The sequence below is a fragment of the Oxyura jamaicensis genome, chromosome 27 (assembly GCF_011077185.1).
Source record: "Oxyura jamaicensis isolate SHBP4307 breed ruddy duck chromosome 27, BPBGC_Ojam_1.0, whole genome shotgun sequence".
In the NCBI taxonomy this organism is placed as follows: Eukaryota; Metazoa; Chordata; class Aves; order Anseriformes; family Anatidae; genus Oxyura; species Oxyura jamaicensis.
In genome coordinates, this window is record NC_048919.1 from 2,146,738 (window position 1) to 2,216,500 (window position 69,763).

Sequence of the window (69,763 nt, forward strand, 5' to 3'; positions counted from 1 at the left end):
ATTCTATTCTATTCTATTCTATTCTATTCTATTCTATTCTATTCTATTCTATTCTTCATTTTTTTCTTCTTCAACTAGGAAATGGCAGTGCACTTCTCCAAAGGCAGCTCTGCCCTGTTACTAACTCTGCAGTTAATACAGTTTCTACAGCGATGCTTCATGTGCATGGAGGAAGGAGTGGGCTGCCACGCATGGCTTTTCCATTCACACACAATGTCCACCACATTCAAAAGCATGTCGAAGAGGGAAACACACCCCCCACCCAAACTGGATTCCTCTCTACAGACCAGCTTTGTGATTTCCTTCTTCTTTATTAAACTTCAGTTGACCCTCCCTCAGCAGTTACTTTTACTTAATGAAGGCAAATTCCTGCTTGAACAACGATGGAGTAAAACATTCACGAGGAACACAGTTAACAACCTGCCAAGTTCTTAAACTCTATGGAATTGAGTATTAGCCCTATCTATGACCCTGATGGTCTTCATAAAGCAGGAGAGCAGACCAAAAGAAACACCCATGACTAGTCTTTCTTATATTTTCCCAGCTGAAGCAGCAAGAATCTACAGGATCACACTTATCATGTTCCTGGAGGAAAACATTTGATAGAAACAGGATTTTTACCTACGTGGCCAAAACATTTTATCACAACTAGTAGGCAAGATAGCTATCTCATCACTTCTCAGATCATCCACCTCATTCATATGCAAGCCATGGCTGGAGAACCAGAGGATGTGGAAACCCAGGGTTCGTCAAGTATCAGGAGATTGCCTCTGACATTATTGTAAGGAAAAAATGTGCCAACATTCCCAAAGACACACACAATAAAAATAAAATAAAGGCAGAGAGGATACAGAACTGCTCAACACTTTGTCAGACTTCTTTTGTGGCTGCCCTGGCGAACTGTTTTGTACCAGCATCAACCACATTAACCATGAATATTTTCTGAAGCCACAGTCTTGGGCTCAGAGGGATGGAAGAGAATGGCTTTGGAGGATGTAGCCTTGCAGAACTCCTCAGAACATCAGCTGAGTTCAGTTTGGGGTTGCAATACCCTAAAAACAGATGGAGATGGGGCCTCATACTGGCCTTGGGTGTTGAAAAGAGACCTCTCATTAAGGAATCATCCACCCTCTCATTAAGGTATAAGAGAAGGAAGAGGAAACCTTCATCGAAATCCCAGCAAGAGCATAAGATCTGCCCGAGCAATTGCCTGATCTAGGTCCCCCTGTCCTCCCATACCATTCCTGGCAGGCTCTTGCTCAGCCTCCCAAGCCCATCGACCCCAAGGGCACTGGGCCATCTGGTCTCTGCTCTTCATGCTACCATAACGATGTTTTTTATAGAATTTTCCATTATGTTTGTGTTTTTACTTTATTTTTATTTTGCTGTTTTTTGCTCTCTGCATAGAGGCCCTGTGCGTCATTCCTTCTGGGTTTTATTTGATTGCCTTTTGGAGATGAGAAGATTAATATTTCATCAAATGCACGGGGAATAAATAACCAGATCTGAAAGACATCCAGAGTCTCTCCTGCCTTGACTGGCATTTACGGGGCTGAAGAAGGGGGAGGTATATTTACAATGAGACATTTCTGAGGAAGCCACAACCCTTGCTGTGATCTCTGCAGGACATTTCCATTGCTTGTGGCACATCCATACCCCCGATGGTATGCCCAAAGTGTGCGTTAGCTGTAACAGGCAGCACACTGTGGAAGTGGCTTTTCACCCCACCTTGCCACGGCAGGTCCCCTGGGGGCATAGGTATGTCCCCTTGTCAGCAGAGCTGCTCTGGCTACTGTCCATGCAATGGCATCATGTACACCTATGCAACACTGCCATGTACATCAATGCAACAAAACTTTCCTAAGAGAGATGCAGCCACAAGCAGGCTGGCCAGATGCGGGCAGGTTCATGTATCTCTGCCACACAGCTCATGAAAGCAGAGCACTTTGGGCTGCTGGCTCATTGGGATGAGTCTCCGGCATAAATCTGGGGAGTTTTTCCCAATCACAAACTGTGGCATTTTGTCTGATAGGGAACACGAACATGGCAATTGGCAAATTTGGGTTGACTTAGCTAAAAGCTTTTTGATTGAGGAAAATAATAATTATGACTATTATTGTGATTAGTTTAACATCCTGCCTTGAGGTTTAATTAGCTGTAAAACAAAAGCTTTTCTCTTCCCGTTCTATTCAAAACTGACACTTCCCTCCAACAGAAATCTGAAAAATATGACAAGCTATTTTAAGAAACTCAGAAATCAAATAAGATGTTCAGTGAGATTCCAGATCTTTGTGGGTTTCCCAGCTTCCTTGAGTTTGCTCGCTTTTATTTGCAGATGCTGTCTCAGCGTTTTTGTTGACGTGATGTACTGATGCACACAATCTGGGAGAAGGAAAAGAAAGCATGGGAGTGAATTATCCTTGCACTGAAGGAATCGGGCGTTTGCTGCATGGAGCAGTGAGTCAGAGCAAGATTCAGCGCAAAGTGTGTCCTGGCTGGCTTTTCATTCTCCTGGGAGTACGCTGGTTTCTCTCCCTGCATGACTGCGTCAACAACTCCAGCCTCTCTGGTAGAGTTTGATGGGATAAGCAGGGGCCTGGAGTGTTTGGAGGCCACCCAAGCCTTTCTCAGGGTCTGCAAGACCAACAAACCTTTCTGCCAGCACAGCTCTAAGGCATTAACCATTACAAGTGGTTGTGGGTTGAGCAAGGAGCCTTCAGCCTCCCTCCCCACAATGTATTCAGCAGGTCTTTGGATTAAGTTTTGCCCTGTAAGGCTTGCAGGGACAAAGCAGGTTATATGGAACAGTTAAATACAACAAGACTGCCCAAAATTTCGAGCATAGTTGTACAGTGTCTTGTTATGTGGAACACCTGGGCCCAGCAACCACTTTTTTTTTGCAGATAGAATTAGAGAACATCTTCTTGCCTTCACTGCAGGTCCAGAAGGAGGAAAAATGGTTAAAGCTTGGAGAAAGAGCCTGAAAATTGATTTTAAAGCAGCTCCAGACAGTGACAGCACTTCCTACCCCGAACACCACACTAAAACCCACCCTCTGCTTTCCTCGTTGTCACAGGAAAGAAACAGCCCCAACCAACCAGAAGGGAAACTGAGGCCCGTTGCCAATCTTGGCTGTGTTTTCAGATGAAAAGCCAAATTCCACTCTTCTACCAGCTTGACCTCTATGTCCATCACTCCAAGGATTGCTTTTTGCCTGCAGACATCCCAGTTGGAAGTATCAAGTACCCGTGGCCATCACTGCTACTGGTGCCCCAAGGGGGAAGTGGGGACATGTGTGCCAGGTTCCCCAAGGGCAGGGACCAGCCGTGGTCTTGTTCCTGTTGGGCATGGCATGCTGGATGGGTGCACAGAGCAGTCCCAAGGGGTGTGAGAGGATGGCTGCAGGGTGACAGGAGACAACAGAGGAATGCTGAGGTGGCGTAACTCACACAAACAGCTCCAAAAAACAGCCATCCTGGAGCTGCTTGGAAACAAAAACCTCAAACCAGTGCAGTTACATAAAATAATAATATATCAAAGGCAGATAGAGTCGGGCTAAATCACTCCTCTCCCTCCTTCCTGGAGATCCAATATTTCTCTTCATTTTCCCCATCCCTAATACCCATCTCCTACGTTTGTCTCTGCGCCGCACCAAGGAGTTTGAGATTAACCATGACGAATGGACTGATTTCCTTGTCTCAGGGACTGTTTTATTTTTCCTTTGCCACGTCTGACAAGTTGCATTTTGCTATAAATCCCCTCAATTAGGCCTTTAAAACAGCACTGCAGTCATTTCCCTGATATATGGGGAAGGAATTATCTTCACGTCCCTGGCAACCAATTCCTTAACTAAAAATAGTTGGTGCTCACTTTGGCTTCCACCCCACACTCCAGGCACCTGAGATGACAGTGGCTATTATTGCATGTGTCCTGGCCTGGACGTGCTGGGATGGCTAAGGACTAGCCCCAGGAGGGTGAAAATGGTGTTTTCTCTTGGCATTTCTGACCAACACACACCACAAAGCCTTGCTCATGGCGTGGGAGTGAGGTGGGACTCGGCACTGCTGGGGACCAGGTCAGACCTGTGGCTATTTGCAGAGGGGTGAATGCTCACCCAAGCCTGATCCTGCAAGGATGTGGGAGCAACACCCTCTTAGGCAGTGTCAATCCTACAGCTAATTAAATTCAATACCAAAAAAAAAAAAAAATAGCCATTACCAGAGAGCTGAGCTGAATTTAGGGCACAGTGTGGAAACAGGGCCCCCAGTGCTCCTGGCTGCAAGGTGCCTTCTGTGCCTCATAGACATCCCCAAAACCAGAGCATGGAGCTATGCCCCAGCCCCATGACACTCTTGGGGAAGGGGCTGAATTTTCCTGCCCATGGGGAAACGCCAGCAAAAATTCTGCCTTGCCACAGCAGACGCAAGCCCTGCCTCCTCACCACCAGAGAGGGATTTTTCCCTTAGAAAGTTTTGAAGTGAAAGGCAATGCAGAGGTAGCTCTGGAGCTTGTCTTGTCCTGTCACTTCTGGGGGGTAGGGATGTTAGGAGACTTACGAAACAAAGAGTTTCCTCAATTTATCAGAGCTTTACATATTTTCAAACTTATTTTCCAAAGCAGTGACATAGTTGGTTAAATCCAGCTAATACCATAAGATTTAGGTCTGGGTTGTTTATTCCCTTTAATGACTGGGCTGGGAGCTTTTACCCTTTGGGGTCTGGAGTGGGCCATTGGTTGCAGCCCTGGCCAGCCACTCACACCTTGGTCCAGCAGATGCAGGAAGGACCTCATTCACCTTGTTCACGCTTTCTCCTGTGCTTCAGAGGCAGAAAGTGGCTCAGCGAAGATGGATGGAGGCTTCATCTGGAAATCCACCAAAGCACTCTGCCCTCTTATTGATCTGTCTGCCATGTGCTGTGGTCAGAGGCTGTGACTGGGACAAAGAGGGGTGCATAGTGCTACATCAAGAATCAGGAAGAAGAAATGTCTTTTGTACCCCCAGAATGGTGATCCCAAAGGTGATGTCTCCCATTGTCTCCTTCCCAGCAGCACATCTCCATTCTCCTTATTTTCCCAAGGAAAATGGAACCATAACTTGCTGCCTGGCTTTCTGCTGCCAGGTCATTGAGCCAGGCTCCGGGGTCATTGATGCAGGTGCATCAGCCATGGCTGGAATGAACACTGCAAGCCCCAGGTGGGTGCAGAAGGGCTGCCCAGAAACTGCCCAAGCTTCACCCAGAGATTCAACCAGCTCAGAGGTGGCCCCAAGCTTGGCCATAATGCCCCCAAGAGATGTGGGACACCACCCCAGAAGCTCAAGCTGGAGGCTTCCATGGGATGGCATGGAACAGAGACCCCTTAACATCCAAATTTTAGGCTGGAGGGCATTTGTTAGCCCCAGTAGCACAGTCCATGCCCCCACTGCTCTCCCCCTCCCCAGGACACGTGTGCCCAAGACCAGTGCCCCCCACTGTCAGTTCAAGCCCCACTGCTCCCGCCCCATTGCTTCTGCCCCTTCTGCCACCCGTCCTATGTGAAAACAGCCCTCAAGCAGCACCCCCCTCCATGACTCAGTTTGCCCTGGTATGACCATAGGTCCTTCCATGCAGCAGGGATACGCTGGGGACATTTGGTCAAACCAAATGGGCCCTCCTTGTCCCTACAGCATCTCCATCACGAGGGGCTGAAGTCCATTCTCTCCCATCCCTTTGGGAAGTGGAAAGGGGCTCCCACCTCCCTCTGATTCACCAGCCGGTTTGCAAGGCGCTGCCAACTGCAGCAGGGACGGGAGGGGAAGCTTCCCGTTCCCCTGACCCTGTGCCAGAACAAAATCTGTGAATGCACCAACCCCCCCCTGCAAACTGCAGCCCAAATCCCGCTGCATGCAGGCACAGGTGCCCGCAGCCTCCGCATGAGAGCCCGCAGCGCCAGCAGCAAAATGCCGGCTTTTGCGGGCAGAGAGAGGAGAGGTCCGGGTCCTGGGGGGGAAGGGGGGGGGGGGGGAGTGTGGGACCTTCCCGCTGCCGAAGATGCTGAGGGAGAGGAGAAAGGGGGGGAAAAAAAATAGTTGGAAGGCACCAGGGAGGTGGAGGAAGGAAAAGGGGAGGAGGAAGAGGAGGAGGTGGGAAGGGGGGAGTGGGAGGCTGATGGGGAGGGATGTAGCCCATCGGCAGGCGAGCTGCAGGGTGGGCAGCCGGAGGGGCGGCTTCCAGGAAGGTTATAAAGGCAGGAGAGGGTCTCTGAGCGAAGCGGGGGGGTGAAGGCACCTACCCACCTCCGTGCAGCCCCGGCGCGAAGCCCCGAGGATTTTGCAGCCCCGACGGCAGAAGGAGCCCAGCAGAAGCGGGGAGCGCTGCCGGCCATGCCCAGGGGAGCTGGGCACAGAGGGAGTTAAGGATGGTGCCCAGCCCGCGTTCTGCCCTCCTCCTCCTCTTCCTCCTGCAGGTAAGGTGCTCGCCAGCCCTCTGCTCCCACGGGGACCCTCCTGCCTCCCTCCCCCTCGGCACCCTGCTCCTCTCCGTGTCTCCGCAATGACTTTTCCCTTTCTTTCCAGGAAGGGAAAAGTCAAAGGAGACACAAAGGCCCCCCGGCAGGCTCCTCCACCTGAGCGTGGGGTCTTGGCAAGACCTCACAGCGCCCAAAAACTAGCGGGGAGGGGGCTGGAGCCAGGGACTCACCATCAGGTCCCCCCGAGAACAGCCCGGCTCTCCCAGCAGCTCCCCACCTCACACCTCCCAGTGAAACCAGCTGCCACCAGTAGCCCTTAGCCACCCCCTCCCAGCAGCCTACTCTGGGGGTGTGATGGATGGGGACAGCACAAATGCAAAGCTGAATTCTTCCCCCTGCCTTTGACTGATTTCCTAAGGAAACCTCTCCTTTTTTTTCCCCCACACGCAAAGCTCAAGACTTTCCTCTCTAAATTGCTCACAGTGGAACTGGAGCCACTGTTAATTTTGCAGCTCTACACAAAATGCAAATGCTTTGTCAGAAGCAATATTTTTCCTCCCTGAGGGCTCATCAAGAAAGCAAATGCTCCCAGCCCAAAGCATGTTCAGATCCCAGACCCTAGGGAATGAGGCGAGGGAAATGTTTCCAGTGAAATCCTGAGCATTATTTTAACAGACCTAGGTGGGCAGTTAAACAAAATGACCAAGCTTTTGATTAAATCTCTGTGTTGAGAGTGTTAAAAAATAAATAAATTTGCCTGGCTCTCTGCAAAATGCTGTCTCAGTGGCCCAGTTGTGACTGCAGAGTTAAAAGGATGGAAAACACGGAGGGTCAGCCCTCACCGTTAGCACCTTTGTGGTTCGTACCTGCAGGCTGGTTTCTTATCACCCAAATCTAGCTGCGCCTTTGGATAAAAAGTTCTTACCTGGGTGAGAAGAGCTGATGTGCACCCAGTGACTGCCCTGCCAAGTTGGTGCTGCTTTTTAAAGCTTCTTTTGCTTTTAACTGCACAGCCCCATCCTGTTTTATAAGAGCTTTTTTTTTTTTTTTTTTTTTTGTGGGGGGGGGGGGTGTATTCCATGTCTCAGGTTTTGCTTGGCCCCAGTGTAAGCAATGAAGGTGAGATAGAGCAGGAGCTCTTTCCCCCACCCAGGTGCCCCTTGGCTGGTACATGGGGACACCGTGGGCAAAGCCACCACCCTGCTGCAATAGGGGCAGGATCTGGGATAGGGACAGCCAAGCAAGCATGACATGTCCCTGTAGCTACTGTGGGAGCAAAAAGTGGTCAGAAAAAAACAGTGCAAAGGTACTGAGACACAGCTCCCATGCTCTGCTAGACTGTGCCAGGTTTGGGGGCTTCCTTAGCTGCTCCCACATGTTCCCCAAGGGTGGTCTTCCTGTTAGGATGGGGGCTGAGTCCTCAAAACCCTTCCAGAATTTGAGATAGAAACCACCCAGCACTGGTGCTGGGGCCAGGAAGAATGTCACAAAAAGCAGCCCAATCAAAGAGAATTTTCCCCCAGCCAGCCCTGAGCAGGGCACCCAAGCTGCAAAACAGTCCTTCACAACCCATCCATCTATTTGTCTTAAAAATAGATGTAGTGAATATTTAGATCCTTTTCTAGCATGATCCTACACTCTCAAAGAACACAATGCCCTGGCTCCATGATTTTCCTGGTGGTGTGGGGACTGTCCCCAGGGTCTGGCAGTGCAGCCCAAGCTGTGGGCAAGGCCCTCTGGGGACAGTGTTAACTAAAAGAAACAGAAAAACTCCAGCCTCAGGCAAGCCCATCCCTGCAGCCTGCAAGCATAGAGACCTGCAGCAGCTTGGCTCTGACAGAGCCAAGGGGCAAGTCCCTCCTGCTTGGGCATCCTGCAGATCCCTGGCCTGGCACAGCTAAGGTGTTCCCTGTGCATCAGCTCTAGTTTAGCATTGGTTTGTCCACCTTGCCGTGCAGAGCAGACATCCCTTGAGAGGGTTGGACAGACAAGGAGGCAGGCAGCTAGCTTTGGGATCTTGCTCTCTGGTATCCTGCACATCATTTAATCAAACTAAACACATGGTTGAAAAGAATAAGTTCACGTGCAGTCATGTGGGGAACTGATGACATTTTGGGGGCTGATAATACTGTAGGAATGTCTTACAGAGAGCCAAGGTCTGATGGTGGGGGGTGGTTTCCCCTCTCCCTTGATCCACTCCAGCAGCAATAAGCCCCAAAACCAGCTCCCCACGCCTTTGCTGCCGTGTAGGACACAGAGACACAGACACTGGGGATCTCCTCCAGTCCTTGCATTCCTTAAAAGCTGGAGTAGATGCAGTGTGTATGAGCTCACCCCCGTGGTTTCACATTTTCAATGAAGAAGTGAATGGAAATGGCACAGCTTGTTCCTGGAATAGCTGCTCTCGCCATAGGATGAATATATAGAAATGCAGTGAGAATAGCCTGCACAGAAGGCTCGATCCTGCCCTGAAGTACAGCCCTGCTCTCCAGAAATCCCACACAGGGCTGGCTCGGAAGTTAGTTGGGAGCAACCACCTCGAGCTGAGGTCTGAGGCTGCAGCATTTGGAGAGGTTACCTCCACGTTTTTAACAGTTGGAGTTGGAGAAGGGTATCCAGACCCAAGCCAAGCACAAATCTTTAGTCCCTGAGCAAACAGCCCAAAGAGCCTTTCTCCAGTGCTTGAGAGCTGTTGCTCAGGAGCGGGTGGCTCTTTCTGAAGATGGGAGAACATGCCCAGAGGCCCATCTGTTATATTTTTCTTTTTTCCCCAACTGTATTTTTCTTAGCAATGCCCTGGTTTGTTAGTGAGTCACCCACTGAGAAGCAATTGCCTCCATTCAGACAGCAGTGGGCAAAGGGTGCTGGCCTTTTGCAGACAATAGCCCCTGTTCCATCTTGCATGGCTCAGCCTGAAAATGCAATGGCAAATGCAGCTGATGCTTTGCTGTGGTCAGGGTTTCCGCAGACATGAACACAGATAAACTGGAGGAAAATTATAGGTGAATTGAATGGCAGATGCTCAGCCCAGAGCATGACCCTCAAAAGATGATGGGTGAGGGAGAGTCATGGGGCAAGTGAGATCTGGGTCGTGGGAGGCAGCTGGGGACAACAAATCTCCAATCCCCAAAGTGAAAATATCTGAATGCACAAAGGTCCCATAATTAAAGTCTGCAGAGGTCCCATAACTAAAATCTGCAGGAGAGTTTAATACAAATGCCTCAGAAAAGCAGTCCTGTGGATGTGCCCATCACTCCACGTCTTCTCTAGCAGCCGTTGCTCTGGCCAGCTCAGATGCCATAGGAGCTGCTTTGATTTATGGCATCACCTTCCCCAACTTGCTTGTGTCTTTAGCTTCCAGCACCCGAATGACATTATTCTTTTTCTACCTGCCCCCAAAAATCCATGTCCCTTTTGATAGATAAATGAAGTCAGAATTATTTATGTGCAGAGGGGGACTGGAGTGTAATCCAGGAAAACCTTTAATTGCCCATAAATCAGGTTTTACAGGCACTCATTTAGCCCTGATTGATATTCTTTTGTTAGGTTCCGCATCCAGCATGCTAAGAGAGAGACTCCAAACAGAATAAATGTTCACGCCAAAGCCTCCGTCACAGGCTGGCCCTCTAACATGGCTAAATTCATATGTTCCCAGATTTTAATGCCAGATGGAAGCATTATCGCAGTCTGCTCCCTGTCTCCCTCCCCGCTCCCCCCGGGTAACATTAGCTATAGTAAATCCCCCCCTGGTTCTTGCTTTGAGCCTTGATCTGCTGCTTTGCCTCGATGCTTGCAGGGCTCTTGATGTGGCTTTGCACAAAAGCAAGTGAAGGAACAACAGTTCAAAAAGCGGGGGCTCAAAGAAGCCTTAGCTTGGGGCATGGCGAAGGAGGTGACTGTCAAGGCATGAGGTTGTACAGGGGGTTTTCATGGGCTGGGAGCTCCCCGGGGTTGTCATTTGTGGCTTAGGACTTTTCCAAGGGATGAAAGCCCTCAAGGTGAGGTGGTAAGAAGCTGAGCAGCTGCAGAGGCTGGAAGTCAAGGAGCTGAGGACAAAGGGGTGAAAGCAGGGGACAGGGTGGGCTGGAGGCACCGTGCCCACCTCCACATGCAGCTGAAGGGGAGCTCTTTGGGTGAAGCTTTGCAAAGGCCGCCTCCAGCCTGCAGCTGTGGTGTCGGTGAGTTGTGCTGCCCTGTGCCCTCCCTGCCCACCTGCTCTGCTGTCCGAGCTTGGCATCCAGCTCCTGCCATGCTCGCTGCATTCAGCACCCTGGGTCTGGTGCCTTTTTCTGCAAGCTCATGGCCAAGAGCAGGATCAGTCCTCAAGGCAGCCCCAGGACAGAGACTGCTCAGCCCTTCCCCAGCCTGTATGTCCTGACTGTCCCAGGAGGGACTTTTTTCTTCCATGCTTACTTTTGAGCAATTGAGGAATGATGTTACAGGGTGGCAGCAAGCCCAGCTGGGCCGGAGGGATGGACCAAGGGGTGTGAAAGATCCCTACGGCAAGGACACAGCAGGGTGGCTGGTGCTGCACCCATGTTGTGGTGAGCGACCACGGGCATGTGCCCTTGGATGAAGGAGCCAGCAGGGCAGAGCTGCTGAAAACCAGGTTTTAAGTGCATCTGGCCAGGAGCAGAGGCCATAAAAGGTGTCTCCAAAGACGACTCCTTCTAGCCCAGGTCCTGTTCCCAAGTGGTACACACAGGACATGACACCCCCTTCCAGATGCCTTCATCGTGAGGGACTTCCTGCAGTGGCTGAGCCACTGGGGCTGCTTTGTTCTGCTCACAAAAGACCTCCCTAACCCACCTTGGGGGGGGTCTCAGATGCTGTCACCATCCAACAGTCCCACTGACCTCCCCAACTCTGTGCAAAGCCACTTGCTCGCATCTTGCTAATCACTGCTCTCCAATTACAGCCCTGTTGGCCACGGAAAACCCAAGCCCCATCTTAGTTTGCTAATTAGGCCACGAGCCATCTATCTCGCTGCTTGGAGCTGTCAGCCCTTCCTGCCATGCAGATCCAATCTTGTCTGAGGCAATGAGATCTCAAGGGGGGGGACAAGCCTGTCTCTGGGTAATATGGGATGGGGGGTGATGTTTGACTCAGATGTTAATTCATTAATTAATATCTGTGGATTGCTTTGGAGAGAGAAAGCACTGCAGGGGAACATTAATTCCTAATTGTTGTTAATTGAATTTTGCTGCTAGGTCAGTGGCAGGTCAGAGAGACGGATGCTTCGTGCACACACATGTGCGTGTGTGTGCGTGAGAGTTTGCTGCTCACATCCAGATCAGCAGCGAGATCCTGAGCATCCTCGTGCTGATGAGCTGGAACAGCTTCAAAAAAAAAAAAAAATCAAGCAGCTCAGGGCATGGCCGGTGGGATGGGATGGGAACATCCCACCCTATGTGGTGCAGCAAAGTCTGAGCAAGATGCCCTGCGTGCCTCTGTTTCCCTTCTGACCCAAACTTGGCGTGCTGGGGGTGGGACACTGACCACAGCCGGTGCTTGCTGTGCACGGGATACAGCAAATGCTGGAGCAGCAGCATGTTGCGGTGTCCCAGTTGTGCTCTGCAAGGTCCAGGCTTAATCAAGCGTCTTCAGCATCTTCCAGGATGCCTCCACATGTGAAATGGAGACCTTAGCAGAGCCTGGGAGGGAGCTGGGTGGCTGCTGAGACAACAGCGGTGGAGCCATGGGTGGCTCCAGATGGAAGAGAAGCTGCTGCCAGCATGGGGCCATGCAGCTCCTGGCAGAGCACCATCCTCGTGGGAGAATGCCCTGGCAGAGCAGGACCTCTGTGCAAAGTGGTTGCTTCTGCAAAAGCAGATTGCTTGTTTTAGCCTGCACAGCTGAACGCTCGGCTGAAGCTCTCTGGGATTTTGGCAGCCTGGGAGAGGTCGTAGAGGTTTTCTTCGCTGTAGCACATGGTTTTCTGCAGCCTGTGTCAAAACAGGACCGGGAGTGCAGAGGGAAAGAGACACTGGGGCATGCATGTCTCCAGCTCAGCCAGGCTGGGACCTGCTGGGTGCCATGTGGCAGCTTACGGCAGGGATGCTTTGGCAGGAAGAGCAGTGCAAGGACAGAGCTTTGACCTATTCCTTCTGCAAAGCCTGCGGAGGGGTTAAAGTAACCTGCAGGGGACAAAACGCGCAAGAGAGCCTGGCCATCAGGGTAAGGGGCAGAATGCTTTTGGTTCATGCAAATCCACCTGGAGTCACCATATCCCCTCCAGCTGCACAGCTGACGGGAGCAGGTAAAAAGGCTCTGGTGTGAGCTTTGGCCACATTGCAGTGAGACAAAATTCAGAGTTTGGTTTAAAAGCAAACAAAAGCTGATTGTTTTGTTCTATTTTGGGGATTTTTTATTTTCTTTTTTGCAGTTTTAGCTCACTTACAGAGCCTGCACTCCTTCTCTCCATCCTCACCCCTTCCACCAGTAGCTCGGTCCATGTTGCAGCCCAGTGCCAAGACCTCTCCCTGTGTCTGGAAGGAGAACGGGCACTGCCAGGCTGGAGCAGGCTGTGATTAGCACAAAAACATCCAATTAACACTTGCAGGCCTGTTCAGGTAGGCAAACCATCCCAGGCCCTTTGGGGAAGAAACCTTTTACCCCAGCTGCCTGTGCAAAGAGCCACCGGATCCAGCAGGCACCGAGCAGAGGGGATCCAGCCCCACTGCACCCCCATTTTGGTATCTCTGGAGTTCAGACACTCTCATCTCAGGGCTCTTCTTCATCCCCACAATTCCAGGGCATCACTGAATATGCCCAGATCCTGCAGGACCGGTGCAGTGGGAGCCCTTACAGAGCTTGGGGCAGGGATCTGCTGCCGGATCCCCGGTGCCATCTGGAGCAGTCATAACAAGAAAGCTATTCTCAGCTCCGCTTGTATGTCTGCCTGACATCTCTCTTGCTGTCAAAACCAGCTTCCTAAGGCAGTAAATAGTTGTTTGGAAAAGAGCAAGTGGGTGCTGAGCTTGTCTCCCCGTCTGAATAAATTCTGCTAATGCTTTGGTAGGGTGCAGGGGATCTCTGGGTGTGCCAGCAAGAGGAGCCAGTGTATGGGGAGGACACAGTCCTCCCTACGCAGGGTGGTTTTTAAGGTAAATGGCACTCAGGAAGGGAGATTAGGCATGGAGGAAGAAGGCTCTGGGTTCAGCATCGTCCACTGTTGGTTTCCATCCCCTGAGCAGAGGAATCAGCCCGGGTCACCCCTCTCAGCTGCAGGAGGAAGCAGGCAGCTGTACCTTGCCCTTGCAATCCCGTTCCTCTACTTCAGTTTCCCCAAAATCCTGCAAAGGCCAAGGAGCAGCCACCTGCAGCCCACGTGGCCTTCTCCAGGTCATCCACCGTGCCTGCCACCGCATCCAGCCACCGCTGGCAGTCCCTAGGTTGTTCCTGCCGCACGGGACCAAAGGGCTCATTGCAGTCACTGCTGGAAACCATCATTCAGGAGCAGCTTTTTCAGAACAGCTCCCCAGGCAGATGGAGTAAATGGTTTTCCTTCCAGAGGAGCTGCAGAGCTTTTTGGGAGCTGTTTTGGAGAAACTCTTGCTGATGGGATAGTTTCTGGTCAATGCCTGCCAATACAACAGGAATGGCAGTGCTTGTAGACAAACCTTTTTTTTTTTTCTAAAAGAAAGCTTCATCCAGACCTGATTGACTGGATCAGGTCTCCTTAAGGATGCATATTAACATCTTCCCACTGACAGCTTACAAGGCTGTGATTTTAATAAGGTATTGCAAATCTGAGCGCAGTGTCAGGCTCATCATGTTTCCCCTGCCTGCTCTCAGGATGCAAAGATGCAAAAACTAAAAATGTTGGTTAAAATGCTAAATAGCAGAAGCTCTGAGGCCTGGCGGGGGCTGTGCAGGGCTGCAGCAAGCGTCGCTGGGGAGGATGTTTGGGGCAGAAGATGAATAATGGGTGGGAAACAGAGCAGAGAATATCAGCCCCCCAGCCCCAGGCTGGGAAACCAGTCCCACAAATGGGTTCCTGTCCACCGTGCAGATTTGAGGACAACATCCATCACGACATGGACAAGCTCAGATCTGACCAACTTGCTGCCACATCCAAGAAGGCACAGGGGAGCCATATATCATGTGTATAACCCTGCTACCATCTGATTTCTCCCCACGCAGGTGTTTCTCCTCTGGGATAGCCCAGTGGCAGCCTCCATCCAAGAGCAGTACTGCGAGAGCCTGCCGCCCGCCACCAACCACACAGGTGAGTGTCCTGTGTCCCAGCCTGCCCTTGGCTTGCTCAGAGCACCTGGGGCAGAGGTAGTCGGAGGTGGGGGTGAGGGGGGGTCTCTGGGCTGATCTGGCTCCTTTTCAGGGGGTGGGGATGTGCTGAGGCTGCATTGCAGCCCCGTAGTGAGTGCTGCATCAGCACCTTTGCAGGGTGTCAGTTGAGGCAGGTGGAAGATGCAGAGCTCAGGAGAGCTAAAAATAGAGAAAATAAATGTACGTTGGGCAGGGCTGGGGGGGGGAGGTGGGCAAAGAGACACCTGCCCTGTGCCTGTTTCCATGCTACCCCTTCTCTGCCATGCCCAAGGACACCAGGAGCCGAAGTGGTCCTTGGTACCAACTGGGGACCTTTGCCCCCTACGTCCACACCCCAGTGGGTTACTGACAGATTTAGGGAGAGGAACAGTGGCTGAAGGAGAGGAGGGGAGCTCCCAGGGACCAGAAGAAAAGCTCTCCCTGGCTCAGGGTTGCTACAGAGTTCGTTTTCCCACAGCTGAAAGAAGACAAAGTGATTGCCCTGCTTGCCCCAGTCCCTGCTCAGCAGAACATCCCTTGCTGTCAGGGTGACAAAAGGCTGACGGGTGGCTCTCTGCCACACCACTCCCATTAGCAGCAGATTAAAATGTTCTTTTTAAACAATTCCTGCTTAACATCAGCTGATTCAGTGCCTGGCCCATTGGCAGAGCCCAAGGCATGGCACTGAGGAGCATCCCCAGCCTGAGACACAGAGGTGGAAAGCTGAGGGTAAAGCAAGGCTGGAGGTGGAAATGGAAATGCCTGCGTGTCTCTGTCCTGGGTGCTGTGCAGGTGGGAAGCCCGGTCATAACTCAGGGGCTTTGCTCCCTGAGGGTTTCATTACTCTGCTCAGCAAGGAGTGTGTCCTTGGTCATATTAAGCTGTGATAAATTTTGCATTTGTTGTCTTCTTTACTCTCCCCCAGTGAAACCTGTATCTGACAGCATTGTGGGGTGAACCAGCCAAGCACCTCCAAACCTTCCCATGATGCAGGATCTGGCCCATGGCACAAGCCAGGGTGGCAGCACCCCCCAGAGCCTCCTCGTGCCCAACTCATGGCCCTCGTCACCTGCTGGTGTCACCTCCTGAGCCTGGGGCAGAGAGCAGGGAGTGGGGAGCATTTTCAAGCAGTGTGTGCTGCTTTTTGCAAACACTGGGCTGAATTCATTCAGTTGGGATTTGCCAGGGCAAAACCATGCAGGAGTGAGTGCACCTCAGCCCCCGTCACTCTGGGATGGAGAACACAACATGCCAGGCTGCAGATTTGCAAAATCTCCACTGTCTGACCTGTCATGCCTGGGTAACTCGATCGATTTGGGATGAGGATGGTGCACGCAAGAGTTGCTCCCAGCTCGGGGAGGGGGCTTTGAGCAAGAGCTGAAACTAATTGGCTTACTTGTGTTGCTTGGTAAGCGGAGCTCAGCGTCAGCCCTCATCCTTGGGGCCTGTTTAAGCCCTGCCTGATTTAGGCAGCAATTCTGAGGGGGAGATATTTACAAAACTGGCAACTTTGTTTCGAGGCTATTTAACGTGGAGACTTGTTAGGATGATGCTAATGAGAATTGCAGCAAGGCCATGAGACTTAATTTGTTAATGTCTGCATAACCCTTGGGAAAAGGCACGTGCTAAAAACACGAGCCCACGGATCCTCAGGCACGTGGAGCAGCGGGGCATCAGCTGGATGCAGAGAGGGGCCATGCCACAGCATTGCTCCTCCAAAAAAAACATAGCCCAGCCTGGGCTCTCCCCCCTTCTCACATTGCCAGTCCCTTCATTACTTAATTTCACACTTTTTAATTAGGATGCACAGCTGTGCAGCACTATGGCTGAGCACTGGCACTCTCCAAAGCACGTGCACTGAGCTGAAAAGGTCTCTGCTCCTAGCGGTGAGGTGCAGAGAGGTCTGGGTGATGCTCACCAGGTTCTCATCCATCATCCTCTAAGCACCCGGTCCCCAGCACAGGGTGGTGTCCCTTGGCATTCAGCCTCATCCAGACCCCTGCACTGATGTGGTGGCTCAACCTGACTGAAAATACCTCTTGGTGGGCCTGAATCTGGCTGGTTGGCATCCGTGCATGTAGGTTAGCTGTTGCGTCGCTGAGGCTGCTTTTCTCTTTACTCCTCCAGGCAGAAATTATATCAGGCTGGACCTGAGATCAACAAGGTGTATTAGAAAAATCAGGTCAGCTCTCACCTCCAAATGTCTGGAAGCCAAAAAATTCCCAGGTTAGGCTTAATTAACCAAAAGAAATAATGAGGATCAACATATCTTGTCCAGGGTGGAAAGGTGCTGATCCCAAGGGCTCCCTGCCTCCAGATTGCTGCAAACAGCAAACTGTCTTCCTGAAGATTTTGGCTCCCCAGGGCCTGTGCACAGCTGCTTCTCCCTTTGCCCTGCCACAAAATGGCTTGCAGAGGGACGAGGTCGTTTCACCCCTGGGGATGAAGCATCCCACTGTGGCCTCAGGACAGTTTCCCACCATGGTCTTTTCCGGGGAAAGGAATTAAGAATCCAAGCAGACGGAAAAGCCTCCTCCTAATTAATAGATAAGGCTTTTCCAAAGCAGCCCAGCAGAAAGCACTTGAGCAGAGCGGGTGTTCCCGGGGTTATCTTGCTTTTCATTACATTCAAGCTTGGATCAGCCCAAGGAGCTGGCACCCAATTGCTAATAGCCCTGGCTGCTCCGGGCTGCACAATTCACCACTTTAAGCCGTTAAATTGTTATCACCATAAATTGTTATCCTCAATCTCATGTGTGTGCCCAGGAGTGAGCATGGAGCACAGCTGATTTCTTCCCAGGAAAGAAGTGCTTTGGGCCACTGCATGTTCAACTAAAGCAAAGGAAACACCAAAGCTAGGCAGAAATTAATAAAAATGTTTGTTTTTTAAAAATGAGCTTTTTTTAAGGGCAGAAGGAAGCATTTAAATAAAGCAAATTGAGCTGGTCCAGATGCAGCAAAAACTGGTGGCTGAGAGGCACAGGAGAGCAGCAAGCAACGTGAGCATTTCCTTCGCGTGTGCTTTGCTGGACAGGTCTGAAGACACGTTTTGCAGCAGGTGACATTTTGACCAGGAGCCTTCCCACCCGCTCCAGCCCCACACCACTGACACCACGACAGCCGTCCCTGCCCGAGCCGCAGCTCTTTCATTCAGTCTCTGATTCCTCCAGGGAAGAGACTGGAATTTAAATTCATAAAGGTCAAATTAACAACATCAGTGCCTCTCATCCCTTCAGCCTCGTTGGCATCTCTCCCACTGATGCAGAAATACTAATAAAAGGGCTAAAGAGGCAGCAGGGAGTCCTGGCAGGGACTTAGCACCAAGGGATTGCAGTGATAGGCTCGGGAGCTAAAAATTTTTAACTCACCTATCTGAAAAAAATCAGGGTGTTTAAAGTGTATGCTGGTATTGATAAAGCCATTCTGCTCCATCATCTGGGAAACAGGGATGTCAATAGAAACTTGCTTTTATTCATAGGTTTTGTTGTAGTGGAAGAGGGAAGATAGTGATGATTTGAGGTTTTCTGGTAGGAAGCGGCATGCTGGCACATCTCAGTGGCAGCTACACCTGTTAAATGCACTTTGGACTGAATGCAGTAAAATCCTTGCCAGCTGCTCCAATCCGTTTTAGCAAAATCAGAGAGGAAACCTCTGTCAGCAAGGGACTGTGATTCCTTGCTCACCCACCAGTAAGGTCCAGGTGAGACAAGGGAATAAACCACTGGCTGGTGCCCTTGGCAATGACACAACCCCAATCACACCATGGGTTGGATCAAAACGAGATCTGCCCCCAAACCAGCCCACTACATTACATATTCTGTACAAATATACAATCCCAAAACACCACATTATATACTCGATACATATATATGATTCGCATAAGCTTGACGTGGATCAGTCTCAGGTGACAGCATCACACAGATGCAACCCATCGATGGCAGAAGCTAGGCTTGGTGCCTCCTGTTTATCCTCCAGAACAGCAGCAAAGACCTCAGGGGACAGCCAACAATGGTGAATAGCAACAAGCTGAAAATTCATTACAAAGACACTTTGCTATCATAACGCTTAATTAGCCTGTGTAATTATTTTTCTTTGAGGATCATGAAACTTGAATGCTTGGGAAGATTGCTGGAGATTTTTCTAAGGTCTGGACTCTTACAGAAATAAATAGAAACATCCAACACCGACCAAAGCAGCAACAATTGGGGTATTTTGAGGCAACTACAGTGCTCCCAGACAGGCTGGGTATCCATCCTCAACTCAGAGGGAAAGCAAATACCTCCAGAACCCCAATTTCAGCCCCATATTAATGTAAATTGCCTCTCAGTGCTGTTTCCCTTGGTGCCTCCAGGTGTTTGTTCCTCATAAACATTCAGCATCTACCCCTCCTGAGCACATCAGAGGCTTTAAATACCCCACCAAAGCCTTTATGTAGGGGTAATCAGATATGGAGTGGCTCCTGTTCTACCAGCATGGTAGAGCTGTCTGGGGGCAGACAACTTTTCACAGTGTGGGTCTGCCCTCCAGGTGCTGCCTGCAGTGAGTATATTTTGGTTAGACATGGAGGTGAAGCCCTGATTATTAAATACAGGCCCTCAGAAGAGATGGCCGAAGCAGGGGATGTCAGCCTGCTTGAGAAGCAGTCACTGAGGCCGTCGGGGCGGATGGAAATGATTGTGGTTTAGTAAGATCTCCAGACGGGTAGAGATATGAGCTAACGCATCTCAGCTCTTACTCAGCCTCCTGGGACACCTGAGATAAATAACTGTATCACTCTCAGCATGGAGAGAGCCTATGATTCAGTTTTCTGTTGTGTCTCCTTGCCCCTTTTGCGTTGTGCGGAGGGACAGAGGCTTGCCTTCAAGCAGCTGTAACTTGCTGGGAATGCAGCAACAAGCTGCGATGCTGCATGGCTGCAAAGCTTTGCTGGGGTGTGAGCTGGGGCTGTGTTTATTGACACTGCTGTATCAGCACAACTTTTGCTTTAGCCCTCTTCATGCCATTCCAGTAATGGTTTGATGGTGCAATCGTGTTCCAGGCCTCCTGGCACCAGCTTGAGGGCACTGCAGCCACGCGTCTGGTGGTGCTGGCACAGGACAGGCTTGCTTTGTCCTCTTTAATTTTGTTCCAAATCTTCTGGTGGATAAGCTGGGACCAGGCCACTTTGCCCTGCTAGGCTTCGTACGTCTGCATGGCTTTAGCCTGGAGCCATCTCAGGGGTTTCTGAGTTGAGGAGGCTGGCTGGGGAAGGCTCTTTTATAGAAACAGAAGGGAATCTGCTGTAGTTATCCTGATGCAGTTATGTTACAGCTGTCTCAGGGTAAGTCCCTGGACAGGCATTTTTCTTTTCAGGAGAAAGGAAATGCTTTGCTTTGTTTCAAAGCTGCAAAAGCCTGAGGGAAATAGGGTGAGAAGGGACTTGAATGACTTCCCCTGTGCCACGTTCCCTGTCTCAAAGTGGGACCTGATACAGACGTTGTGTTTCTGTGTAGGAGGGAGCGAAGTCTGGGGGATTTGTGTGCACGTAGGAAAGTTCCTGACCTTTCCTGCTGCAAAGACCAAAACTGTGGCTGCACTGCCAACAATGCTGAGAAAGCTGGAGCAGGTGTCTGCAGAACCTGGGAGAATAATCCCTCTGCAAATAGGATGGGCCACGAAGCAGATCTGAATGCATTTAGCACTGATACATATCATTTCCATGCTAAACAGAGCTCTAAATGCTGGGAGCTGCATGCCTCTGGGGAGCAGCTGGAGCAGACGGTCGTGATGGGCAAAGGGGACATCACAGCCCTCCCGGCACTCTTCTCTTTCACTGGTTTACTTTAACCCTTCCCCAACAAGAGACTTTCCTCCCTATATGCTGGACAGGACAGCATTTCTATGATTCAGAAAGTGGGGGAAATATAGCTATATTATATATATATTATAAATAATTATATACATAATATAATCTAGATTCAAAACTGTCTGGATGGACCTCCAAATGCCATTTCCAGCAGCACTGGGGCAAAGCCTGCTATGCATCCGGTGCAGTTCCAGGAGCTTTCTGCAGCCTCACACCACTGCAGCCCCCGTAACCTTGATCTGTGGGACACGGAGGGGCTGAGGTCCTGGTGATGCTACTCCACCTTCTGCTGGCTCTGTCCACCCTGTACCCCCACCATGGTGGGATGTGAGACCCATCTGCTGTCTTTGTCACCTGGCAGGTGGTTGCAGTGCTCTAATGGGAGTGCCAAGCAGTATTAAATCAAGTGCTTTGGAGAAATACAGAGGTATTATACCCAGTCTTGAGCAGAACTATAACAGCACAATGCCGTTTTTGCCTGGTCACATCACTTCCATGAACTTATGGTTTTGGTTGTTAATGGTATTGCAGTGGTTTTGCTTTACTAATTGGAACAGTGCTGCTGCCAGCCTTTGGCTCTGCTGACTTATAATTGCTCTGTCTTGATGCTTGTCCCCTGTGAGCAGCCTGCATTTGTGCCCCAGCCCAACCTCTGGGACGCAAGAAGGGAAACTGAGGCACGGGAGACTGGAATAAAATGGAGGTTGGGCTCAACCCCACTGGTCACAGGGAGACTTTTTGCCATTAGCATTGTGTAAGCCCCGTTTTCCATGCTGGGTTACCCCAAATGAGCATTTCCTACTGCAGGTATACATGTGGCTTCTCACCAGGGTGGATTCCCAAGTGGCTAAAGGGGGGAGGGGGGGGCACACTCACACTTTAACTTTGTCTGTAGTAGAAGCAATCACCAGTTCTTTATCTGGATGAGTATTATAAATTTTTAAACAGGGACTTCATTTCTTATGACCAGCTATTTCTCTGTCAAGTTTGGGTCAAAACACCTAAAGAGCTCAACAGTTGCTAACAGATGCAGATGAGCACAGACACGCACCCTACATGCGTGATTAAATGCACCTTTTTTTTCCTAAGAAATACTGGCTTAGAACAGTTAACTTAAAGGTTGCTACAGCAACCATACACATTAGGAAAGCTAAAAGCAAAGGTCACTGTTAAAATTAATTTCCCCCTACAAGCTATGGAAGGCAGAAGATAGTGTTCTGCACACTTGGATGTTTCCCCAGCTCACACACTTGGAAGTTGCTTTCCCTTGCAAAGAGGTTTGAACCAAACCTTCCTCTTCTTCACACCGAGAATTTGCTCTAAGGGCATCCCAAGAAGCAATAGTATCAAGTTTTCAGATAAGCAATGAAAAAAATACTACACTTCCCCACCCCAAGAACCTTCATCATACTAATAAAGCAACACTTTGGTTTTGTGTTCTGCTGTTTTTTTAGCCAGCTCTATCCATAGGATGTCTCGGGAAAGGCTTCCAGATAGCGACCTGCTCTGTGTCGAGTCCTGGTGGAGAGGAAACGCTTTGTTCTCACACCCGAAGAGCTGCAAATTGGGGGGAGTTTGCCTTTGGAAATGGCAATGTCTGGCAGAGCTGGCAGCACAAACATCTCCGTTACCCAGGAGCGGTTTGCACTGAACTCTGCCCCTTCCTGGGTCTGCTGCCTATCATCCATCTGCTGCCTGCTAGGGATCGCATTGTATTGATATCACAGCCGTTGTGCCTCCTACCTCACTTTGAGATGTAGCTAGGACATATTTAGCTACAGTACATGTTGTTCTAAATATACACAAATTATACATAAAAAAGCCTGCAATCTGGCCTACCTAATGTCTACATTAACACACTTGTGTAGCTGGGAAAAGCACACAAGTCCTGATTGAAATCTGAAATAGCAACGGCAGACTTGGAGCTTTCTTCTTGGGAAAGGCTGGAATAGACCAACAGGGATGGCCGGGAAGGAGATGTTGGAGCCAGGAGGTGTGAGAGGCTTGGAGGAGCTCTGAGGAGTGTCCCACCAGCACCAGGACAGAGTTACCACTGGGACAGGAAAAATATGGTTGTAGCAGGGCCAGATGACAAAGTCATGGCTGAAGAAAGGAGCAGGGCTGGAGGACCAGAGCAGGGGACCTCAGATGGAAAGCTGGGTCAGAAAAGAAGCCTTGTACAGAACTGGGCTTAACTTGGCTGCTCAGACAGAACCCGGGACATAGATATGGAAAGGATGGATCAGTCAGCCCTTGGGGAGCCTCAGCACAGACAGCATTTGGTGTCTGCCTTGAAGCTTCCCTCAGAGCTAAGCTTACAGCAACCCATCAGCTCATCTGGGACCACAGCCCCAGCTCCCTGGGCAAACCCTGAACCTTTAATGGCCTGGAGATGGCCCGCGGTGGCCTGGAGACCTTCACTAACCTGCAACCCTTTTCCCCACCAGGGCCCCAGTGCAACGCCTCTGTAGACCTGATCGGTACGTGCTGGCCCCGGAGTGCGGTGGGACAGCTGGTGGCTCGTCCTTGCCCTGAATATTTCTACGGTGTGCGGTACAACACCACAAGTAAGCTGGGCAGCACTGGTGCGGACAGGATGGATACGGGATGGGGGAGCAGAGACACGGGGACACAAGTGACAAAATGTCCCTGGGTGCAGAGCTTGTTGAGGTGTTCTGTGGTATGTGTCAACCAAAAAGGGAATAATCCTTCATCCCAAATTTTGGAGAGAGTGGCTGTATAAGGAGATGCTCCTGGGCATGCGCTTGTGAAGGGAAAGAGGACAGACGTCCCTGTCTTGGGGACAGGGAGTGAAGAGTGCCCTGCTGTTGGAGGTGCAACACAGGTCTACAGCCCCCAGGTGAGCAAGGACACGGGGACCTTGCAACTCATCTCCCAGCACGGGTGACTGAGCTGTCACTGCCAACGATGTGCTGGGAACAGGAGATGAAGTGAAGGCACTTGGAAAGCCCCCAGAGCCATTCCTAGCACACAGATGAGTTTCTGTCCACCCAAACACTACTTCTGATGAAAGAAACATCTTGCTTCATGCAGAAAACATCACATTTTCTGTCCCACACCCTTTCACCACTGCGGAAGATCACACGCATACGGCTCCTGCTTGGCAGTGCCGTTCATGCAGCTGCAGGAGTCTCCTTGCATTAATCTGCACTTATGCCTGCCTAAGAGTCATCCCCATCCCTGTCCCATCATATCGCCCTGATGAGGCTCATGGTCTCTCCTTTTAATAGCAGAAGCCCAACATCACCCTGGTGCTGATGTTAATCGGAGGCTGCTCTGGGGCTGTCAGAGCCTGCCTTCCTAATTAGCCTTGCCTCCTCTTGCCATCCTTGCTGGGATGGGAAGAAAGCTCCTAACACGTGGAGAGGAGAGCAAACTTCATGCTGCCTCTGCAGCGGCACTCGCTGGATTGTTGGTGATTGCTGGAACAAATGGAGGAGTTGGTTTTGTACTGCTCCTGCTGCATCTCCGTGGTGGGAGGCATTGGGGTATCCCAGCACTATGGGACAGTGCTGGTGCAAACCCAAAGCCCTTGAGTGGGACAAAAATGTTCCCATTAAGAGATAAGCTGTAACTGCCTCTGATTTCCTGGTTGCGTAGGGAGCAGAAAGAGGCTCTTCCAAAAGCAATTCTATCCAGGTCTGGAAATACCAGGATGGGCTCTCAAACCTTCCCACACCACATTTTCAGACCATGAGTGCTTTGGAAGGCTTGGAGAATCATCCCAAGGGACAGATCTTCTTGAAAGCACTTCCCCAGGCCTTGCTGCTTTCTGGGAAAAAAGCAAAAGGCCTCCTTGCTTTCCTCTCTGTAAAGCTTTATAGAACAGTGGTTACACCTGGGGAGTTTCATCCTGTGGTCTCATCTGAGGCAGCATCTGAGCTGGCTTCAAAGGAAAAGACACCACAGGCTTGATATCAGAGACCCCACATCAGTGATGACAATCAGGTCACATCTGTCATGTTTTGGGGTTTGTGCCCATCTCCAGGTGCTGTTATGCCCTCTGTGCACCCTCTCTTTCAGACAATGGCTACAGGGAGTGCCTCGCTAACGGGAGCTGGGCCGCACGGGTTAACTACTCCCAGTGTCAGGAGATCCTCAGTGAGGAGGTAGGAGCTTGGTGGTCCCTTATACTCTGGACAGGAGGGTGAGGGATGGATGATGCAGTATTGGAGGGTGCCAGCACCCAGGTCAGGAATGGCCCAAGGGATTTGTGGGGCTGGGTGCACACCAGCAGCCAAGCATACAAGTTTGCATGCAGCATATATGCCCCTGTCCTTGGTGCACATTTTCATTCCTTAGCAAAAATATAACCATTCCTGGTTCCTGTCATGTTAAAAAGCCAAGAGGATTTGCAGTGTGGCGCATCCTGGGCTGCTCGGTGCAGATTGGCATATCCTCCAGCCCCATTACCCTCCTCTGCTTCTCCAGCTCCTTCCCATTATGAGAACACAGTGCAAACCTCATCCCTCCCTGCTGGCAATGTAAAAAGGAAGATATTTAGGAAGCTGAGAGGGATGAAAAATGGGTACCATGAATTACAAGCCCCAGAGTAGGTCAAGGCACCCCTCAGAGCAGAGGAGAAGAGATACAGGCTGTTCATTTGCAGTTGATAAGCACCTCTGGTATTTGGGATGCTGATATGTCTTGCCAGGAATGGTTTTCTCACTCAGTTAATTGCTAATTCACAGGTTGGATGAGTGCCTAACAGCAGGAGCAATCAATTAATTTAATTATCACTCATGCCTTCCTGTGATCCCTTGCTCCCTTTGCCCACATTCAGCCCAGCCTCTCAGCTGCCCCTAGGGCTAAGAGGAATGAACTGAGACATCAGATGTCATGTTGCCGGCAAGCTCAGATGAATTACAGCAGGATTTCCCCAGATGATGGCTCAGGGATGCCCCAGTGCTGAGCAGGGCTGATATAGGAGCAACAATCCTGAGCTGCCCCAGTGTAGGTAGGATGTGAAATGCCTGAGCCCATTGCGTGGCCAGGTTTGTGCATTTCTGGTCTAAATTGGCCCCATCTGACCAACCCTGGTGCCTTCCAGCCTCTTCTCCATCCTACACCAGGTGGGCTCCAGTGGGTTTCTGAAGGGGGTCCCCAAGTCTGCAGAGCAGCTCTGGGAGGTGACGTGATGGAGGAAATGGGATTGTGGTGTGCTGGCTGCTGATCCCTTCTCTGTCTCCTTTCCCCACCCCAGAAGAAGAGCAAGCTGCACTACCACATCGCCGTCATCATCAACTACCTGGGGCACTGCGTCTCCCTTGGGGCCCTCCTCGTGGCCTTCGTCCTCTTCATGCGCTTGCGGTGAGAGACCTGACCTGCTGCCCTGCTCCTGGCAGGGGCAAGAGCCAAGAGGTCACCCCACGGCCCTCAGGCTGGGGATGGACCTGGAGCCCCTTTGTTTTGCTATGCCCTCCCCATGGCCATTGCTCTCTCCTCTGGAGAGATCATGGCTATCTTCAGCGCCACATATGGCCCTGTTCTCCCCTGCAGCCCATGGGTGGTCAGTCCCCAGACCCCCACCATGCTCTGATGGTGCCTTCTTCCCCTGTCTGCAGGAGCATTCGGTGCCTGAGGAACATCATCCACTGGAACCTGATCACAGCCTTCATCCTACGCAACGCCACGTGGTTCGTGGTGCAGTTCACGATGAACCCAGAGGTGCACGAGAGCAATGTGGTAGGTGCAGCCCAGCCCTGGGATATGTGGGGAGCTCAAGGATCCCAGAGACAAGGCCAAAAAAGCAGCTTGAGAGGTCAGATAGGGCTGCTTGGTGGCTGGAGGACAATGAAAGTCTACGGGAAACCCAGGTTCAATTGCTGTGCACCTCAGTTTCCCCACTGTAACACATCTTGCCTTTTACTGTGGCAGCATGGAAGAAATAGTCATGGTCTGTTTTGGGCATGGCCCAGGTGGGAGCAACAATGCTCCAAGGAGGGTGACTGTTTTTTTGTCTCTGAAGTAGCTCTGCTCTTCACCCTGTATCACCTCTGAACCCCCTTGGCAGGTCTGGTGCCGCCTGGTCACTGCCGCCTACAATTACTTCCACGTTACCAACTTCTTCTGGATGTTTGGCGAGGGCTGCTACCTGCACACTGCTATTGTGCTCACCTACTCCACCGACAAGCTCCGCAAGTGGATGTTCATCTGCATCGGCTGGTGTAAGTACCAGTGCTTCCCCTTCGCCCAGCAGGCGGTGCCCACCCCCATCCTCTGCTCCTGCTCTTCTTCCACCTAATTAGCTGCAAAAAGGCTTCCAGGAGCAGAAGGATGGGAGTTGTGTGCCCGAATCAGCTCACCCTCTGCAAGAAAATCACCCTTATAGCATAGCCTGGTTGTGATATCGCACCCCTGAGGCCCATCTGTGTGTTCATCCGCAGGTATTCCTTTTCCCATCATCGTCGCCTGGGCCATCGGGAAGCTGTACTACGACAACGAGAAGTGAGCATCACTGCTCCCTGCCTGCCCTCTACCCCAATTTCCTGCATGACGGTCATGCCAGGAGCTGTGCACAGATCCCGCCTGCAGGGGGTCATAGGAGGCAGGGTACATGGAAAGGGTGGGAGGAAAAATGATATTCTTCCATTCTTTCTTTATCCCACCTCTAGGCTCTCTGTGACACGAGCCCTGCCTGCTGCTGCGTTTTTCCCTTCAAACTGCAAATGAGATTTTTAAGGGGGCAAAAGGCTAGATTAAGACAGAGCTCCTACAAAGTGTTTGCTAAATGGAGCTGGGATTTAATCTACCAGTAGAGACATAAACTACCACCACCTGAGCCATTTTCACAGAGACTTGTTAATGGAGGACTTAACAGGAACCTGATGAGTTCATCAGGGGGATGGTGGAGCTGAAAGGAGCCTGCTCAGATGAGTGGCAGCTCGCCTTGTTTTGCAGTGCTGGTTTTGCCCCCTGGCTTCAGCAGCCCTGTTACACATAGGAAAAGCACCAATTTAAAAGAACCCAACTCTCAGGACACTGATACCTGCACGAGCTCCTGCGGGGTCTGCTGGGGACAGAGCCACCCTAGTCCTGTTGTTGTGTTGTCCTTCCATGCCCCAAAATAATGAGTTCCCATAAAGACCCCATGCATGAGGGGTCTTGGAGAAGTTATTCCATAGCAGCTACTTACTGCTACAGCAGGTTAAGTCTTTGTGCCTTCACCCTACAGACAGTGACCTACAGACATAGTATAAGGGCAAGAGTAAATCCAGGTCTCTCATGCTGCAGGCTTATCACCAACACCACATGTCCCCAACACCACATGTCCCCAACACCACATGTCCCCAACACCACATGTCCCCAACACCACATGTCCCCAACACCACATGTCCTTGCCTTGCAGGTGCTGGTTTGGGAAACGAGCAGGAGTTTATACTGACTACATCTACCAAGGTCCCATGATCCTGGTGCTTCTGGTAAGAGCAAAGTGACCTTGCTTGCTAAATATTGGGTCCCCCCACCCAAACTGCACCTTGAGCAAGTCTGGGCACCTAGCCCAAGATGAGAATCAGTGTGCATGGATTCTGATGACTTGGGATAGGCTAGGAGGGCAGTCTGGAGACCTTGCTCTAACAGGGATGCTCCCATCAGCGAAATCCCGCAGGCACCAGCAAGTCCCTGCCCAGGCACTGTTTGAGCGCACGTTGGTGCTTTGCCAAGCATCAGAAACTGCCTGGGGACCTCATCCTCATTCCTCGATCTACATCAGTTTGCTGCTGGCTGAGCAGCAGTGCTTGAACCTGGGGATCTTACAACCCCCTGGGGCTTCTCCTTTCCTAGAAGGGACAAAGAGGAGCAGGGCTGGCAGGTCACAAACAACAGTGCAAGGCATTTGACTAGCAAGTCAAGAACCAAGCACAAGACCCTACAGCTTTTTTTCCCCTCCCTGCCCAATGCTGAGAAAACCTGAGAGGCCATTAATCACCGGCACCAAGCAGCCTCCCCTCCACCTCCCTGAATAATCAAGACTGCTTCTCATTTCCCTGCCTGTCAGGTAGCTGGGCCACCTCTAATCTGTGCCAATTGTGCTCTGCCCTCTCTGCTTTCATTAGCAGTTCAGCAGCCAGGAGAGCCGCTCCCTGCAGCCAACCTCCCCAAATCTTTTTGTCAGCCTTATCATCTTCCTCCCCACTTATCTTTTTATCCCACCCATCTTCTGGGGTGCCCTTCTGCCCCTGCTGCCCTGAGTAAATTCCTAAATCTTATTGGAAACATGCTTTAAAAATGGTAAATGCAGATGTCCTGTCCCTGTGCAAGGAGGGCAGTGCAGATCGTGGTGAGAAGCAGGGTCCACATGGACCATACCAACTGCTGCTTGCTTTTTTGGCTGCCCAGGCTTGGTTCAGGCTCAAGAGATGTTCCCAGTCCCCCTGGCATAGCCTGTTTCCTCTGTTGTGGAAATAGAAGAGAACAGGGGGAGCAGACACTAACCAGGTGCCTTCTTCCTTCCAGATCAACTTCATCTTTCTGTTCAACATCGTCCGGATTCTCATGACGAAGCTCCGAGCCTCAACCACATCAGAGACGATCCAGTACAGGTAAGAGCATGGGGGGAGAGGAGGCAACTAAGCAGAAAGCAGAACTAGAAACAGAATTGGCAGGACTGAGGGGGGACAGGAACAGCCCCAGCAGCCATGCAGCCAGGGGATGGGAGTGTGGAGACATCTAAGAGCACCTCAGATGCTTTCTGAAGACACATGGCCATTGCTTCTGTGGTCATTTGAAAATCCTGGTGAAGGAGAGCTGGATCTGCCTTTGGAGGGAGCAGCTGGGCAAAAGCATCTTTTGGGGGGGGACTCAATCAGGTTGTTGGGGTCAGGGCTGCAAATCCTGGCCGCAAAGCCAAGGGTGATGAAGGAGCGATGAATTGATGCCACCCCAAAATCTGCTCATGAAGCTGCAAGAAGGCAGCACACAGCAGGAAGATTTAACCATTCCCTGCTGCAGAACATCACAAGCAGCTTGGAGGCACGTGGTCAGAGCAGCTCTGAAGCACCTGGAAGAGGAGAAGAAACCTTGGACTTTGACCGTGCTTCTCTGGATTGTTTTCTGAGCCAGGGATCAGTGAATCTCACTGAGTTCAGAGAAGTAGGTTTGGAGTTGAGGGTGGTTTTTTTCAGCTAAAAATGGAAAAATTCACATGCTGTCACTGGAAGATGCCACCTTTCCTTGTCACAGAGTATTGAGCTCTGGGGTGAACAAAGTTGAAGACTATTGAAATAGGCTGGTTTGCCTCAGGCAGCAATTCTGAGAGATTTTTTTTTCCCAGCATTTTCCTGCTTTTGGCAGGGAAGATTTTTCACCCTGGGGCAGAGGAACATCTCAATTTCCCAGAAACGTTCTGTGGGACAGGAGAACTTGGAGCATTTGAGTCGGTAGGAGAAAAAAGAAGGTTTATAATCTTTGGAAAAGTGGGCAGGCCACTAGGGAGGACTATAAGGATGTAGCGAGGCTGTGCAGGGACAAAATTAGGAAGGCCAAAGCTCATCTGGAGCTCAATCTGGCTACTGCCGTTAAAGATAACAAAAAACGCTTTTATAAATACATCAACACAAAAAGGAGGACAAAGGAGAATCTCCATCCTTTACTGGATGCGGGGGGAAACTTAGTTACAAGAGATGAGGAAAAGGCGGAGGTGCTCAATGCCTTCTTTGCCTCAGTCTTTAGCGGCAATACCGGTTGTTCTCTGGATTCCCAGTACCCTGAGCTGGTGGAAGGGGATGGGGAGCAGGATGTGGCCCTCACCATCCACGAAGAACTGGTTGGTGACCTGCTACGGCACTTGGATGTGCACAAGTCGATGGGGCCGGATGGGATCCACCCGAGGGTACTGAGAGAACTGGCAGAGGAGCTGGCCAAGCCACTATCCATCATTTATCAGCAGTCCTGGCTATCGGGGGAGGTCCCAGCTGACTGGCGGCTAGCAAATGTGACGCCCATCTACAAGAAGGGCCGGAGGGCTGACCCGGGGAACTATAGGCCTGTCAGTTTGACCTCAGTACCAGGGAAGCTCATGGAGCAGATCCTCTTGGGAGTCATCATGCGGCACTTGAAGGGCAAGCAGGCGATCAGGCCCAGTCAGCATGGGTTTATGGAAGGCAGGTCCTGCTTGACGAACCTGATCTCCTTCTACGACAAAGTGACGCGCTGGGTGGACGAGGGAAAGGCTGTGGATGTGGTCTACCTTGACTTCAGCAAGGCTTTTGACACCGTCTCCCACAGCATTCTCCTCAAGAAACTGGCTGCTCTTGGCTTGGACTGGCGCACGCTTCGTTGGGTTAGAAACTGGCTGGATAGCCGGGCCCAGAGAGTTGTGGTAAACGGAGTCAAATCCAGTTGGAGGCCGGTCACTAGTGGCGTCCCCCAGGGCTCGGTGCTGGGGCCGGTCCTCTTTAACATCTTCATCAATGATCTGGACGAGGGCATTGAGTGCACCCTCAGTAAGTTTGCAGATGACACCAAGTTAGGTGCATGTGTCGATCTGCTCGAGGGTAGGAAGGCTCTGCAGGAGGATCTGGATAGGCTGCACCGATGGGCTGAGGTCAACTGCATGAAGTTTAACAAGGCCAAGTGCCGGGTCCTGCACCTGGGGCGTAATAATCCCAAGCAGAGCTACAGGCTGGGAGATGAGTGGTTGGAGAGCTGCCAGGCAGAGAAGGACCTGGGAGTGATAGTGGACAGTCGGCTGAATATGAGCCAGCAGCGTGCTCAGGTGGCCAAGAAGGCCAACAGCATCCTGGCTTGTATCAGAAATAGTGTGACCAGCAGGGCTAGGGAGGTGATCGTCCCCCTGTACTCGGCTCTGGTGAGGCTGCACCTCGAGTACTGTGTTCAGTTTTGGGCCCCTCGCTACAAGAAGGACATCGAGGTGCTTGAGCGGGTCCAAAGAAGGGCGACGAAGCTGGTGAGGGGCCTGGAGAACAAGTCCTACGAGGAGCGGCTGAAGGAGCTGGGCTTATTCAGCCTGGAGAAGAGGAGGCTCAGGGGCGACCTTATCGCTCTCTACAGATACCTTAAAGGAGGCTGTAGAGAGGTGGGGGTTGGCCTGTTCTCCCACGTGCCTGGTGACAGGACGAGGGGGAATGGGCTAAAGTTGCGCCAGGGGAGTTTTAGGTTAGATGTTAGGAAGAGCTTCTTTACTGAAAGGGTTGTGAGGCATTGGAACAGGCTGCCCAGGGAGGTGGTGGAGTCACCATCCCTGGAAGTCTTCAAAAGACGTTTAGATGTAGAGCTTAGGGATATGGTTTAGTGGGGACTGTTAGTGTTAGGTTAGAGGTTGGACTCGATGATCTTGAGGTCTCTTCCAACCTAGAAATTCTGTGATTCTGTGATTCTGTGGTATAAGCTGTGCAGTCTTGCTTAAAGCAGAGCCTGGAGGGCTCCTGCTCACCTTAGATGGTGGCTTTTTGGTAAAAGCAAATGCTGTGACTGTTGCCCTGGGAAAGCTACACCTGAGCAGGTCATGTCCTTTATTTTTAATCTCAAATTCCTGTTGTTTTTTGTTTGTTTTTGTTATGCTCCGGTTTGCCAGCTGAAGCCCTCTCTATCCTCAGTTATTGCTAGCTCCTCTATGCCATCTGCCAGCTTGCATCGGTGGCTGGGCCTATCCTGTAGGTCCCAGCTTACCCAGGCCCACCAGGGATGACATTTCCTGCATTAAGCTACTGTTGGAATCTGTCTGTTAACAGGATTTTTAAGAGAAAAAAAAAAAAAAAAAAAAAAAAAAAAAAGTCAGCTTGGCACTGTTTTTGTTCCCTAATTAAAATGAATGAGATACCGAGCCCCTACCCTTCCTGTGCTCTCTTGCATCAGCACAATCACTTTTCACAAACAGCACTTGTAATCTCATCAAGAAAAGATATCAAATTAATTAGCTGAGATAAGTTTTTCATAAACCCATCTTGATAGGTTTGAATTATCTTACCCTCCTTAATTCCCTTTTAACCGAGCCCTAGATCAGCCAGGCAGTTATGTCACAGCAGCTGAAGGTCAGGTCTCGTTTATCCACCTGCTATCCACCACCCATCCTGGATGGAGAAACCAAAGAAGGTGCCTGCTGCCCAAACCAGCCCAATTATTTGGGGAATGTATTAGGAAACAGCCCAACTCTGCTCTCTCCTCCCCCCTTGGCAGTGGTTGGTCCAGACCCAGCCCCACCAGTCCCAGTCATGCTGGTGCTGGGAGTGGGATGGGGCCAGTCCCTGTGCCCAGGGTTGTGTGCTGGTGGCTCAGCTCGGTGGTTTCTCCCCCAGAAAAGCTGTCAAAGCCACGCTGGTGCTGCTGCCCTTGCTGGGAATCACCTACATGTTGTTCTTCGTCAACCCGGGGGAGGATGAGATCTCCAGGATTGTCTTCATCTACTTCAACTCCTTCCTGGAGTCCTTCCAGGTAAGGTCCTCAACTTTGTCCCCCATCCCAGGCCCCCACCAAGGGCTGTGGAGCAGCACAAGGTGTGACTTATGTCTCACCCTGCTCCATCAGAAACACTGACCTCTCCAAACCTTGGGGTTGCTCCAAAGCCACTCGGCCTTGGGGGAGCTCTGCTGTGACTCTAACATTTGTCTCCTTCCAGGGCTTCTTCGTCTCCGTCTTCTACTGCTTCCTGAACAGCGAGGTGAGCTTTGGGGGTGCTCTGGGGTGTTTGTGCCCGTCCTTGTGAGGGGATGTGGGCTCAGCTTGAGGCTCTACCCCTGCACAGGCACCCAGGTCCCCTGCTGAAAACATTTACAGAGTCAGGCTGGTACCTCCAGCTACAGGCACAACCACAGGTTATACCCAGATGGGAAACTGACTGTTCCCTGGCTCTGTGCTTCATCCTGCCAGTGAGATCTGGCAGAAAACAAGTTGTTTCTCATGGCAAATTGGATATGTGGTTCCAGCTCCTTCTAGTTTTTTTCTTTTTTTCTTTTTTTCTTTTTTTCTTTTTTTTTTTTTTTTGGTAAAAACAGCCCATGAGTGCCCCATCCAAATCAAACACAGCTGGCAGCTTCCAGGGCTTGGCAGTGTGGACAACTGTCTCCAGCCTTTAAAAATTATCCCCCCCAGGCTCCATTTGTTTTGGCTTATTTGGTTACTGGGCTGGGTTTAGTAGGGATGCTCAGCCTCCAAAAATGTGAGAAACTGAGAAATTTTGTTGCTGCTTTCACGTGCAGCAAGAAAGGCAAAGCTCTTGGGGAGAAATCTCAGCCCAAATGGACCATATCTCAGAAAATATTAGTTTCCCACTGTTTCCTCCTATTTGGAGGAGGAAAATCCACCCTTTAGAATAAATGTTCTTGGGGTGCACCCACGCAATTCAATACACCAGAAGGGTGCTGGGCCCCCATCGCTGTGTATCCACCTGTGGCACCTCTCAGGCTCTGACCCAAAACACAGCAGCAAGCAAAGGAGGTGAGAGCAGGGTCTGATCCTTTCCTCCTCCTCCTGAATGCTCTCACACCTTTGCTGGCTGTGATACAGCAGCTGAGCAGGAAGGCAAACAGCAAAGCCCCAGGGACTGGCAACATAAAAAGCATTTTAAAGCTCCAGAGGCGGTGCAGACCCCTCTCTTTTTCAAACTTCTCTTTAGGAATAAAAGGCAGCTGGCAGCATCCTGACATAACAGGCTCAGCAGTGCTAAGCAGCTCACTGATGCAATACAATTATGATATTAATATACAAAATACACATATATATACACAGTAGTAATTGTTGATGCAGGAGAAAAAGGAACTATACCAGAGCTTGCTGGTGGATCAGGAGCATCTCATGCCATGCCACTCATGGTCCTTCAATGATCTCCATCCCTCAGACCCAGCTGGGCTGGCTGGGGATTTTGGTGTTTGTCTCAGCCGCTGTCGATGAAAAGGCATTTCTTCAATATTCATCTGCCATGCAAAGCATTTGGGCTGCTGTCAGCCAGAATTAATGTTGAAGAAATGCCACCAGTGCAGACCAGAGAAGCCATAAACCTCCCCAGCTGTCACTCGCATCCCTCCTGGCCTGTCACACTAACCATGAGGATGGCTGGTGCCTCTGAACTGCTTCTGAGCCCAGTTTGATGCTGAACCTGAACAGAAAGACCAGAAAAGAGGAGGGGGAACAGGATGCCTGGGTGCCCGCAGGACCAGGCTCTGTGCCCTGGGCTCTCCTTTGCCATGGGGGGAAGACCACCCTGCTCTTCCATGGTTTGGCAGAGGAAGGGGCTAAACTGTTCTTGGGATCTGACCTCCAACACAGCCTAGCTTAACAGCAGGATTTGCTTCCTGCATGTACCACTCGTTAGGATGAGACATTTCTGTGCCTCAATTTCCCCACGGGGAAAAATAGCACAATGCCCTCAATTTCCACTGCCTTTTGCAAGTGGGGTCCTAGATAACCCCTTCACGGTGCCCATAGCCCAGTGCTTGCAGGCCGTATGGTTCCTAAATGTCCCCTCTGTGTCACCTCCAGGTGCGATCGGCGGTGCGGAAGCGGTGGCACCGATGGCAGGACAAGCATTCCATCCGCGCCCGCGTGGCTCGTGCCATGTCCATCCCCACCTCCCCGACCCGTGTCAGCTTCCACAGCATCAAGCAATCCACGGCCGTCTGATGAGCCGGGAGCCAGCTGCCCAACGCGACGGCGTCCCCATGTCCTTCCTGCGTGGGTCCCCTGGCACGGCGTGGGAGCAGGGTCCTGCCCGCAGAGGGTGCACAAACTCACTGCAGCTGTGGGAAACCCTACAGAAGCTCCTGTCCTGCTTGCCCGGATGGAGCTGTAAGATGGGACAGCCAAGATGCTGCTTTGTCATTGCCACGGCTGCGGTGTGACCTGCCGGGGTGGCAAGAGGAGTCCAGAGAGGTTGCACAGCCGTCCTGCCCGCATCCATCCCAGGCACGATGCTGCTTGTCCCATCTCTGCCTCGTGTTTGTCACTGAGGTGTCAGGACACCGGGACCCCCCTAGGGACAGCTGATGGGGTTAACCCCCTTTTCTTGGGATGCTGCTCAGGGGAGGCAAAAGCCTCTGGGTCATTGGAGATGATGGAGAGCCCAGGGCTGATTGCAGACTTTGCTATATGCAGCTGTGTTTTTAAACCACTGGAGTTATCTGAGTCCCCTGAGTCCCTCATAAGTCCCCAGCCAGGCTGTTTCTGGTCTTGACGCTGAGGATGCGAGGCAGAACCCCAGTGGGAGAGGGCAGGGAGGCAGGAGATGGAGTAAATCCTGTGCTCCACCTTGGTGGGTCTCCAGGGCTTTGCAGAGCTCCTGGACCTCAGCGTGGTCCCCTCCGGCTGCCCCCATGGGGACGTGCATGTCTCTGCCCTGCTCTCCTCCTCCCTGCCTCGCTTCCACCCTCACCGTGAGCTCTGTGCCAAAGCTGCTCCCTGCCCTCGCGCAGGGCCCGGGGCCGAATCCTTCCCGTGCTGGGGTTAAGTGCCTTGGAGGAGAGGCTGCCTCCATCCCCATGCCGGCTCCTGGGCCCTGCCACGTCCTCCTCGATCCATCCCCAGTGCCCCCTGTGGTGTGGTCACACAAACCAGCTCCGTGTGCAGTGGGAGGGTTTGGCACTGAATTCCTCGGAGCTGTTTTCCCTCTCCGTGCAGGGCCAGGGATGCTCAGACAGAGGGATGGTGCTGGGGGGGCTGAGGCTGCTCTCTGCATCCCAGGGATTTTGCCTCTAAGGCCCTGCAGGGTCTGCTAGAAGTCACTTCACATTTCTGTGCCTCAGTTTCCCCATTATCAAGAACAGGTATAAGTGTTTTTCCTTCCTGGGAGGGTTTAAGCATTTTTGGACTTGCAGTATTCTGGTTTCCTCAGGGTGCACCATCAAAAGGAATAAAATCTCTCTTTTTTTTTTTTTTTTTTTTTTTTTCCCCCTCTAAAATGAGGCACAGGCTAAAACCTCCAGGTTCTTTCTTTGAACATTTGCAAAGTTCAATGGTTTGAAGCAAATCCCTCCCGTTTCTGTCTCTCCCTCTGAGATTTCCCACCTGCATGTCTACTGTGCAGCCAAAACCAGAGATGCCTCCGCTACCATGCCAGGAGCAGCAGCAGCTCCCAGTACTGCCCAGTGACCACATCACGGACCATTCACTGCACGTGGGGCAGGTCTGCTCCTTGCACAAGTTCCTCCATCACCAGCAGCCCCAGAAACTGCCCCTTAGCCCACATACAGATGAGAAAAAGACCCCTGGAGCTACAAAATGGGAAAAGCAGCAGGTCCCAACTTTATTCCCATATGGGGAGATCTGCAGAATAGTTCAAACCCCGAGGAAAGAGCGGAGGTAAGCCCTCCTTGAGGCACACCTAGAGCAGACCCGAGGCTCCTGGCCGGTGGCGGAGGCACAGAGGCTGACATCCTGCAAGGAAGGGACTTGCTCTGCCCCCCTGGGTGGCTTTGAGCTCTGCTGGGTGCTTTGGTGGGCACTGATAGACATCTGCTGGCTGTGGAGAAGGGGGAACCCCCCAGGGAGCTTTTCCATTGTACACACAAGAGGTGTTCCCAGAAAGCGATGCTGGTGCAGTTTGGATGTTTCTAAAGCAGAGTCACTTTTGGTGGGCAAGAAGTTGTAAACTGAAACAAAAAGGGGGGGGGGGCCCGGGCGAGGGAGAAAGAAAAAAATAAAAATAAAAAAAAAAAGAAAAGAACAGAAAAAGCAAGGAAAGAAACCCAAACAAAAACATCTGTGTTTGTATCACTGTTTTTTTTCCCTCCTCTTGGTGGTCGTCTCTGACTGATGTGACTTTACTTTCCGTAGCTGGAGAGGTGTGTGTGCACTCAGCCTTGTCTGATTAAAATGACTTTGATTCCTCTCTCAAGGACTTTTGGGGCTTCTTTATTTTGGGGAGAAGACACCCCCAGCATGGCCCCTCCTCCCTTCCCAGCTGCTTCTTGTGGCCTCCCTGCCTCAGGGCCCCCTGCCCATAGGGTGGAGGGGGGGACACAGGTTCTCCATGAAGATACCAGCCCCATCCCACTGAGGAAGGTGAGGAGCACCCCTGTGGGTCTCCCACCACACAAATATCACCAAGGCTAGAAAAAACAGTTGCCCCTCCAAGTCTGCCACATGGCATCTGGTGCTCCCTCCCACAGCAGAGCTAAGACAGAATTTTAAAAAATCCTGTGCAATTAAACCTGAATTTCATGTCATACATCAATGTTTACTAGGGAAATTCAGACACAAACGTCTCTTTCTGGTCAAGCTCTTCCACTGCAGAATTAATTCCCTCATCACACTGAGCCTTGGAGAGCGCTGTAATTTGGTAAGCACCATGCACATAAATAATAATTACAGGTTCCTGCTGATTACATGATTGTATTTGAAAGTATCGAGTAATTCTGAGATTAATGACCTGCCAATCGCTGTCTCCTGTGCTCTTGACAAGGTTGTAGCCTCTAGAGGTAATCCTGCATTAACCCTTGATGTCAGCCAGGCATCTATTGGAGAAAATTGAGGCAGAGCCTGTCTGGAGCCCAAACAGAGGGAGGGAGAGGAAAGCTCAGAGTTGTGGCCCTCCTGGGAAGAACTCAGCTTTCAGCCCATATTCATTCAGGCTACCCTGGGCAAACATCCCAATTCCTCCTCCAGTGCCACAGGCACCATGCACTGCCCATCAGTCAGAGGGTTTATGGCTTGAATTTAGAGCCAGGCTGGGAGCATCGTTCCCATCCCTCCATCCTGGCTCAGACACTGCATTGCTGTCTGGTTGTCCACAGCTTTGGGCCAGGGCTGGAGTTTCAACCTTCTCCGATGATCCTGGAAGGGGTGGGAGGTAGGGAGGGAGAGGAAATCACATTTCATTTCATTGCCCAACGGGTGAATTTGTGGCCATCCACCCAAGATGCCTCTCATATGTGATGTGTCATCCTTCCAGTGCTGCCAAACCCCCAATAAATAATTCATCCTTTAATTCCAACACCTTCTTGCTCACTGCCCTCCCCCAGCACTCATCTTCTGCTGACATTTTTCACCACAGCCGCAGTCAAATAGCTTTCAAAAGCAAGTGGCAGTGCGAGACAGGCAGCCCTTCACCACCCTCATGAAATTTTCAGAGGGTTGTATTTTTCCAGTTTGGAAGAGATCTAAAGATCAGAGATGCAAGCAGAGTACCCTCGGATCCCATTGGGCAGCCTGTCTGCTCAGCAATCCAGATAAGTGGGGTTTGGGGGGCATTTTTGCCATTGGAAACTATTGCTTTCAGGCTGCTGAGCCTCCTGCCAGTAGGGGAAACTGAGGCAGGGATTTGTGCCGTGCTGAAGAACCAGATGCTGGGCTCTCTGTGTTGAGTACCCTCCTGCAGACACTGCTGCAGAGCATCCTCCATCCCCAGCCATCCAGACCTAGACCAGCTTCAGGATCTGGAAAGGGAGATCCTAAGTTTGGATGCAGCAGGGGAAGGGTCACAGCTCCCTGAGCTCAGCACCATGCCCATGGGGACCAATGTCCATGCAGGTTCCCCCAGCAGCAGCTTGTGATCCAGAGCCCCCTCTTCTCTTGTGGTCCCTGGCTGCTTCGTTTGCTGCCATGGAGCTGGATGAGGTCCTTCTTGCAGGAGAACCACTTGAGCAGGGCAGCTGGAAAGTCCCAGCAAGCTGGTGCCTCCTCCTTAGCTGCATACGAAATATGGGGCAGAAAACCTGGATCAAGCATTTATAGCGTTCCTACTGGCAAAAGCATCAGCACAGCAAGAGCTGGAGACCTGGAGGAATACAATCAAGGAAAACCTCAGCCTGAGAAGCACACATGAATGAAAAATGCTGCAAGAGCAGTGTCAGAAGCTCAGTACAGGCCAGTAGAAAGCAACGTGACTTTGTCCACTGGGTAGAAAGGAAAATAAGATGAGATATTCAGGAGAAGTGTTGGATTATAGGCTAGAATGATTACATCTCTATTGAAGTTTGACCAGCGCTGCATCACTAACCCAAAGCCATGACAATAGAAATGCTTATGATTCTGATGGAAATAATTTGGGTGGTTAATGGGAGCTATATTTTAATGCATTAATGTGGTTAAGATGTGCTCAGAGACCACAGATTGGCTAAGCAGATAAAAGAGCCCTTCTTTGTGCAGGGGGGACAGGGTGTTATGCAGGGTGCACGCAGGGATGTTTCTGACTCCCTCCTTTGTGCCAGGCAATACAGAGGGAAGCTCAGCAATAAAAAATGGCAAGGCAAAACCAAGCAAGATCACAGACGGTGGCAGGGAGACAAGCTAGGCTACCATGGCTTGTCATCAGCATGTCCCACCAGCACAATGTTGGGGACTTCTCCATGTCACGGCAGTTTGTCAGCATTTCATTCTCATGTTTTTCTATTTCTTTTTCCCAAAAGCAGAGCCCCAACACACCGTATGATAGTGAGGAGCAAAAAAAAAAAAACAACCAACCAAACAAACAAAAAGCAATAACCCATCTCCAGAGGTTTTCTCCTACAGGAGCTCTGTCTTTGGCATGTTCTGCCTAAATTGCAGGGAGAGATTTCAAAGCCCCAAAGCATCACAAATCCCAGCCTGGCAAAACAACAGGCGAGTCAAGCACCACAGCCTTGCTGGAGAGGATGAAGTGCAGAGACAGTGCCATGGCAATTGTGGGAAATCTATGCAAAATGGGTAGCAATTAAACGAGAATCAACTGGGTTGCAAGAGGAGAAAATTGCTTCTTTCGAACCCTCTTGATTATAGAGCTGAAGCAGCCCAGAGCTCCCATGGCTTATCGCCGGCATGAACAGATGAAGAGGCTGTTAATCAAGATTGTCAGAAGCTTTCCCCGAGCCAAAAGCCCTCACTGGAGCTCCGGAGGGTCCCTTTGCTCTGCTCCGCTGTTAACCACCGATGAGCTGGCTGAAGCAGGTGAGTAGCTCGTCTGCGCTTCCAGAAATTAGGATTTACAGTGGTGGCCAAAGCCTCCAGCAAGGTGGGATGCACACAGACCTTCAACCTCCCTCATCCTGCGCAGCCCTTCTCCGTCCTTGACATCCCGAAAGGCCAACTGTGTCCGCCGTCTGTGCCGCCACGCAGCAGAGGACGTGTCAGCCCTTCTCATGGCAAGAAGTGCGATCTGATAGCCTGCCAAGGGGGCTGGCTGCCAGGACTGGCTAAGGGAAGAGGAAAGTGTTATTACTCCCCCCTCATCCGCCCTCACTCCCCGGCAGGGCAGCCAGATGGGCCATCGCCTCTGACATCCACATAGCCCCAGGGAGGACCAGCAGGAGTGACACCGGTTTCAGGGCAGGACCTGCCTCCAGACAAGGTCAGACCAGGCTCTCTGACAGCCTTTCAGGCCAGACACCAGCTCCCTCAGTCCCACAGCACTGGGAAGGGGCTGGGGTGCACCTCCTCAGCTCCCCTAAGTCTTCCTGGAGGTTTATAGCAAGGAGGGAGGGTGGAAAATCACATTGCAGCAGAAGCAAGCAAGGAGCACACATGAGTGCACGACCTGGCTCACACACTGCAGGGGGCTGCATAAAACCAACCTGCCTTTGGCTTAGCGAGGTGCCCACCACCCATCCTTTTTCACTATCCTTGGGGAAAAACAAAACAAAACAAAACAAAACAAAACAAAAAAAAAAAAAGGTGCCATGTGGCACTCAGCAGCTGAGCTGCAGCTGCCTTCTGTGCCAATTACATACTTAAACTAACGCCGCGGCGTTAATTGTGTTAATAGGAGACTAATGGCACACCTAACGGATACAAACGGGAGCTAATTACCCAGCAGATCACCGGGCTCGGCGCAGAGCCACCCGTCTCTGCGAAGCACTTTGCAGCTGGGAGCATCCCCGGGGTACATCAACGCGGAGGGGACACGTCTGCTCCCAGCCCCAGCAGGAGTTGCTGGGGTAAATTAAGCCTTTTAGCATTGGCGAGGAGACCCACTTAGCTGTTACCTCCCTCCTGGGAACACCTACTTGGGAGCTCTCTGACCATGTGCGCAAGAGCACCCATGATGATGAGTGCTGCCAGTATCCATCACCATCAGCTCCTAAGCCACCAGCACCCTGGGTATGGCCAGAGGCAGTGGTACCGCTCCAGGGACACCCAAAAAAAAAAAAAAAAAAAAAAAAAAAAAAGGTCAAGGAATGGGTTATGCCTGCCTGGAAGGAATAAAGAGGACTGGGGGAAGGCACTAACCCTGCAGAGCGGATGCTGAGGAGCCACAGGGCCACCCCAACATCAGGTTATGCACCATGATCCCCTTCCCGACATCTGGCCCCATGCTTCACGGCACCTCGCTAATACCCTTCCTTCAGCTCCTCCAGCTCCGGTGTATGAAAATTGAGCTGGAAACGTCACACTACCCCAGCCACACATCCTCTTCCCAGGAGCATCACAGCCCAGTGCTAAGCAGGCAGCGAGCAGGGCAGTCACGCAGGCTCCTTCCCAAGGGCTCTGTGCCCTTCTCCCTCTCACTGGAGGGTAATTAGTGCCTCTCGGCTTGATGATGCTGATGAACCAGCAGCAGTGGTGGGAAATAAAAGGGGAGCGGGGAGCAGCTGGGTGATGGGATGCCAGACATCAAATCTAGCCTTGAGCAAATGAATAGACCTGTCAGGGTCTGACTGGGTTTAAGCCTGTCCAGCCTCCATTAGCAGTCTGCTGATGAAGGGCAGGATGCTCAGGGACTGTTTGTGGTGTGGTTGGACACTGTCATCAGCCAGCCAAAACAGCACCGTTTGCCAAATACCTTTAGCTCTGCCCCTGCAATGCTGTGCAGGAAGCAAAGTGTCCGAGAAAGTGCAATGTGCTTGAGATGGAGGGAAAAGTAGGATGTAGAGGTAGTGATTTCAGATAACTGGAGAGCCTGAAATCCATTGATGCTGTTGGGTCAAGGCAAAGATGCATTGAGGAAGGGATTGAATGAGGCTAAAGGAGGACCTGAGCCATTCACAGGGTCCATGGGAGCATTTCACCTCCACCACAAATCACACTTCTAAAAGCGATGTGGGCATTGAGGCACCCTGGGTGCAACAGCAAGGCTGGGGCGTACCCTGGCAAGCCCCAGGCCAGAGAAGCATCATCACCAACCCCATTGCACACACAGGAGGTGGCTTCTCCATAAAACAGACATTGGTCTTTGCAGCTTTCCCAGCACTGGCTTTTGGGGGGGATTAGGAATTCCTCAGTGGAAGAGAGTGGTTGTCAAGGAAAAAAAAAAAAAAAAAAAAAAAAAAAAGAGCTAAAAAAATGTTTTGGAAGCAAATTTCTTCCCAAATCTGTATCCTGGGAGAGATCCTCATCATATATTTCTGAAATATCACAGCAACACATTTTAAGCTTGAAGGAGAAAAAACTCACTCTGGATTTGAGGGGAGTTTGACAAATTCCACCAGAAGCCCTAAGCGCCCTGCTCTGTGGCAGCACTGCTCATAACACAAAATGCTTTTCTCTGAATTCTTATTTCCAGCCCCAGACATTTCCAGGCAGGTACAGGCTGGGCAGAGTGGCTGCGGGTCCCTCTCAGCAGAACATTTTTCATTTTCCCTCCCAATTGCAACCTTTGCGGCTATGCCGTGCTGCCGACCTCGCTCTGAAAAAGGGGCTGCATTTCATTAGCCAGGGCAAAGTATGCAGCTTGCAAGGGAAAATCGATAGCTGACATCTGTATTTATGTATGAGCTTTTATTAATGGAGATTTTGGAGCTGGGCTGATGTTCTCTGTGGCTGTCCCTAACACTCACAGCTCCCTGTGCTCTTCCCTCTACAGTCAATAGCCATTCCTGTTTCCAAAGAGATGCACTTTAAAAAGCCTCTGCACTGCTTACTTTACCCAGAGGAGTGGGTTTTTTTTTTTTGTTTTTTTTTTTGTATTTTTTTCATCAGCTCAATACTATTCATGTACCATATAAATTAATACAATATCCTTTGATGCCCTGGCCAGGTCGATGGTGTTTCTCTCTTTTCTCCCCCATCTCTTCCCTACAGTAAGAGGACAAGAATTCCCAGGGCTGATGGTTCTCAGTCAAAAATACTGTTTTCTTGACAAACATTTTGGGATTGATTACTGTTTTCTTCTTTAATAAAGTACCTATTTCTTTCTTGTTTTTCTTTCCCACTGGAAGATCAAAACCCCAAATGTTATTTTATTGGCAAAGCTTTCAGCCTTCAGTTGCCGAAAACCTAAGATGCTTTGGCCTGGAACCAAAATCACGGAATCCTTTCCAAGGAACATTTTAAAACCTCAGAACTGCTTGTAGTTATGTAGGTTTTCAGTTAAAATTTACAACGTGGCGAAGCCCTATTTTTAACAAGCCCTGGGTCAGATGTGGTCTGGGAGGGATGCTGCGCATCCATCACCTCTGTCTGCAGGTCACATCGTCATCCATCGTGCTCACAGCCACGGCAGGGACAAGGATGAGGATGCTACAGCAGCTCCCTCCCCATTCCAGTTCCTCCTGCACAGTCACTTCTGGGGTAATTCAGTGTCTGAGCTGCTTTCACCTGCCCTGAGACCAGGCAGGGAGCGCAGGAGGGGACCTATTGGCAAGGCATCTGTTTTGGGTAGCAGCGAAGTGCTGGTGGAGGTGGCTTTCTAACTGGGCTTCTCTCTGCAATATCAGTGAAAAGTAATCCCCAAAAAGGGAAAAGGAAGACAGAAATGCAGACTTGAGGACCTTGTGCCTGCACATGCCTTTTGCCTGGCTCCTCAGGATTCTTTGAAGTCCTGGACCCTGCCAGGCTGTGGCCGCATCTGGATCCTCTTTCTTTCTTCACCTCATTCACTGCCTGAGAATGAATTTAACCTGTGGAGCTTCTGCTTTCCTTTTGAAGAGAGATGTGATTTAAATGCCTTCTCCGCCTGATCACCATCACTCCAGTTCTCCCACAAAAAGAAAATGAGGGCTGGAAATCACATTTGTGGCGATGCTGGCACCAGCCTCGGCATGCACGGCACTGCGCCAAGGCAGCGCTGCGAAGCTTGATTGCGCTCAAATTGAAAACTAATGACCGCACATCAGTGTCTATGTGCTGGAACAGTTTTCTCCTCATTTAGTGAAAATGAAAAGAAGAGGCAAAGTGAGCTTCTGTTGCACAGGTTCTTGATGAACCTGGGTTCAACAATCTTCCAATAGTGCTGCTCTCCATTAGAGAGGTTTCTCCAGAAAATACCAAATGCTGTAGGGTGGTGTCGGTGTGACCCCATTCCTTTTTTTTTTTTTTTTTTCCTATTAAATTCCACCAACTATTTTCTTCTTATTCCACCTCCCAATGCACTTCCTGCCCAAATTGATTTCTATCTCACCTGGAAATCTCCTTTCTGCCCCTTTTCAGGGAAGACAAAGAGCCGGCACCCTCTGGGTGTCAAAACCTCATGGAGCAGGCAGGGGGCTCAAGGTGACAACCAGGAGACCGAGCAGCTGGACACGAGCAGCTGGGCTCCTGCCAACCCAGACCAGCTCATTTCTTTAAGTCTTAGTGAGCTCAGACAGCTCCCAGATCCTCTCCCTATGATCCATGGAGGGAAGAGCAGTGGGGAAGCAGCCTGCTGGCTTTCCCCACATGGTGATTTCATCCCATGGATGGGATGAGCGTTAACCAGGGGGCAGTGAACACTCATTGTATTTATTGCTGCCTGAGCCAGATGTGTTCAGTGGAGTATCTCCTGCACAGTGCTCTGAAATGCCTGGCTGGTTTATGGAGTAAACAGAGTGAGGGAGGCCGGGAGATGGGATCCAGACTTGGGAGGGGTGTCAGTGGAGCCGTCAGATAGCAGCGGTTGACAGGAGCTGCATAGGAAAAGAAGCCAAAAAGGAGACCTGCAGAGAAATGGAGGTGGCATCGGATGGAAATTCCCCCTGGGATTGCAACCAGCCATAGTTTTATCCTACTAACTCATTAACTCCGTGTGGAATAATCAGGTTTTCTAGTTTCATTAACATGCAAAGATGATCTCCATGAACTCTCTCCTGCTCTGCAGCATGCTCCTGGGGGAGCTGTGCTTGCACACCTGCAAAATTAAAGGCATGGTGTTAATTCAGCATCCCAAGTGCTGGGGGGGATGTGGATGCTTGCATCCATGAGCAGCCTAATGCAGTGTAAAATCCTCCACACAGCACAGCAGCATCAGTGCAGGCAGCAGAGCTTGCTCTTACTCATGGCCCGTGGAGGACATCAATGGCTCTGAAGGCTCTGGCATTGTGCCAGGCAGGATGGGGTAGGGGGCACAGTTGGGGGTCCCACCACCCCAGGCACGGCTGTAACCAGCAGGGGTATGAAGGTCCACCACCACCCTCAGGAAAAGCAGGGCTTTGGCAGGCAGGGTTCTTCACCCTCCCAGGCTGAAGCTGCTGCATCATGTCTCCAAGCCATGGGAAGAGCCCTGCAACTCTCCCACCCGGCTGGGATCGACCACGGGTGCCAGATCCAAACCACTGAGCATGAGCTTGCCCCTCTCTGCCAAGCCAGGGGGCTGCTAAATGTTGCTGTGTCAGAACTGTGAGCACTTGCAGTGCCAGCTGTACCCCCCCTGCGTTGCCAGGCTGCTGGGGATGCTCCAGGATGCAGGGCTGCGAGCAAGGAGAAGGAGAGAAATTACCTCGTCACTCTGCCAGTGATGGGTTCGGCAGGGGAAACGGCAACAACTTTGCTGACAGCTGGGAGAAATCACCGCTGCAGTCAGCCGCCCTGTTGTTTACAGAGGGATAGCTCAGTGTTTATTGCTGGGCTGGTTCTTGTTGGTTTCTTCCCTTCCTAACAGCAGCTAATGTAACAAAACGCAGGGATCTTCAAATCCAGCCATGCCATGGCTCGAAACCAGTGAAAATCCACTTAGAAATTTGTGATATATGGGTGGAGGATTTCTTGGACTGCATGGATACATGGGTGAGTGTGACAGAGCACTAAAACACCTCTTGGACAGGTGATAAATAGGAGCTGGGGTGGAAAGCCAGACTAAGCACGCATAGCATCATCCTAAGGACATTTTACTGCTACCTCTAGCTTCCCCTTGTAATTACTGAATGTATTAACTTATGGCCCCTGCCCATTTTTGATTCCCCATTCTCCACCTCTTACAGATGAAATTTATCTTCAAAACATCCTACACTGGACTGCACAGGCAGCCTTTAACACAGAAAGGAGAAGGAACAGCAGTCACGGCAGTGTGTCTCCCCCTTTTCTCCCTGGGAAACAGATGATTTAGACCCAAACATGACCTTTTTTTAAAAAAAAAAAAAAAAAAAAAAAAATATCGCAGTTTTAAACCTAGAAAAAAATCTGCAGCAACACCCCACAATGTGCTGAATGCGGTGCATTTTTCCACAGGTGATCAACAGCAGCGAGTTGCAGAGATTTAATTTAAATTTACTCTGCTATCAGTGTGTTTCACTGGATATACTTTATATGTTAATTACTCCATAGCAATAATGGCTCGTACCTAATTTTTACCATATTATCCATTTTTCACTGGAGCTAGAAAGAGCCCACCAGCTGCTAACAAATTGGATTAAATTGGAATCGATTCCACAAGTGTAATCAGAGCTATGAGAAACTCCCAAAGGTTCAGCAAGGGATCCTTCAGCAGTAAATACCCACTAGTTCCCAGCGTGCGGTTACACATCTGTGCTAACACTCTGCAAGGCCTGTGATGCTTCCTAGGTGAAGCTGTCCGATGCTGTCCCACTTTAATCACTATTTTTGCATGGATGGAGGAAGGTACTGCTTGACGACATCTGCTCCCCATTGCACCTCACTCAGAACAGGTCTAATATGAGGGAAAAAAGCCCACTGGGGCTGTTTTGAAATGATTGCTCCACAATGCCTTCCTGCTCGCGAGCTAGGCTGAAAGAATCCCATGAACAAATGTTAGACTCCAAACAGCTGCCTTGCTTATTTACCAGTATTTGGGGAATTTCAGTGGCAACTGATTGCAAAGCCATGGGATTTGACTGTGATGTGGGCTCCACCTCCCAGGGCTCAGCTCCAAAACCTCCCGTCTTCCCCTACTCAGTATGGATTTGCACCAAGACCTCTCTGTGCTCAAAAGCCTCTGCCAGCTGCCAGAAGGGTCCAAAACCCAGCTGAATCCCTCCCCAGCCCAGTTCCTACCTGTTTCTATTGTATTTCAGGCTAATTGACAGCACTTTCTGTTTCAGCAAGAGGATTCTGCTCAGCCACTGTTATGGAGCAGCCAGGAGGGACCGAGGCTGGGCTCGCTGCCTCCAAAAAGCAGAGTTCCCAAATACCAACACAGGTGGGCCCCGGGCCATAACCGAGGCTTGCATAGAGGTTAAACCCGATCTTTTCAATAACACCTGTGTCCCAGCGGTCTCTTGGTGCTGGGAAGGTCAGGAAGGTGTCAGGAAGGTGTCCCAGAAGGCTTGTGGCAAGGAGCTTCACCTCCTGCAGAAGGGGGGACCTGATAACCACATGGAAGGGAAATTTGGAGAGGTGTCACATAGAGGAGCTACCTTCATCTCATAAAATCCCATAGCACAAAGAGCTGGAAGCCACGACCACACCTCCGTGTGCTTGTCCTGCTCTTTCCCTAGCACTTGCTCTTGGCCACCACCGATGTGCTACATAGTGAGAAGGACCTCAAGGACCCTGAGGGTGCTCTTACACCAGGCAGGGGCACGACTGCGACGTGGGGACCTGAGCTCGTGGCTCAGCCATCTGCTCAGTCCCGGGGCCAAATGCAGCAGCTTGAGCTTGCTGGAGGAATGCCATCCAGGAGCATCTCCAGTGGCCTTGTATAGACTTGCAGACGACAGCAGCATCCTTCTCCTGGTTTTAACAGGCCTTCAGGCATCAGGGTGATAACTCAGACAGACAGGATCAATCTTCTCCAGCTGGAAATGGTAGAGAGCAGGAACAGGAACATCCTGAGCCTGCGTTTGACATCAATCAACCATGCGGGGAAATAGTCCGGTGGCGGAAACAAAGCCGCGGGGAGGAGGAGGGCCAGGGAGATGCTTGTGAATCACAAACCAGGTGATTCAGCTGCGTGATTGAAAGAAGCAGCCTGAAACCCACTGCCCACTCATCCCTGGAAGTGAGGGATATTGGAGACCCACGGAGCCCAAGCAGCCCACCCAGCACTGCTGCACCAGCCCAAACCTGCGAGCTGCCCAAGCAGAGGGAGTTGCCTGGAGGGAGGAACCATGCTAATGAGCAGTAACGAGCTTCTCCTCCCGGCTGCCTAACGGGCTGTCTGAGCCATGCCGGACACCCTGAGGGAGTGAGGAGACACTCTGGATAAAGTGAGCAAATGCACCTGATTTAATCCTGAAAGTCTCTGGGGACACTCTGAGCAGAGAGAGCTCGGCAACAACATCCTCACCTCTGCAGGGCCACACGGCTGACTTCGGGAGCTGCCTGCGGTGACACCGGCAACCAAGGCAGAAAAATGTATTTTCTTTATGAAAAGACAGGAGGAAATTGAAATGCTCCAAATCCTCCTGAAATTGCCTGCTGGGCATGTTCCACTCAAAGTGATGGTCTCTAAAAATGGCTTGTCTGGTAAATACGTTATCACAGCCAGGAGATGAACAGCTTGGCTAAAGCAGAGGTTTCCTGAGAGGAGTCAGCAAATCCTGGCAGATGTTTGTCTGAAGCTTTCTCTGGTTGGTGTCTTGTGTGTCCTGGGATGAGAGAGGCACTAGAGGAGCCCATCGGTGACTCGGGAGGGATTGCAGCTGGTTTTGCCTTAAATTGTGTTTTATATTTCCCCTGCAGGGAGCCACGAGGAGAACAGGTCTTAAAACAGAGCCATCTAACTCATAATAGGTAAAGTGATGGGACTTCCCATGCAGCATGGGACCAGCCACCTCTTTGCACCTCCAAAACCTCCCCCTGAGCTGCACCTGTCCCCAGGTGATCCGTGAGTTTAAGGATATCTCTAAGCATCCTCCCTTTGCTGCTGTCATTGCAGGCCCCTATCTGGCCCCATCAGCGTCCGGAAAATGAACATTCAAGCATCTCTTGCAAGTGGAGATGGCCCTGCAGAGGAAGCGTGGGAAGGTACTTCCCATAAGTGTCCTGAAAATAGCTCAGTGTAGTCAGGAGGGGCTGAAAGCAGGGCTGAGGTTGCTGCCAGGGTTTTAAAAGAAACACACCTACACTGCCTTTCCTCACCTGAATGCAGCCTGTGATGCTATGGGGCGGACTTCTGACCTCCTTGAAGTCTCCCCCTGTTCTTATTCTCTGTTTCAGTCCACTGCAGCAGTACCTGGGTGCTGGCAGCACCACTGCAGGGACAGGAACAGGAGCTGGTGGGAGGCGATTCTGGGTCCCTCCATCAGGTTGTTCCCCTGCTAATGCTGGCACCCACAGCTCCGCTGAAGTTCAGCTGCGATCCCACTGCTTAAAATGAAGGCTTTCCTTCTGATTTAACAGGAGAAAAAGCTGCAAGGGTTCACTGAAATCCTGCAGTTTCAGAATCTTCAATCTCCATCTAACAGTCATTTAGATGTAAACACCCTCCTGTGGACCCAGAGCTGCTTACAGCAGACAGATGATCGGGGCTGAGCTCTTTATGCCATAAGGCTGTGTTTTATTTACCTGCCCTGGCAATAAAGTCTGGAGGTTGTTCAGCAGCAACAGTTCAGCAGCAGTTTCTCATTAAAACTGCAGCATTTGCCTTTCTTTCTTTTTTTTTTTTTTTTCCATTTTTTTTTCTTTTTCTTTTTTTTTTCTTTTGTGTGTGTGTGTGTACTTTCTTCCCTGCAATCCTGTAAATTCACCAGGTCAGGGGCAATAAATCAGTGTTTCCCAGGTGATGTCAATGGTGCAAGGCTGATTCACATCAGCTATGGATCTGTTCTGCCCCATGCATTTGGCTTCATGGCAGAAAAAAATAATAAATGTACACCTACTTAAGGAAGCAATTATCCAATCAGGGCGGAATTTTCTATGAAAGAAGGTGATTTTTGTGGTGCACATCAAGAGCAGTTTCTCCTACTTCTTATCCAAAGGATATTGTCAGGATGACCAAATGAAACCCACATCAGGGAGCTCTCCTCTTTATGTCTGATTGCAGAGGTCTCTGCAGCTTCATGCAGCCAGGGAGCTTACATCTATCAGGAATATTTCAGTTCATCACTTCCCATTAAAACGCACACACACGCACACACACAGGGAGACGAAGTAGCTCTTCACTAACAAATGCGCTGAGGCAATCAACTCCTAAGTAATGCTGCGATCATAAACCTTCATCTAGATTTTGCTGCTTCTGCACTGCCAGAAAATAACCAAGATGAGTGGTCAAACACCCCCGGGCACAAAGAGCCACTGCTCAGCAGCTTGGTGCTCCCCAGCCTCCGACAGCATCTGCAAATCAGCGTTTGTTAGGAACGCTGCAGCACAGAGTTTGATGTGACCCTGTGCAACCACAGGGAGAGGGAAAGGGGGAGAGAGATGGGGAACTACCTCCAGCTACTTGTGTTTGGGGATCATGAGTACAAAAACCGTTGAGAATGGGGGATCTCCATACTCCTATAGGCACAAGGATGGATCACTTGTATGTATGATGATGGCTTTATGCTCTGTGTCATCCAGCCTCCAGTGTTTTTTTTCCTTTGGTGTTTGTATCTTTTTCTCTCACTGATGATTTGTTCAACATTTCCAGCTGTTGCAGAGCAAATCTGAGCCTACAGACCCATTCCCCACCCTACAGCTTGGACTCGAGGGCAGAAATTGTCACCAACAAGGACAAGGATCCCATGCCTGCATTCAAGGTGTCTCAGAGGCTTTCAACAAATAGGCTCTGGTCCCAAACACACACCCATGCCTTTTGCCATGTTCCCAGCTCCAAGCCAGTTTTAAGGCAGACCTCACCCCTGCCACCACATTACCAAACTGGTGTTTTTGTGGATTTAGTGCCTCACGGGACAGCGGAGCATGAATGCAGGTCTCTCCTCGCTGCCACTGATATCACCTAAGACACAGGCAGGTTTTCAACAGTACAAGCAGGTTGTCTGGGGATAGCCTTTCCCTGCCTCCTGAGCTGAAAATGATTCAATCACTGCAGGAAGAGGTTACAAAAATGTACTGAAAATGAGTTGATATTAGGTGAGGCTTTCTTCAATAACAGGGGCTCTCTTTCTACGCCTCTATTGATTCCACAGTTGAAAAACATAAACACAAAGTTTAAGACAAGTTTTCAGCTGTTTTATTTCTCAAGCTTCTGAAAATCTCAGCTTCGTGGAGGCAAGAGAAGTGAACCACAGGTTGAAAAACCAGCAGTGGGAGTAGAGCTGAGCATGGGTCCCAGCCAAGCTGCACAACGATGCCCCCTGGCCCCCAAGGAGACCTCCCACCAGCCCCCCAACCACGGCCTCCCAAGCAGCTTTGCTGGGCTATACTGGGACAGTGACCTGGTCAAGCCCTTATGGAGAGGGTGGTGGTGCTCTGTAGCTCATCTCACCAACAGCAGGATTTTAGAGGATTTTGTTTTCTGTATTGCCTGCTGGCATTGGGGATGAGCTAGTCATCAGACTACTTGCCAAGCAGAGCACCCAGAAGCCCTGCTCCTCCACCAGCAACAAGAGCAGCTTGGGGATGTGATTTTCAGAGTACACTTTCAGCTGAAGATTATTTAACCTTTTTTTCTTTTTTTTTCTCTTTTTTTTTTTTTTCAATTGAACAACCTACTCTGTAAATCCTCCGAGAAGGGGATTTTTTCTGCCACTGCGTTCCAGGACAAAAATATCCCCAGGGGGAATTTGCTTCCCCATCCCATTGGAATTGGTTCAGCTGCCAGTCTTGCCATCCGCAGTGTGTCTGCAAGCTAAAAATACCTGGTGCACATCCAGCCTGACACCCATTACCCCCCGGCAATGGGACTGACAGGTGCTCACGAGCTGCCGCCAATTAATTGAGAACTCCACCAACAAAAATGAATGTGATTTCAGATGTCTCACAGTGCGGCGGTCTCACTTGAAACTCTCCATGGTGGGCAGGGAAATGCTTTCAAAGCACCTGGAAAGTCAATGCCAAGAGAACAAATGTCCCACAGGGTGGGGTGTGCTGCTGGATGGATGGTGCTGGGCTCTCCTCCAATGCAGGGCTTTGATTTATTGGTGTTTCCGAACCCTGACAGCTGGTTCCTTTCTCTGCACAGGAGTCTTTGGGCCATCACAGTGAGCAAAAAAAAAAACATCACACGAAACTCTCCCACTAGCAAAATGAGGGTGATTCAGGGAAATGTCATATCCCCAGTCCTCAAAGTTATCATTGTAGTGTCCTCATGCTCCAAGGAACCTGTTACAGCAGGTCCATTGCACTTCTCTGCTGGAAGAGACTCCTCTGACACTGCTTAGGTGGCTGCTGGGGGAGGTAAAATCCTGGGGAATAAGTGTGCTCCATTCATTGAACCTGCTCCGTCTGCAGAGGGCTTGGGGACACCAGGCTGTCTGTAGTGGCTGGTGTGGGTGAGATGAATCCATCCCACCCAGAGCACTGGCAGCCACCCACCAGAATTTTTCCTGAAAAATAGGAGTCTTTAAAATCCACGCTGCCAGGCAGAGGAGCAGGCTGCAGAAGGCAGCAAGTGCAACATAGCTCACTGTGAAATGATGTTTCCACCAGTTTCCTTTTCATGGTCATTCCTGTTGTCACACACTTAAAGCAGTAACAACTGCTGACAACAAGAGAATGCTCCAAGTTCACAAAATACTGTATTTTGCTTGGCTTTTACCTTATTAGCAGATAGATGTCTTATAAATTGCCCAGAGTACCTGTAAATGCCCAGAGGGTTCATTTGCCCCAATTCTGGTGAGCTCTGCCTGGGCTGATGGACCTCCCAGACCCCAGCTGAGGGAGACCACAAGCCCAGGACTGGTTAATAAGCGACGGATGAGACCCAGCAAATCGTGAATCTGTCGTCATGCACTTGTCCCTGTGAGAGCTCCACAGGACTGGGAGAGCGATGGATCCATAAGTGGTGTTGTGAACAGGGGCGCTTTGGTTCCAGGCATTGTCATTTAGACAATCCAGTTGTCACCAAAGATAAAGAGGAGGATGGCGTACAGTGGATGAGCATCTGCAAAGGTGAAATTACCAGATTCTGAAAAGCTTTTTCATCCTGTAGAGAAAAGGCATAGCGAGACATCAAATGTTTTGAAGGGAGGCCTTTTAGTAGAGTTTGGAGGCGTTACCCGTTATCACCAGTGTGGCCTTGCCAGGTCTCACAACAACCTGTAGAGACCTGCTGACCCCAGAGAGCCCCAGGAGCTTTGCTGGGCTCTTGCAGGGGCCTGAGTGAGGACTCACTGACTGCAGCCGTGCAGTCTCATCCCCTTTTGCTGTTGCCCAACAGAAGCTAGCGGTGGTCCTTACAGCAAGGGTTTCATGCCATGCACAATGGGTTTCTAGTGGGGACAAGCTTCCACTCCCTGCTCTGTGGTCATCACAAAGTCAATTAAAAGAATTAATGATCTCTTGTATGGTGTACCATCTGGAAATACCTCTGTGGGATGAACTTTTTTACCAGACTTGAGGTAAGTGATCTGAAAACTCTAGCCAAAAAAAAATTGTGTTAACCTCAGCCAGAGAGAAGTTGCTGCACACTCTGCATCAGAAGCAACACGTGTTACCTGGTCCCAGCTGTCACAGCAGAGCGTGGTAAGAAAACCCCAAGGTCCAGACTGCCGCTGCCTCCTGGATGCCCAGTTGTCAGTCCATCCCTTGAGGTGGACGCCGTAGTCACCAAGATGGGCAGAGATGCCTTGAAGTTTGAATAGGGAAACTGGAATGGGTGGGACCAGGTATCTTGGCTTGTTTTTCTTCTCTGCTTTGCTTTGACTCACCGAGCAACCCATCTGGCTTTTCCGAGCTGCAGTGTTACTCACCTTACACTTTATGCTTTCCTGGGGATCAGTAATAAACATCTCTTCAGTCGATAATGAAACGGCAAGGAAAATTAGCAGCACTTCCACAACAGGCTTAAAGCCAGTAAATCTCAGAGAAATGCCATGGCATTCACATAGGGTTCAGATACCTGCTGGGACTGATGCCCACCTCTCCTTTCTTCACCTTTATCTCAACCAGTTTTCCCAATGAGTGATGTTTTTCCCTCTAAATTCAAGGTTTTCACAGGAGTGGATGGCTCCTGCATTTATTTCTCACCTTAGGGAGACATTTGGCAAAGTTTTAAAATCATCCAAGTATTTCGTTTCAGCTCCTTTGAGGTGAAAATGTGGTTTTCTGTTTCAACAGATATTTCAGTGCCAATAGATAATGAAGGTAAAATAAAACAATTATTTAGATGTAAAAATGATCCAAGGCAAAACAACAAAAATGATTGAACTTAAAGATTAAAACTGAGAGCAGGGGAAATCTCTGGGAGGTGGAGGGAGCCCAGGCAAGGCAGACCCAGCTGGCTTTGGGATGACTCAGCTTCAGGGAGATAATTGCACTCCCCAAATATCGAAGGATGCTGGTGCCAAGGAAAGAAATATTTATGGTGGATGAGAGTTCAAAGGAAGCAGGGCTGTGCTGGGTGGGTGAAAACAGAGGTGGGATGATCCAGGCTGAGCACTAAGAGAAAGGATCAGCCGGTGAAATTAGACCGCTGCGTGCAGAAGAGATAGAAACTCCATCATTTGGGATGCTCAGAATTACACCAAACAAGGTCTGAATGAATTTCCTCCAGGGAGCAATCATGCACCAGAGACAGATCTCTCCTGCCTCCCCACCTCTGCCTCTCACTACGTTTTCTCATATAACTGCAGGTGTCAGTACAGAAATTATTAGACCCATTTCCCCAGTGGCTGCATGCTGCCTCCCCTCCATCGGAGCTGAAATGGCCCTGCCAGATGGGGGGGATTCATTTTCCCAGGGCTGTTTGACCTCCGGCAGAAGGGAAATGTGATGCTCAGCCCCTGCATTGCAGCAGGGCCCAGGGGCACCATTGCCAACCCACTGTCACTGACCGCAACCAACCCCAACCCCAAGAGCTTGAGGACAATCAAACACCCTTCCCCCAGCACCAGGGGTGGTATCAGGGGAATGGAGAACAAAAGAGAAAGAGAGTAAAGGGAGAGCCAGAGTTCCCAGAGCAAGATGCCTCTTGGGAGCCAGAAAGCAAATCCAAAGGCTTTTCCCAGAACAGCTCAAGGATTAAATCATCCATCCTGGAGTGGGCAGCGTGAAGGCTGGCAGCAGCTGGGCACCACCAGGTGTGAAAAATCTTTGTAGAGGGAATGCCTCAGCATCCAAAGGGAGCCTGAGCTCTTGGCTGATTTGTCTGCAGCAGAGGAGAAGGTGCCCTTTGCATTCACTGCCAGGTTTCCTCCAGGAAGGGCAGCAGAAGGGAGAAAATCCTCACCACAGTGCTGCTGAGATGGACAGAGCTCAGACTGCTCTCACATCGACCTGGGGCCAAAGTCCCTCTCCCCATTCTGGCTAGGGATTGCTACTGGTACGTGTCCTGGGGAGAAGACACCATCCTCATCCCCGTCACACAGAGGAGGAACGCAGATGTAGAAGGGACTTGGCTGCATTCATCCAGCTCTTCTCGAGCGGAGATGTAAAACGAGGCTTTCCAGCTCTGAGCAAATAACTACAGACCCAACATCCCGCTCTGTTTGCCAACTACTATGGTTTTGTTTGCTTTCGCTTTCAGAGAAAGGCTAAATTACCCCTAATTACAATTCAGATTAGAGGAACTATGGGTTCTTCAGCCATCAGCATGGGGAAAAGCAGCTGGAAAGGAAAAGGTGTTATCAGCTATGTCCAGGGCTTCAGATCGATTTTCTCACCATGTTCCAGAATACTCTGACTTCAGGGTGAGACCAAGTGAGGAGAAATCCTTATCCCAGAAGAGTAATTGTTTTCTTTAAAAAGGTATAAAGCTGCTTGAAAAGAGACTTAAATTTAAAGTGACCATTTAGCCATAACTGCAACTTTGCTAGCAATTTGCTGTGATGTGGAATGACTCAGAAACACAAAACTAAGGGGAAAATCTCTTCCTTTGTTCAAGGGGAAAAAGAGATGTATCCTTCTCTAAAATAGAACTGAAAGCTCTGCAGTATTGGGTCGTATTCAGAGCAAAAGCTGCAGAGAAAATAATCCTTAGTACCTGGTCCCAATACTATCATTGCCTCCCTGTAACTAGTAACACTTATTCAGAACAGAGGGGTGTAAAATGCAATGTGTAAATCAATAAAACAGACAAATTTTCAGACAAATCAAGACTGAAAGTCACCTGCATACTGTTATTCTCCTGCATCTACTGATGTTTCAAGCCTCCGCTTTCACAGCCGGGCAGAAGGCGCTGCACCCCACAGCAAGGGGAGCACGTGGGGCTTGTGGGGTCCTGTGTGAGGAGGGCATGGGGTAAATCTCAAGCCTAAACAGGGCTTCTGGAGACAGTGGGACCCTGTAAGGTCAGAAGTGCATCTCCCAGCTGCTTTCCTGTCTGTTCCTTCTCTCCTGCTCCCCAAGCCCTGCACTCCAGACCCCGTAGCCATGGGCTGAAATTTTATCAGAGCCTTGTAGTCACACGTTTCCTCCCAAATGCTCCTCTGCTGTCTGTAAGCCACTTACTGTGTTAAAGACTCATCAGAGAAATAAACAGTGGAGATCTCATTAAGTGCCACCTCTGAACACTGGGGACACTGCTCCTGCACCTCCGCAAGAGCCTCTTTTGGCAGCCGGCACGCGTCTGAAACCTGATTTTGCCAACTAAATATGCCCCAAGGAGAACACTCCACTCATTTGTACTTGGTAGACAGCAGCATCCATGGTCATCATAAAAAATAAAAATGAAAAATAAATCACTGAGGAATTAAAAGATTTTCTGTGAAGAGCAGGAATGAGACTTGAGTCTGCCCTGGGATACCCAGAGGCCACCAAAGCAGGACCGGCTGCTGTGGCTGTCCCATCCCAGCATCCAGGGCACCGTGTCCTTCTCCTCCACCCCAAAATCATAACCCACCTCCTCCCAGCTGCTTGAAGGGCAAAGCAAAGCATCGAGTCTGATGTGAATAAGACTCATTTTTTATAAGACGTGATCTTATAGGGGATCTTGTAAGAGCCCATATCTGCGGGCAAGGAGGGAGGCAGGTTGCCCAGCTAATTAGCTGTGGGGTGCTAATGACACTTAGAGCATTTACAAGCAGCCCCCTGCAATATGCCAGGGCAGCAGGAGACCCTGACATGCTGGAGGTGGTATCTCTGGGCTGGTTTGCACTGCTAGGAGCAAGAGCAGGATTCAGGCACAGGGAACTGCTTTATGAGGTCTGTGCTTTTCATTTGTACTTGGCTGGCTTTGCTCATGAAGGAAACCTGCTGTTATTCTCAACCAGTGAGAGCAGATGTGGCCTTTGGAGGACACCCAGGGGTGGGAGTTGGGGATCTCCACCCTTGCAACCCTCTGGCACAACACCAGGGCAAAGCTGGGCAAAGCTCATAGCTGAAAACGCAGGAAGAATCTGCCCCAAAAGGAACTGAAATGCAAAGTTGCTGCTGCTCCTGGGATGTGAGATCCCCACACAGAGAAATTTCTTTTCATGTGTTCAAAACCTTCCACTCTGACTATTATCAAAGCATCTCATTCTGCCTCGCCTTGTCCTTAGCGGTGATGGGTCACCCTGGATATCTCAGCAGGAAATTTCTAAAGGAAATGTCTTTCAGAACAAGCCTTTGTGATAAGAACATATCCACCTTATCAAAACGCCTCGTTCCCTGTTCTCTTAAACAAAATCTGCCCAGATGTGCGCTATGAATCTATACCAAGCTCCACCACGTAACCTGCGAGGCCAGGAGAGGAAGCCAGGTATTTGCTACCCTCTGCTGTCCTCCTCCTGCTATTTCACCTCCCTCTAGCAGAGGCCAAGGCAACTTTTCTTGTCCCTATGTCACCCGCCAGGGAGAAATCTCCCTCCTTCCCATCAGAAGTCACTGAGCCTTTCCAGGTGCCTTTGGGCTGAGCCTGCTGCCCACCCCAACCACCTGCTCCCCAGCCCGCTCAGACCTTTTTCCCCAAATGCCATCAGCTCTACGCACACAGTAGCTGTGTTTCCCTCCATCTCCCAGCCTTTGCACCCTGCCCTTTCTGCTTTCCTGATGGTCCCTCTGCTCCTAACCCTGTGCATTGCTCACCGACTGGAAAAAGCTCATGGCAGAGCCGGGCTCTGCCCTGCCAAGCACTGAAAACCCTCCTGCAGGTCTCGGAGAACAGCCTGGCACCACCAGGGTTAATTCCGTGGTGATATCAGTGCAGCTCCTGCCTTTAATAACAACCCTTGACCCTTCACAGAAGAAAACAAGCTAAGAGAGGAATGCCAGCCTTGTTGCTTTGGTGCCCACGTTGAATATTTATCACCACAAACATTATTTATCACAGGGGCATAATTCCTGCCTAATGAGCCATGTTCAGCTGACTCCAGCTAGGATCTGAAGTGTGGGGTTCCTTTCTCTGGACCAGGCTGTCCACCACAACTGCCAGGCTGTGCTGTTCTCCTCCAGGAAGCTGAGCACCACTGCCTGTCCCGGGGGCTTGGGGCTTCATGGGGAGGTAAATGCGACCCTGTGATGGGGACACATCTTGTTGCCTATGATAATGAGTGTCGCTGTCTTTAGCAGGGAGCATTCCTGGAGCAGAAGACTCACCAAGTCATCAGGTCTGGTCTGAAACCAAGGCACGGAGCAGCTGTGGTGTTGTCTAGGTGGTGCTCCAGGACAACGGGATCCCAAAGCACCTCTTCAGGAGGCATCCAAAAAGTTCCACCTCTGACTTCCACAGACCTTCAAGGGCTGCAGAAAGTGCCCTTTGTGCTAAATAATACAGTGGGATCAGGATCTGATGGACTGGAGCCAGCCAGGAACCTGAAACTCCTGTTCCTATCATAGTAGTAGTTCCCTGGGTGCCCCTGGGGAGTCCCCAAGGAAGCAGGGCACTGTCTCATTAAGCCACAGCTGGTGACGTTTTTGGAGTACAATCTCCACCCAAGGTTAAGGTTGGGCACCTCTTGTAGTGGGTCTGGACTTAGATGTAGACAGCCTCAGTTTTAACTTAATTTCTGGCAGTCCAGGTCTCCCAAGTCAAGAAAAGTTAATTTTAGGGGACCAATTAGAGGACAGAGAGACTGCGAGGTCCTGTGAGATCTGCCAGCAGGGGTCAGAGAGTGACAGCAGGAAGAGTGCCAGAGGCAGAAGGTGGATCTGTGCTTGTATGGCACAACAGGATGCCCCTCCATCCCTGGGCACTGCCTCTGTTTATATAAACCAAGGGCAAATTAAACTTCCTTCAGGCAAAACACCCCCAAATCCCAGCTCCTTTCCTTCCTGCCACGTAGGAGTGGAGGAACTACTGAGACTCTCCTGTATCTATTTTTATTTATAAATGGAGTTTTTATGTGACTCCACCACTCTTTTGGAGGGAGGAGAGGTTAATTCTGAGTCAGAACAACGCTGGGAATGACCTCCTATGAGCCCATGGAAGCAGCTGCTGTGCTCTCTTTCTCCAAGACAAGCAAATGAGTAACAAATGCTACAAGATGGTGAGAAAGAGAATCTGTATTCATGGCATTTTGCTATGGATGGCCCAGGCTCAGCTTCATCCACGAGCCTGAATTTTGTATTTCAAGCAGGGAGCCAAGCTCTTTGCTATGTAAGAGGGGTACCCCATCTCCCGACGCTGCAGCACATACTCAGTGACTGTAAACCACATTTTCTGAGAACTCACAAACAAATCCCTTAATGAGCCAATGAATAATAATAATAATAATAATAAAAGGAAATTTCAGAAGGTTCACACCTGCCTCAGTTCGTACATATTATTAGCCTGGTTTCCTCAGGAAATGAGATCCATGGAATAATTCAGAGCCTGGCCTGGCCGGTTGCCCTCTTCATAATAACTCCTGAACACAAGTTTTGCTGCAGTTAGGCAGAGTGGAGATCTCAGAGATACTGTCAAGCTCCTACATGTTTAGTAAGGAGAGGTGATGGGAGAGAGAAGCCGCAGCTGTGCCGTGCCTCAGCCCTCCCCAGGCAGGAGGGAATGTGCGGCCCCGCACCATAAATCGAGAGGGAGCTTGGTTTGTTCTGCTGCTTGCGCAAGTACGTGTTTCTATCCCAAGGGATTTCAGGACAGACTTTGTTTATTTATGCTAAAACTGTCAGAGAAACTTGAGATCTGGTACGTAGGGGGATTTTTTTTTTTCTTTTAAAATAAACACTAGAGTCATTCATCCTATTATTCACCAGGGTGAAAAATTCTCCATCGGCACAGCCTGGAAATGAGCAGCTTCCAGAGATGCTTGCACGGCCCTGCCCTTCCCTTCAGCTCTGGGTCTGACCCCACCCCTCCCAGCCACAGGGCTGGGAAGGATAAGGATTTTCTCATGATTTTCTCTTGATTTCATCATTTCAGGAGGACAGGGAGGGAGAGCCTCCTTCACTTCTGACAATTTTCCCCGAGAATAATTATCAGTGCTTTCTACTTTAAATTGTTGCTGCCTTTAAATTTTGAGTGCTCCATATTTCTGCTGTACTTCAGCTGAAGTAGTAGGTGTTTTCTGATTTATCTTATTTTTTTAACTCTTGCCATTTTCTCAAGATACTTTTTTTTTTTCACAAGCCAGTAGGATGTGCTCCCTCCCTCACCCCCCGCCTACAGAAACCCTGGTACAAGTGAGGAGATTTTAGCTTTACTCTTTCTGTCTGTCCTTATCTTTTAACTGCACACTTTTAGTTCTCAGGGGACAATCATAGGAAATTAAATCTCCCTTCCAGGACAAACAGGAACATTAAGAAAACACACCCCTTTTAAGAGATTCAGATACGAACCAAGAGATTGCCTTGAGTTATGCCACAAACTCCAGTCTAGGCTGTCTGGGTTTTCCTTGCCTCTTGCTTTTCTAGGATTTCCACCAAAAAGAAGCTTTGCATAGTGCTCTCATCTTCTACCTCCTCCTCTTCATCACGTCCCTGCAAGTCCACATCCCTTTACTTGGATATCCCCAGCTGTATTTCCTCCAGTGCGCCCTGCCCCGTGACAGTCCCCGTGTTTCCCACAAAGCCCCCCAAAAAATGAGTGTGACCAAGGTGGGCAGCAGCCACGATGCTGCCCTGCCTGTGAACCATCACTAAGGTGACAGGGGAGGAAGCATCAGATTCCTCGTTGCCATGGTAACTGGAAGCTCCACGCTGCGCAGCAGGGCAGGATGCTCCATGCTCCACACTTCTGGGTGGACCTTGGAGAGCCTGGGGTGCTGGGGACCATGGGGATGCTGACCTTGCTGCTTTGTAGCTGCTCAGGTAAATGACCAGCGTGGAGGTGGATATATTCTCCTTGGAAGGGCCAATGGAAGCCCTGGAGAGCAGAATAGAGTGAGGTGAGAGCCACCTGAGCTGAACCTGACCCCCTCTCTTTCCTTCCTAGGACAGCCAGCGTCCGTCCCTGGGCACCTGCCTGCCAGTCCCAGCCAGGAGCACAAAGCGGGTGAGATCCACAGAGCTCTTCTTTGGGACCTCCCTGACCCTTCGGGGGGTCTCCTTCCAGTTCGAAGCAGTCACACCACCCAGCCCATATCCAGGCACAGACGAGAGGAGTTTCTCTCCATCGCCTGCTCTGCCAACAACCTGGGCAGGGGATGTGGCTTCCCAGCTGCAGCCAACACAAGCAGAGATGGCCCAGCCTGGATCTGTCATCTCCACCAGCTCCACTCACTGTGGCCTCATTTCTCCTCCAGCTCCTGGCATTTTCTTTGCTCTGAGCCCCTAAGCACCCTCAGGTCTCCCTCCAGGATAGCTCCCAGTGGGGTTGGGTCCATTCAGATCCCACAAAAATTCCCAATGACTTCCAAACCCTTCTCTCTCCTCAGCCCCAGCTCTGCTTCTTCCAAATGCCCTGAAATGTGCCCCAGCTCTCACCTTTCTTTCTCTGGCCTAGGCCTTGTCTTCATTCACATGGACAGCAGCCTGTATTCTCTGCCCTGCGGCCCAAAGGAGATGGAGGTGGCTGATCCCACCTACCGCTGGGTGCGGGAAAGGGCAGGTAAGGTTCTGGAGTGAGCTCTGCTACCACGAGGAAAGAGCTCGGTAGGAGGGGAGACGGTCATGCAAGGAAGGAGCAGGTCTGCGGAGCAGGTGAGGGACAAGTCAGGACTGGGACCTCATGAGATCGCATGTGTTGGGGTCCTGAACAGCAAACATGTTATGGGGTAATGCTCTGTGGGGCAATATCCACCACTTTTTGTGTCCTGATAAGGGCTGAGAGGTTTTGTTAAGAAGGTTTTGGGGCATTTGGATGGTTCTTTTGTAGACAGGGACATCTCTAGTAGAGGAGAGGATACTGGGGAGTGCTAATTTCTTCTTCCCTGCCCCTCAATACCTTATCAGAGAAGGAAAGGGAAGATCAGCTTTGGGAGTCCTTGCAGTGTCTCAGCAGTGGTTTGAGGAGACCAAGTCTGGGAGAGCATGCCACAGTCACCTGGGGACTGGGACAGATCAGCACAGACCCTGGAGATCACCCTCAACCTCTTCATCTCCTGCACTAGACCCCAAGTCGCTCGCGGTCACTGAAGAGGGACATCTCCTGTTCCAGCACTTCCAAGCCAGTGACAGTGGGAACTACTCCTGCACCATCTCCTACATGGACCACGGGCTCCCTGTGACCCAAACTTTTCACTACAATGTTTTTGGTGAGTCCAAAGCCATGCTGACAAGCAGGGGAGGGTGACCCAATGAAGGCAGGAAGGCTGGAAAGGAGGGGTTGTCCATACTTGCTCCCTCTTGGCAAGGAGGAGGAACCAGGTGCCTTTTAGGTTTTTCTCCCACAGGCTACCACATGCCTGAAGGCCTGGAGACCTTGCTGCTCTTCCAGAGCAAGCTCTGTGAGGATGAATGGACCAAAAGGTTCCTGTGGGATCTGCAGGAGAGGCTGCAGCATCTGGAGACTGAGCAGCACTGCAAGCTGCAGTTCACCACCACCTCCTGCTTCCCCTCACTCAACAACCCTTCGGACGAGTTCATCATCCAAGTACAGCTCGAAGGTAGAGAAGCATCATGGCTTCTCTTGAAAGGCAGTGGTGGTTAATGGTTAGATTTTTTCAGTCTCCTGCTGGAGCTGCAGCCACCTGAGCTGTGCTGGTGGCTCTCCATACTCTAGTGTCCTTCTTCGGGCCCAACTGGGACGAGCACTGCAAATCCCAGCACATGGAGATGGTCACAGACTGCTATCATGAAACAATCCAGCACAACCTTGAACAGGTGAGCCCTGGGCCAACATAACTGAGCTCTCAGGGGGCATTTTCTCTACAACTAGGGCTCAGCTCCCCTCTCGGGCCCTTGCATTGCCCTCCCCAGGTCCGGCTCGCCCTCACCAGGTTCTTTAAGGAGCACAAGTCCTTCCACGTCACCGGGGCTGGTATCTCCGGCATCATCTTCACCAACGAGTTTATCAGCTTCCTGGAGATCAAGCAGTGCAACATGGGCTACGGGCAGACAAAGCAGCTGCAGAGATGTCTCGACTGTTGCAGTGAGCCAAGCATCCACCACCCTTCGATTCCCCCTCTGCTTTCCACTTCTGCTTGCCTCTTCCCCTTCCCACGCGAGGCCCTGTGTCTCTGGGTCCTTGCTGTTCTCCCCCTGCACACTGGGCTCAGGGAACATGGTGGATGGGGTCATTCTGAGCCCTTAAGCCTCAGGGCTTGGTTTTCCTGACCCTTGGTTGAATACAACTTTACCAAGCAGCTGGTGCTGCTGCTCAGTAAGGCCTTTCTGCATGTCCTCCCCTCAGTCGTGTGCCCACCAGGGACGTTCAGCCCTCCGAAGAGCCTGCAGTGTTCCCTGTGCCCCATTGGGACCTACAGCATGACCTACGGGGTGACGTTTTGCACTCCCTGCAAGGACGACATGATCACCCAGGTGCCGGGTGCCAGCTCCATGACTGAGTGTGTCACAGAAAGGATCAAGCAAGGTACAGCATCACCTGCCACTGGAACAAGGCAGGGAGGGGACCGGGTGGCTCCTAACAGGGGACAGGCACTGCAGTGGGCCTTGGAGCAGCTGTCCCACGTATGCTGGCACACTTCCACACACCTCAGGGGTCCCTTTGGAGACAGATGGCTCTTGTCTCTTCCATCATTATCCTCCCTGGTGAGATCAAAGCTCCCCCGCTGCTCCACTCACCAGCCACTGAGCAATCTGATCACTCCCTCTCCACCTTGGTGTCCCCAGCTTGCCTTGAGCTCTGGCAGCTTCACTGCTAGGAATAATGTACAGGATTTTCTCCAGGGCCTGGAGCAGTGGGACTTGTCCCTTTAAGGCAATGCCACCTGTTTCTCTCTCCTCAGCTGTCTCCATCATACACAGGATCCCCCTCCTGCTCCTTATCATCCTGCCACCGCTACTAGCCATCAACTTTCTCTTCATCCTGTAAGTCTGAGCTCTTTCTCTCGACATGGGACATTTTGGGGTCACTCTGCAGGCGTCGGCTCCCCCAGATTCCTCCATGGAACAAGATGAAGACCCTGGGCTCATCACTGTCACACAGCAGGAGGCAGCATGCCAGAACAGGGGTGTAGGACACCAATATAGGGGATAAATCTTGGCAACAGTTTACACAACTCTATAGGGAGCTGCTGGATATGGCCCTGGGGAATCCTGTCCCTGTGGGCTGGCACTGGGTGGCTGCAGGGTTCTGGTGCTGCTTCTTGGCACTGAGTTCCCACTTTTCACTATGGGGAAATAGTTCCCACTTTTCACTATTTTTCACTTTTTTCTGTCTTTTTGTAGCAGCTCTTGCTACTGGTTCCAACAAGAGTACTGGATGTCATCCCCAATGGCTTCCAAGAAGGCAGGAATCTCCAGGGTGACAGAGATGGTGACCAAGATCTTTAGGATCCCCAGGGAGGGCCCCAAATCTGGCTCTCCTGCTGCAGATGACAATGACACCAGCCTTCTGGACACCAGCCGCCCGGACACCAGTACACCTCAGGGGAGTGACGAGGAGCACACGAATGGAACCCCCTCCCCTCCTGGGACCCCCAACCTTGCTCTGACCGACGAGGGCCCTGCTGTGCTGGAACTGGAGGACAGGAGGGACACTCCCTGAGATTCCCTGCACATGCACAAGCCAACAGCATTGAGGGAGAGCATTCCTACAGACACCACTGTCCATTTATGTGTGTCCCCAGCCACCCCACACAGGCCAGAGTATCCAGCAATGGAGAAGAGGGACACATTTCCCCTCTCTGAATTTGTCTTCCCAAATAGCTCTGGCTACAACTATTTCTTTTGCTATAAAGTTAAGCTTCTGCTAGCATCTCTCTGCAACACTGGATAAACCAGACACGGAGGTGGGGGGGGGGGGGGGGGGGGGGGAACCTATCATACAAATTGATCAATTGCTTGTCTTTACTCATGGAAAACATAGTTCCCAGGCAAGGAGTCAGTATTGCAGTAAGGACTGACTCAGTTTCCCTTCTTTACCTTTTTATACCCTTGAGAAAGTCAGACCATTTGCTGGGATCAAGGTTATATAGGACAGGGCAGGAGACAGCTCAGCCTCGTATCTCTTCATTTTTCAAAACCAACCTTGCCATGCAAGCGACATAAGGTTTTCGGTAGGATTCCCACCTTTGTGGCTTCAAAGAAGAGATTATCACCCATAGCTGAAACTTTTCTAAACTCGGCGGCGATTGGAGGCTCCAGGAGAGGGCAGCAACGCAGTGCGAGAGGCACCGCTGCAGCACGGAGCAGCCTGGGCGGGCAGGAGGGGTTTTTTTAGCAGAAACGAGCTCTGGGTCCAAAATCCAAGTGAATAGGCTGGGTCTGCTGCCTGGAGTAGAAGAAGCAAGCTAAGAGCAGGACATGGGTTCTGCTCCAGGTCTCGTGTTTAGTACAGCAGTTTCAGGGGCACTAGGCTGTCCCAATAAACTTCTTTTGCAGGAAGCACGGGCTGGAAACTGTTTGCTGAGGCCCGTTGCCAGCAGCCCAGCGGTGGCCAGCACATGGGTGGGGGTGCCAGAAACTGCCTTAGAGCTGAGAACAGGGAGAAAAACACCGTGGAGGAGAGGCAGAGTAGGGCACAGTTGTATGTGATGCCTGAGGGGCGGAGGCTGGCAGTGTTCAGGTGGGAGGTGCAGGCAGGAGATGCCTCTGGCTGGGTATAAAGCTCCATGGTGCTCCCATAGCCCTTTCCCAGCATCAGGGATCTTCTATGGGACTGCAGCAGGTGACTGAATGCAGCTTTGCCATCAGCAAGCTGAAGGTAGGGAAAAGCCAGTGATGAGAGTGCTGGGTTTTAGGCTCTGAAACAGGGAGAGTGATAACCTGGAGTAAAGCTAGAGGAGATGGTGGGAACAGGCAGGTTCTGGGACCATCACCTTTGAGCTGCTCCACCAGCTGGAGGTGTTGGGGGCAGGCTGCATAAGGCCTCCTGAGGCTTGGGGAATGGGGACCACTGGATCTCTCTTCTGCTGCAGAGTCTGGATGTGTTCAACCACTACAGCCTTTCTCTGCTTCTCCCCTCTGCAAGACCCTAAAAGAATTTGCCAACCCCCCCCCTTTTGAATGAACCCACAGGGCTGCAGTCCAAGCCACAATCGAGCTAACGAGGTAAAACTAATGCCCACCCACAGATACATCCAGCAACATGTAAAGAGGTTGCTGACTTGGCAAGGTCTGGGATGAGGAGGCAGCAGCAGCTGCTGCCCAACTTAGCTCCGCAGCCTAGCTTGGAGCGAATAAATTCCGTCTGACTAATCTTGAGAACAGTGTAATTAGTGGGGCTGGGAGTCATGGTTGTGCCCTGTCCTGGGCTGTGCTGTGAGTGGAGGAGAGTGGGGAGCTGGCTCAGTATGGGCTGACCTTGCAATTGAGAGCAGGAAGCATCGGAGCAAAATTCCCCATGTCAGGCTCCTCCAGCGGGGCTCAGTGAATCCCCTATGGAGGGGATGCTCTTTCCTGGAGCTGGTCAAAAAAGTCCCTTCAGTTCATTGCCTTTTGTGAATTCCTGCAACGTACCAGGGTTTAATGTCCCACTGCCTTCCTGGTGCTGCTGCTTCTTCAGAGGAGCATAGAAAACAGGCTGCTCCTGCTCTGGGTGTAGGACAGAGGTCTGTTGGCACCCACGGTGTTCTCAGCATCTGGGGATGTTTGTGTCAGCACACGTTCAGGTGCTTCCATGGACTGGGATCTAAGACCGAGGTCTTAGTTTCTGGAAAACCAAAGGGATTGTTGGCGTGGGGTGGGAAGGCAGTAAGTGGCAGCACTGCAATCATTTGTAATCATCTGCCCACACTGCTATTTAACCAGACTGAGATAACTAATTGATGCTTATGTTTGCAAGCAATATCTTGAAAATATTCCTATTTGTGTTAGATCTTAGTTTTGCTGGATCCAAAAAGGTCTTGTGTTAAATCAGGGCAATTCTGTGTGTGTATGAGAAGCTTCTCAGAAGTATGTTGGGAACTGAAATTTCATCTTCCAAAGGTCCTTCGGTATTTCCCAATTTTAAATAAATAAATCTGGTCCAGAATGTATTTTCTGGCAAAAAGTCCCAAAATTCAAGAATGCTGATCAACTCTATGGGATTTTTGGCCAGAATTAAAGCTTAAAAAAAAAAAAAAAAAAAAAAAAAAAAAAAAAAAAAAAACTATAGGATAAATGGAAAGACCAGCTTCAAATGGGAAATCCAAAACATCTCAGCATGAAATAACCAGGCCTGTTTTACATCTGGGGAGGTGTCTTTCTCTGAAAGTGAGAACCTGGTGAAACCTGCCTGTGTCTGTAAAAACTTCTGGTGGCCACAGGCTGCCCTACCCAGTCTAGGGGAAATCCTGAGCAAAGCTGCTGCCTGGTTCTGGGGGCTGAATCCAGAGGGGGAGAGGCTGAATCTCCCCCAGGAAATTCAGAATTAGTGCTCTCCCTGAGCTGCCAAGCACCCTTGCTTGCACGTCCATCTTCCTTCATCCTCCTTGCCACTGTCAGCAGCTGGGAAGCCCAAAATGCCTGCGGGCCTCGTGTATTTTGGGATAACCCTGCAAGGCCAGGGGCTCTGCTCTCAGACCATTGCCCTCCCCTCCTCCCTCCCCCCCCCCCCCTTTTGCCCTCGTGCAGACCTGCTGGAATCCAGGTTCAAACCAGCAAAATGGGCACTTGGAAGTAAAGCTGGGTCAATAGGATTGAAACCCAAAGCAGTGTTCATAGCAGGTTTTACTTTTTTTCAGTTTTTACTTCCTCTGATCCCACACAACTGGGAAAGGGGAGCCAGGGGGAGCAGAGCAGTGCGGGATCGGGCCCTCGGCTGCATGTCAGTATCCATGACAACCTCTCATTCCTCCTTGCCTGCAGTGATTGCCGAAGCTCCCCTGCACCAGAGCATCACTCTCCAGGATGCAGCCCCTTGCTGGGGGCCAAGGGAGCAAGGTGCCCATAGTGAAGCCATGGGTGCAAAGTGAAAATCTCCGTAGCTGCCTGGCAAGCACAGCACGGCCCCACAGTGTAGCGGGAGCATTCCTGGTTCTGAGCAGCATCAGCCCTACCACAAAACCCCCCAGGGAAGGCTGCCTTACCATGCTGACTCTGTTGTTCCCCAGCACCCAGCCCTGCAGGTTCACGGGCTGGTTGGTTTTATTGACATGGGGTAATTTCCTCTGCACAAAGGGAGTGAGTGGCATCCTTTGAAGCCCGTCTCCCTTCCCCAGTCAGGACCACCAGTGCAATGGCTCATTAGGCTGCTCTGCCAGGCACAGGATGCATCCTGGGGGTGCTGCGTATAGCTCCAGTAATGAGGCAAATCACAGCCCTTTGAGGCAGCCACTCATGCCAGTGGGGCTGAGCATGCTGAGCAGTGTTAGAGCCCTCCCGACTGGCTCACAATCCCCCTCCCCTGGGATGGGATGTGTTTAAAGGCGGAAAAATTGAGGTCTGGCTTTTGGCTGGCATGGGGTGCTGCAATGGAGAAGCAAAGGTGGGTGGGAGGAAGGAAGGGCAGTCAGGCTTTGGTGTCTGCAGCCAGTGGTGATGTGCACCCAAGAGGAAGGGATTTTTGCTGTCCTTGCTGCTGGGGTGGAGGACATTGCAGTATTGGGATGTTCCCACCGCCTGCATCCATGCCCCAGTGTTTCTGGCAGCAATTGGCTGAGATACACCAAGGCTGGGGCACCAACACTTCTGAATGGGTCACCTCCACCCGCAGGTGCTCCTCCTGCTGCCCAGTGCTGGAGGACAGCCTCCTTCTAGGTCTGGGGCAGCGATCCAGGGCAGCAGCCTCCAGAGGTACCCTCCTGTGCCTTCAAAACTCACTGAGGCCACCTGCAGCTGAGCAAG

The 69,763-nt window shown here is 50.8% G+C and overlaps 2 protein-coding genes across 3 annotated transcripts; both read left to right on the forward strand.

Moving 5' to 3' along the window:
- The first annotated feature begins 6,073 nt into the window (after positions 1-6,073).
- Positions 6,074-35,299, forward strand: LOC118178915 (corticotropin-releasing factor receptor 1). 2 transcript variants are annotated; one of them, XM_035347814.1, is made up of 13 exons: positions 6,074-6,444; positions 14,593-14,677; positions 23,008-23,127; positions 24,605-24,690; positions 25,785-25,891; positions 26,146-26,266; positions 26,595-26,748; positions 26,968-27,028; positions 27,930-28,002; positions 29,039-29,124; positions 32,839-32,974; positions 33,159-33,200; positions 35,018-35,299. In XM_035347814.1, exons 1-13 carry the CDS (start codon positions 6,397-6,399, stop codon positions 35,156-35,158), a joined length of 1,260 nt encoding a protein of 419 aa, XP_035203705.1. In that variant the 5' UTR covers positions 6,074-6,396; the 3' UTR covers positions 35,159-35,299. The 2 variants fall into 2 exon arrangements, with proteins under 2 accessions (XP_035203705.1, XP_035203706.1); XM_035347815.1 differs by lacking the exons at positions 6,074-6,444; positions 14,593-14,677; positions 23,008-23,127; positions 24,605-24,690 and adding an exon at positions 25,510-25,653.
- Positions 35,300-61,650: 26,351 nt separating this feature from the next.
- Positions 61,651-65,543, forward strand: LOC118178854 (zona pellucida-binding protein 2-like). Its single transcript, XM_035347681.1, has 10 exons — positions 61,651-61,744; positions 61,869-61,928; positions 62,379-62,483; positions 62,986-63,129; positions 63,268-63,480; positions 63,597-63,697; positions 63,794-63,965; positions 64,227-64,406; positions 64,783-64,864; positions 65,225-65,543. Exons 1-10 carry the CDS (start codon positions 61,651-61,653, stop codon positions 65,541-65,543), a joined length of 1,470 nt encoding a protein of 489 aa, XP_035203572.1.
- The last annotated feature ends 4,220 nt before the right edge of the window (positions 65,544-69,763 follow it).

What these genes read in the sequence shown, in the direction of transcription:
- LOC118178915 (XM_035347814.1), top strand. Translation starts at nt 6,397, where the DNA reads ATGGTGCCCAGCCCGCGTTCTGCCCTCCTCCTCCTCTTCCTCCTGCAG. An exon ending in GCCCGCCACCAACCACACAG is followed by an intron (nt 14,678 to 23,007) that starts GTGAGTGTCCTG and finishes TTTCCCCACCAG; the next exon opens with GGCCCCAGTGCAACGCCTCT. An exon ending in AGGTGCACGAGAGCAATGTG is followed by an intron (nt 26,267 to 26,594) that starts GTAGGTGCAGCC and finishes CCCCCTTGGCAG; the next exon opens with GTCTGGTGCCGCCTGGTCAC.
- LOC118178854 (XM_035347681.1), top strand. Translation starts at nt 61,651, where the DNA reads ATGCTCCATGCTCCACACTTCTGGGTGGACCTTGGAGAGCCTGGGGTG. An exon ending in CATCCAAGTACAGCTCGAAG is followed by an intron (nt 63,481 to 63,596) that starts GTAGAGAAGCAT and finishes TCCATACTCTAG; the next exon opens with TGTCCTTCTTCGGGCCCAAC. An exon ending in ATCAACTTTCTCTTCATCCT is followed by an intron (nt 64,865 to 65,224) that starts GTAAGTCTGAGC and finishes GTCTTTTTGTAG; the next exon opens with CAGCTCTTGCTACTGGTTCC.